We start from the raw sequence: 52,184 nt of genomic DNA, 5'->3' as shown, positions 1-52,184 counted from the left end.
CACTGAGGACTTCCAGGGATCAGCCATAAAAAGGTATACAGCCTGGCTGGTCTGATGGTAGTGGGTTACCAGAACCTGATAATGTCAGTCACTAAAGTTGGTATACAAGCTCCAAAGCTAAATTTGACTGGCTTTGAATAAAGCCAGGGTGTGGGGGGAAAACAACCTGCATGCTCTCTCATGGTCTCACCTGGGGAGCCCAGAGCTACCCTGAGGGTGCCATGCTGAACACCAGGAGGAGAGATCCATGGTGGGGGGGGGGGAGGGGAGAGAGAAGAGACCCATACAGTCCCCATTCCTCCAGCCCTGGGTGCTGAACTCTTCCCATGTGCTACACTTGCGAGGGAGGGTACATTCCAGGTGTCTCCAGCCCCACCTGCCGTCTGACCACAGCAACATGAGACCCTGAGTCAGAACCACCTAGCTGAGATGCCCTGGAATTTCTGACCCACAGAAGCCATGCGATGTAACATGATTACTTTAAGCTGCTAAGTTTGGGGAGATTTGTTATGCAATAGAGAACCAGTGTACCTTCTTTGGGGCCACATATTCACCAGGTATTTGGGTGCCTGCCATGTGCCAGAAATGAGTTAAAATAAGGCATAGCACTAATTCTTCATTCACTGGTTTTTCTGCTGCGTGTAGGCACTATGGAATAAAACCATACTCCTCTGTGTTTGGAGACACACATGGTAGAAGTTGGCACCCTACTCCATCTCACTTCTTGAAATCAAAAAACACAGAGAGGTCATTCCAGCTCCAGAATCTCAGGTCCCAGGAGAGGATCTGACTGGCTGGCTCCACACCTCTCCGCGGTGGGGGGGTTGTCATACACTTTGCATTCCATTGTTGGTGGGTAGGAAAGTTTTAAGAAGGTGCTGCTCCCAAAAGGCTTACTCCCTAGGGGTAACAGTGGTCCAGGCAGACCCTGTGTCTGGGCACAGATACTGGCCACAGCACTGGAGAGGGTACTGAGGCCCCTGATGTGTGACATGTCCCCTTCTCGCTGGCTGATCCTAAGGGGTCAATGCGGACCACACTGTTAAGTCCCCAGAGTGCTAACATTTCTGGCCCCTCATTCCATATGAGACAGACTCATTTTACATTCACATTCTAGATCTACAAGACCCCTTGGATGGTCCTTCCAGGATTCAGCTCGTCCTCAGAGCCATATGGGGCTGCTAGGACCCACTCCTGCCTCCAGGCTCTGGCCCTGGGGCTGGCCAACATGACTGCCATGCTGTGCCTGACTCCTTCCTTCCCAGGAGTCCCCTTAAGGTGGATGTGCCTGGCTGTGCATGTCCGTCCCACAGCTGTATGGTGGTCAGGTGGGAAGAGAGTCCCCTCTTTGGGTGGTCTCCTGCACTTCTTACAACCCTGGGACCTGCCTCCAACCCCTTCACACAGCACTGGGATGGCACGAGCCCAGGAAAGCACTCTGTGGTTCCATCGCTTTGTGGGTGGGCAGGTGGCAAGACAAACGAAATGTTGGTGGAGACTGCTCAGCATTTTGGAGGCCCTGAGGATGCCTGCCGGTCACATCCTGACCATCAACTTATTTACAGAGGGCAGGGGCAGGGCCAAAGTGCCAGCAGCCAGAATCGACAAACCTCTTGCAGGTAGGTCCAGCTGCCTTTACCTTTCCAATAGCAGGTGCTTCTTTATTTTCTAAATGTGAAACAGAGAGTGGGGAGCTACCATGCCACTGGGTGAGGAGATAACTCCCTGCCTTCTGATGAGCAGCTGTGAGTCAAGAGATTACACTCCCATTACAGTTCCAGAATCATGCAAGCCTTCCTTCTTTAACGGACAGTAGGCTTCATTTGCAGTGCTCTACTTTGACTCAGGTCAGTTCCTGCCTCCACCCCCTACCACTGTTTTAAGAAATAAATTTTAAGTGATGGCCCACAGCACACAAACAAAACTTTAACAGAGACATGACCTTCAAAATGCTGGCTGCAACCTTCCACACTGCTTTCTGTTCTGCTAATACTTTGCCACTGGCTGGCTGTTCACAAACTAAGGTTCTAGTTCCTGGCACCCTTTGTACACATAGGAAATGGGATGCTTCACCCACCTGTTCCATCAACCTCCAACTTTCTCATTCTTGTCATTTTGCAAGCACCAATGGCACCATCTGACTTTTTTATTAAACTTTTTAAAATAGGTATAATTCATGCTTTTTACAGAAAACTTGAGAAAATAAAGCCCCTTTCTCAGCCCTTACCCTTCCCAAAGGCAAACCCTGTGATTTCTTTTCCTCTCAGATCTGTACGCCCACTTCAGGACCGGAGGAACGGCATTTTTCTGTGATTGGAATCACAATGGCATTGGGACTTGCTTATCTGCCATCAGGCTCTCAAGTCTTCCAACCTAAGCTTTAGGTTTTAAGAATTAACACTTCTTTTAAACTCGGCTAATTTCACAGCAACTCTTTAAAACAAAAACAAGTTTGAGCTATAATTCAAATAATAAAGTTCACTCTTTTAAAAAAGTATATAATTCTAAAAAAAAGAATAAAACAGTATAATTCTGCTTTTTAATGTTCCTCTAATTCCAGAACATTTTTCTTTGAGTTGTACCCGCCTTCCCGCCGCTGGCCCTCGCCAAGTTCACTCTCCAAGTGGGGGGAACTTGGAGAAGTCGCCCACGATCTGGACTTGACTTTCTTTGCCTGTAATACCCGCGCGTAGAGACCTGACTGTCCTAAGGAAGCGCTGAGGCCCAGGACAGGTCGCCCCGCCCACATCACGTGCGCAGCTAGGTCACGTGCACATCCGCAGGACGCGCGCAGGCCTGCCATCTAGCCCAGCGCCCCCTGTGCAGCGCAGTTACTTTTATTGCAATATAATTAAATTTAAGCTGTAAATAGCGTACCATTTTCCTGTGAAACACACTGTATCATATTCCCGGACTGCACTGGTTTGGTGTCCAAGCCCAATCGCGCCACCCCACGCAGACCCCACAAAGGACCTGAAACGTGGAAGGTCAGCGAACCCTCAGTAAGAGCACCGTTGAGACCTGTACGCAGGGTCCGCAAAGCCTGAGAGCGCTCAAGCGCAAAGGGCCGCGACCATTTCCCATCCACCCCCACGCTCATGGTTCCGCCCACTTAGGGGGCGGGGCCACGGGTGGCGGGAGAATCGGAGGGAAGCGCAGCTTCACTTCCGTCTGCTGCTGGTCTCCTGCTTCTCCCTTCCCGCTGTCCGGCTTCCTTTGCCCTGTTCCCGGTCCCAGTCCCGGTCCCCATCCTCTTCATGGCGCAGCGCCGCCTCACCGACTTCTTTGCCCGCCGCCGCCCGGGACCCCGCGCCGCGTTATCGCGTGCCAAGCCTACCTGGGGCACCCCGAGCTCCGCCAAGCCCGCGCCCCATGTCCGGGCTCCCAACTCCGGCGGCAGGCGCAAGCGCGCCCGCCTGCCCGATGAGCCCGCGTGCGACGAGCCCACGCGGGACGAACCCGCGCCGCCCGCGCGCAGGAAGCTGAGGTTGACCGCGGATGTGGTGAGGGTGCAAGGAGACCGGGGCCGTTCGGTGAGGGTGGCAGGCCGGGGAGGGCTTTGCGGAGACACACCCCGGAGGGAGGACACGGACCAGGGGGGTACACCGAGACCCCAAGTGGGAGGACTGGGCACTGGTCTGGGCGGAGAGAACAGATTGGGAGTCACTGCAGTACCTAAGTCCGAGCCACCAGGCCGGCATACTATGGCCACCCTAAGGATTCGCCTTGGAGAGGACTTGAGTGATGGAGAAAAAGTTTCGAGCCGGCGGATCTGACGGATGCTGGGGAGGGCCAGAGCTGAGCAGGCTAGTAAATACCAGGCCCATCTGCCAGGCTAGCTTGGGGGTCAAGCTCTGTAACTCTCCTGAGAAGAACAAAGAGGTGGGTGGGCCAGGTCCTTCCCTTAGTGGAGATGCTTCTATGAGGCCCGGCTGAGGGCAGCAGAAAGTCCTCTTTGTGTAGAGCCAGTACCCCACAGAGTCTTGTCATTTGTTTACCTATGGGGTCCTTTTCCCCAGGTCCCTGGCCCTGGCTCCGCAGAAGCCCCTATTTCCCTGTGCCCTGGCTCCCCAGATGCCCCTAGCTTCCCGGAGGACTCCTCTCTGAGCAAGAAGAAAAAGAAGGTTGCCCTCTCAGCAGGTCAGCTGCCCAGATTGGCGGCACCCCAGGAGGACAAGGTGAGGAGGCTGGACTAAGGGCTGGCGGTGGGCACGGGGTGACTGGCTAGCTGACAGCATCCTGTGTCTGCAGGTTCCCTCAGAAATCACCTTAGAATTTAAGTCGTGCCTGCAGCAGGCCCAGGAGCTGTATGCAAATGCCCAGAGGAGTGATGCTGGGGAACCCAGTGCACTGGAGGCCAATGGGCACTCATCAAGACCAAGGTGAGTTTTAATTTGGGTGGTCAGGCACCCCAAGAAAGGGTAGGCTGGTGGGAGGCCTGGTAGGGGTAGACAGGGCTGGGGCTGCTATGTAAAAGAGCCAGCACAGTCCATAGGGCACTCAGACCCTAAGAGTGCCAGCCAGTCACTAGCTCCCTCACCTCTGTCATCTGCAAGAGGGCTCCAGTTCTTGCCTCAGTGAGCCCTTGTGAATTTCGAATGATGTTGACTGCCAGCTGTTACTGATTCCTGTCCTCAAGTCTGTTCTCCCCAGGTCCTGTGGCCATCATGTGTCTCTTAGTGATAAGGAAACCATGGCTGGGGGTGGCCAGGGTCCTCCCTAGGTGACGGGGCAGGACATGGCAGAGCTGGGTTGGAAACCACCCTTTTCTGAGTCTATCCCTGACAGTGCTTCCCATGGGGAACGGGGCATACAAAGAATTTATAATGTGGTATGCAGTGTGTCATGGGGGGCAGTTTGTAAGCCCCAGCTCTGGGGTATCCCCAGCTGCTTTGCCAGCCATTGGGTCCTGGAGGGGATGTGGGTCTGATGCTTCTCTCAATGCCTGGCTTCCTCCTTGGCAGTGGAGAAAAGGCACCTGCCTATCAGCGCTTCCATGCCCTGGCCCAGCCAGGGCCTCCTGGCCTTGTGTTGCCCTATAAGTACCAAGTGTTGGCTGAGATGTTTCGCAGTATGGACACCATTGTGGGCATGCTCTACAACCGCTTGGAGACTGTGACCTTTGCCAAGGTCAAGAAGGGCGTCCAGGACATGATGCACAAGTGAGTGGAGTCCCTGGGAGGGTAAGGGTCTTGTCATGCAGTGGAGGCGGACCAGCTGTCTGACCTGTGGCCCCCTCATCCCACAGGCGCTTTGAGGAGCACAACGTGGGCCAGATCAAAACCGTGTATCCTGCTTCCTACCACTTCCGCCAGGAGCGCAATATTCCCACGTTCAAGGATAATGTTAAGAGGTCCGATTACCAGCTCACCATTGAGCCACTGTTGGACCAGGGTGAGTGCCATGGGTGCACATGTGGCACTGCAGTTTTGAGCACGGGTGTGAGGTGTTGGGCATGGGGCCCCTGGGCTGAGACCCATGGTTGTGGGGCTTGGTGACTGGGCTTGCCTGGCCCAGGGGCTCAGGCCTGGATTCTTCCTGCAGAGGATGGCAACACAGCCACCCAGCTCACAGCGTCACACCTTCTACGGCGAAGACAGGTCTTCAGCCAGAATCTGGTGGAGCGAGTCCGGGAGCATCACAGGGTGAGCCAGCAGCCCCAAGATAACTAGCTCAGCCATAGCTGTACGAGTTCTCTCCTCTGTGCCGAGTCTTGTGCTCCGTCCCCTCTGTCAGTGCTTATTCTGTCCTGTTGTCAGAGCCCTATTTTACCCAGCAGGAGATGGGCCCGCCTGAGAGGCTGTGTTCTAGAGCTCTCCTCTCAACCACCGGGCCATCATCTCATATGGATGGGGTGGGTGTGGGCTGAATGGGGCTCCTGGTCTGGGCAGGGACCCTGGCCCTAACTCCCACATGAGGGAGGTGGGCTGCCCTAAACACAGGAGCAGGGAGCTCAGAGATGCTGCCTCAAGGTTTAGAAGTCTTGTAATTTCAGTGGGTACTGGTGGGTCCTCTACTCATGCCTGAGGGCACCCAGCTGGGATGGGAACCAGGACAGCCCTGCTACACCCCCAGGCAGAGGAGCCTGGGGTCATCTTGTGCCCCCCTTACTTGGACAGGTATTCCTGGCCTCCCTGAGCCCCCCCATGGTGGTGCCCGATGACCAGCTGACACGCTGGCACCCCCGCTTCAACGTGGATGAAGTGCCTGATATCGAGCCTGCTGAGCTGCCCCAGCCGCCCACCGCTGAGAAGCTGGCCACTGCTCAGGACGTGCTGGCCAGAGCCCGAAGCCTGATGTCGCCGAGGGTGAGGCTGGACCCTTCCCCCAGAGTGGGGTAGCCTGACTCCCAACATGAGCCTTGATGGTAGTAGGATGCGCCCACCATGTTCAGAGTGCTGCCTGCTGATGGGTTTTACCCTAGGGTGCCCAGCACAGGTCTCTGATATTCTGGGGTAAACTTGGGCTGGACATAAGAGGGCTTCGTGGGCAGGGGGTCCATGCAGAGGGGGTGTGAGGGGCCTCCTTTGTGGCTGGGCCAGGAGAGGCTTCTTCTGAGCTCTCCTCTCTGACCTGCCTCAGATGGAGAAGGCCCTGAGTGACTTGGCCCTGCGCACAGCTGAACCCAGCAGCCCCCGGTCCTCCAGCCCAGCACTGCCAGCCACCCCCCCAGCCACTCCACCTGCTCCCATAAAGGGGGTGTCCCAGGACCTGTTGGAGCGGGTGAGTGTTTGGGGGTCCAGGGGTGGGGGTAGTGGGGCCAGCTGCCCACTGACCACTCCCCATGCCCAATGCAGATCCGGGCCAAGGAGATGCAGAAGCAGCTGGCACAGATGACGCGGCATCCAGAGCAGGAGCAGAGGTTGCAGCGGCTCGAGCGGCTACCCGAGCTGGCCCGGGTGCTGCGTAGCATCTTTGTGTCCGAGCGCAAGCCGGCACTTACCATGGAAGTGGCCTGCGCCAGGATGGTGAGCAGCTATCACGTGGCCATGAGCCCAGGTGCGTGCAGGGGCAGGAACCAATCCTTGTGTCCCCGAGTCCCAGTTGAGGGTGGAAACCATTCTCCACACACACTTATGTGCATTGACTGGGCACAGTGTCCTTGAGGTCACCTCCTGAGCCTCCGCCTGGTCACTTTAACCTTGCAGGCTCTTGAGGCAACCTCTCCCTCACAAACCTGGCCTTTGCCCTCAAGATCCCAGGAGACCACCCTCTCCCCTTGAGACTTCTGGTCCCAAAGCTTTAGCGTCTTGGAGGGCTGAGACATGTGACAGGCTCAGTGGGAGAGCCACCTCCTTGGGAAAGTTGTACAGTCACTGCCCTAACTCCAGTCCTTCTGGGGGAAGTGCTGGGGGTGGGGGCGGACACTGGGAGTAGTGCCTGTATGCATCCTCTTACAGATGTGCTCACAGGTCTCCTCTCTCTGCAGGGGAAATGGAGAAACATGTGCAGCTCCTGTCTGAGCTGCTGCCAGACTGGCTTAGCCTGCACCGCATCCGCACGGGCACCTATGTCAAGCTGGACAAGGCTGCCAATCTGGCAGGTGTCACTGAACAGCTGGCTCGCCTTACCCGGGTGGAGGAGGTGCTCTGAGCCTGCTGGCTGTGCACTAACACACATGTGAGCTCAAGGCCTAGCCTGGCCCTGGATGCCTGTTTTATTCTTAAAGAACGTGATGCACTTTGCTTTCCCATTCCTGAGTCTCCATGAGTGTCAGAGGTTTAGCTGAGCTCTGGCTGCAGGGCCTGGGGGAATTCTCTGGCTAGTGTGGGTGATGTGCCCATCACATATAGTATGCTGTCATTAAACTGGTTTCACTTGGCTTTGTCTTTCATTGCATGAAGTGCAGGTGTAGGGTGGCTTTGCTGCCTACCAGAATGGGTTTGGACTGTGTGACTGGCACAATCCCCCAAACCCATGGCGGGATCCTGAGACCAGACTGAACATGTACGGACAAGTCTAGTCCCCAAACAGTAGAGTATAACAACTATTTAGTGCAGAGGTTGTATGTAAATACCATGCTGTTTTTTTTTTAAATCCTCATTCAAGGACATTTTTTCACTGCTTGAGAGAGGGAGAGAAGCATCAATGTGAGTCATTAGTTGCCTCCCATACTTGCCTGGACTGGGGATCGAACCCACAACCCTTTGGTTATGGGATGCTCCAACCAAGCCATACTGGCCAAGGCATAAACAGTATGCCATTTTATGTAAGGGACTTCTAAAGTTTTAGGCCACCAAGTTTGCATCTTCTAATGCAGCAATGGGAAACCAAACCAATTTGAGCAGCACCTGCTTCCTAAATCAGTCTGCTCCCCTACCAGAGAACCATAAATTGCTGTAAATGCCCTGAAAACATGCACATGCAGACCCAGGCCAGCCATGGGGTCCCTGGACCCCTTCCCCACCTCCTGCTCCTGAGGCCCAGATCCCACCCTGGGCACTGAAGAACACCACTGTAGCAAAAGTTGGTCATACATGTTCTCATTTCACCGTAAACGAACCTGAGCAGCCTGGGCTTGGCTTTGCCCTGGGCTATGGGCTCTAGGCCTTTGCACTTCCAGAACCCGCAAGGTCTTTGGATGCTATGTAAAGTCCAGGTGGGCAGTTAGTGCCTGTTGGCAGGCAGTGGAGGCTGGACCTCTTCTTTTCGTAGTTGGTGTGGGCAGGGTATTGGGTCAATCATACTGCACGAGGGAGAAAAAGGGCACAGCCCCCAGCTTCTCTCTGCCCTTCAGTGACGTCAGTTCCACCAAGCTCACGCACTCCAAAACCTCGGCCCGCAGCTGGCTCAGCAGCTCACAGGCTGCACGCATGGTTCCTGGTAGGGCCGGAGAGGAGCAGAGTGAGGTCCCCATGCGGCCTAAGGCACCCAAGGGATTAGGGGAGAAAGGAGCTGGTGTTGCAACAGGCCTCCCTTCTGGCAGGCAGATGAACTAGTGTCAAGGACCTAGTCCACTTCTCACACAGCAAGTCACCCCCACACCTACAAACTTGGGGAGATCCTCACCACCAGTGGCCAGCAGGTCATCCACGACTACCACCTTCTGCCCTGGTTCCAGGGCATCTTTCTGGATTTCCAGGTCAGCCTGTGGATGGGAAGCAAGCATGTGGTTGACACATCTGAGAATAGCCTTGGTGTATAGAGCCCAGGAGCTGACGGGGCTGCCACCTGGCTGTTTCCTGGCTATGTGAACCTGGCCCAGTGTCCCAGCCTGTCTGAGCTCCAATGTCAACTCCGACTAAGGCAACTCTACCCGGTCCATGGCAACAGCCCCCTGCCCTCACCTTCCCATATTCCAGTGTGTAGGAGGCAGACACCGTGGGGCCAGGCAGCTTTCCTCGCTTTCGGATGAGCACACAGCCCAAGCCAAGTTCCTGGGCCAGGGAGGGGCCAAACAGAAAGCCCCGGGAATCCAGGCCTGTTGGAGAGAGCCAAGGTATTAGAAGGCAGCTGTGTGCACAGCAGCATGAGGGTTCCAACGGGCCAGGGCTGGATAATAACAAGAAGTCTCCTCAGTGACTTAGGGTGCTTGACCTTGTTGGTGCCAGCTAAAAGGCCAGTGACATCCATTTGTTTAGAGAAAGTTGACCTAAAAAGTGCAGGGACTGCTGGGTGCTGGAGAGTGGATAGTTAGAGAAGCTGGGACTTTAGACCAGGGATCAAATCCATCCTACATGGTTGAGTAAATTAACCAAGTGACCCTGGGAAAGTCACCTGACCTCTTTTCCAAAACTCAGCTGTATCTCTAATGAAGCTGGTAGTAACTATGAGGCTGGTAGTAACACGACCAGCACAGTACTCTGGTCTTTAACAGCAGCATCTGTTCCAGAAGCTTCTCTAGGAGAGGCAGTGACAGGTCATCTCACAGTGTGCTGAGGCGTGGGGTGAGAGAGGACTTCTGAGAATCCTCTGAGGACCCACACAGGTGAAGAGGGGAACAGCAGCGCTGTGCCCTCAAGGCAGGTGGGTTCCATGGGAGGGTCAGGGGTGGGGCTCCCACAGGGAGATAAGACCCCAGGGCCCTCCCTGATCTCCTTTGCTCTCTTCTGGAGGCCCCATACTGGGTGAAGGGCCTGGCACAGGGTGGGTGCTCAATACTTGTTTGTAGAAGAGGAACAAGATAGTGTGCCCAGCCCAGTGTGTTTTGGTCAGACACTCCCTAGAGATATTTCCTGGAGCTGAAGACTAGGAGCTGGAGACCAGGAACTGGGTGGGGATTGGGGAAGGCTGTCCTCAGCCCCACAGCCCGAAAGGCAGCACCCACCCAGCAGAGGCCATTCCCCAGGCTGCTGAAGGGGCCTGTTACATCTCACAGGGCTGCAAAGTAGTGGGCAGCGGGCCTATCCTTACAGCCCACGCCAGAGTTATTACCCAAGCATCCTGCAGGCTTAGGTAGTAAGTCCCCTGAAGAAGCCCCACCACAAAGACCTCCCCCAGCAGAGGTGGGGCCGCCCCTGCTCTCTCTGCCTGGCTTGGGGGAAAGGAACCCCACACAACCTGACTACTGGGGCTTGGCCCAAACCCAGTGACCCCTCCATTTCATGACTCCGAGCAGGACAGGCGCGCCCTCTGCCCCCCAGCCCCGGACCCTCCACTTGCCCACAATGTAGTCGATCTTGCCCCCATGGGTCTTCTTCAGGTGTTTGGTCAGGAGACTGATGGAAGCGCGGAAGGAGTCCGGGTCCTTCAGGAGGGGAGTGATGTCCCTGGCGCGCAAGCACAGGCTTGCTAACTTGGGGAATGGGTCCCAGCGTGCAGGCGGTGGTACCCTGGGGAGGGTCCCACGGCACCCGACAGCCCCACTCTACGCCCGGGAAAACGCCCCAGGCCGGCGGGTCCCAACGCCCTGCGGTACCCTTACCTAGCCAGGTCCAGCGGGCCCACCCGCGCCCGCACGCACGCACGCAAGCACGCACCTAAACAGCACGCCCGGGATTGGGAAGTCCGGGAAGCTGCGAATGCGCCGCTCAACCAGCTGCAGCTGAGGGTCCGCCATTGCTGCCATTGCTGCCTCCGCACGTGTCCTCGGGCGGGACGGCTGCGGCTGCGCCTGCGCAGGGGCAGACGGGCGCGTGAGGAACGGGCGTATGCTTGGAGGGAAGGTTGGTCCGGAGGCTAGGGGCGGGACTCACTGGCTCCTGTAGGAAGTTCCGAATTTGATGGAATCAGATGCCCTCGGTTTTAAGACCCGTGTTTGTTTATTTTTTTAAGCTCTTTTTAAAAAATCACTTTTTATTTTTCAGTTATAGTTGACATACAGTATTATACTAGTTTTAGGCGCACACCCCTGTGATTAGACATTATATAACATCCCAACAAATCTCAGACCCATCTGACATTGTACATAGTTATTAGAATATTATTGACTGTATTCCCTAGGCTGTGCTTTACATCCCCATGACTATACTGTAACTGCTTATTGTACTTCTAAATTCCTTCACCTTGTTCACCCATCCCCCCAACACTCTCCCATTTGACAATGGTCAAAATGTTCTCTGTATGAGTTTGTGTTCTGCTAGTTCATTTATTTTAATGGTTAGGTTCAATTGTTGATAGATATGTATTTATTGCCATTTTATTCACATTTTAAAAAATATTTTTCCCCTCTCCTTAAAAAAGACTCTTGAATATTTCATGTAATACTAATTCGGTGACGATGAACTCCTTTAGCTTTTGCTTGTTTGGGAAGCTCTGTATCTGTTCTTCCATTCTAAATGATAGCTTTGCTGGGTATTGTAATCTTGATTTTTCACCACTTTGAATATTTCTTGCATTTCCTTCTGTCCTGCAAAGTTTCTGTTGAGAATCAGCTGACAGTCTTATGGGAGCTCCCTTGTAAGTAATTAACTGCTTTTCTCTTGCTGCTTTAAAGGTTCTCTTTAACCTTTGGCACTTTAGTTATGATGTGTCATTGCGTGGGCCTCTTTGGGTTCATCTTGTTTGGGACTTTCTGTGCTTCCTGGACTTGTATGTCTATTTGCTTCACCAGGTTAGGGAAGTTTTCTATTATTTTTAGAAACCCTCACCCAAGGATATTTTTACTGATTTTGAGAGAGAGAGAGAAAGAGGGAGGGAAACATTAATGTGAGAGGGAAATATGCCTCCCTTATGTGCCCTGACTGGGGATCAAACCTGCAGACTTTTGGTGTATGGGACAATGCTCCAACCAACTGAGCCACCTGGCCAGGAATTTCTGTCATTTTTTCAAATAGTTTTTCAATTTCTTGCTAGCGCTCTTGTCCTTCTGGCACCCCCCTTATGCATATTTTGGCTTGAAGTTGTCCCAGAGGCCCCTTATACTATCCTCACATTTAAAATTTTTTTTTCTTTTTACTGTTTTGATGATTTTTTTGGCTTCCTTATATTCCAAATCATTGATCTGATTCTTGGCATCATCTACTCCACTGTTGATTCCTTGTAAATTATTCTTAATTTCAGTTAGTGTATCCTTCATTTCTGAGAAACCATTTTTTATGGTTTCTATGTTATTTTTCATACTGTTAAGGTTCTCACTAAGTTCCTCGAACATCCTTATAACCAGTATTTCAAATTTTGTATCTGGTAGTTTGCTTGCCTCCATTTAGTTTTGTTTTCTGGAGAGTTCTTCTGTTCTTTCATTTGGGACCTGTTTCTTTGTCTTTGCATTTTGCCCGCTTCCCTCTGTTTGTTTTTATGTATCATGTAGAGCTGCTTCATCTCCTGGACTTGGAATGGCCTTATGCAGTAGGTGTCCTGTAGCACCCCGTGGTTCAGCCTACCCAGTCACCCGAGCTGGGTGTTCCAGGTGCATGTGTGTGCACTGTCCTGTTGTAGTTGAACCTTGATTGCTGTGTCACTGGGAGGGATGACCCTTCAGGCCAGTCAATCATCTGTAAGGAACATGTCATTGGCGGAGGTGGTGGGGTTGTGAGCTGGCATGGTCTGAGGGTACACTGGCTCTGGGGCCTACTGGGAGATGCAAAGTCAGCTACTGCCTGTGCCCTGCCTTGGGCCACCCAGCATGAGCTCCAGAGCAACCTGCAGATGGCTGCTACTTGTGTTGGGCTTGGAGGAGTTCAAGAGAGGCCAAGCTGTGAACCAAGACCAGCTGCTGCTAATGCCGGGCCTAGGGCCACTTAGCAAGAGGTTAGTGGTATGCTTGTTTGAATGATTTTAGGAAAGTCCAAAGCATGAGGCCAAAGAGGCCAGCTGTACGGGAAAGCCAAGGGAAATGACCTGGATGAGCCTACAAGTTGGATGGGGCGGGTTCTCGGGAAATCACCACGGTGGGGTAAACTGTGTGAGGCAAGTTGATGGAGACTCAGATATGGTGCCTACCTGTCAACTCAGTGTTTGGGGTGGGGGGGCCTCATAAATGAACAGTGGCCTCTGCCAGCAATTTTGTTTGGCAGAAAGCTGCCCCCTCCCAACTCTTGCCCTGATTCTAGACAATTCAGTTCCTCCCTGTATGTCTCTGGTTCCTTTCCGGTTGCTGCCCCAGGGCTGGAGCTCAGAGGGAGTGAGTCTGAGTAAGTCTGAGAGTGATCCTTTTAAGAGGAACTGCCTGGAACTCCAGAAGCCCTTTGTTTCCCTCAGCCACAATCCCTGCTGGTTTTTTACAGCTGGAAGTTGTGGGGACTTGTCTTTCTGGCACTGGAACCCTGGGCTGGGGGGTCTGGTGTGGGGCTGGGACTTCCTTGCTCCTCAAGGGGAACCTCTGCAGCCAAGGTATCCCTCCCAATTTTCTCGCCACACATGGGTGTGGGTCCATCCTGGACAGCATCTCTGCCCTTCTCCGCCCCTTCTTCTGGTCTCCAAGTGGCTTCTTCTTGAAATCCCTAGTGCAGGACTTCCATTTAGCTAGATTTTAGGTGGTTCTACATGATAGCTGTTCAGTAGTTCAGTTGTATTTTTGATGTATTTTGATGTGGGAAGATTCGAGTATCCATTTACCTATGTTACCATCTTTACCAGAAGTTGCCTAATTATTCTCCTACCCTGAACACACACATCCTGCCTCAGGGGCTTTTGTGTGGGGTCAAGGTGCAAGTCAAAGTGGATGGGCTGGATTTGGGGGGAAACCCTAGCTTGTTTTGGCCTTCCTGAGCGTGTCTGGCAGGCCGTTTGGAAGCTTTGGCAGGGACCCCCAAGGCCAGGGGCAGATGTATTCTGGTCCTGCCATACTCTCGGTATGTGCCCTTCTTGCTGCTGCTGTGCTCTGCCCTTCCTGACATCCCTGAGAGTCTGGCTGATCTCCTGCTGAGAGGTCCAAGGGGGTGGACACATGGGTGTGGCACGCAGGCAGGTGGCAGTGGACACTGAAGACGCATGTACAGACACGTGCAGGAGTGGTCTGGGCCTTCCCTCTAGGAGCACTGGGGCAAATGAGGACGGAAGCAAGGAGGTGTACGGAGCAGGAGAGCAGTGCTGTACAATAGCCTGGAGGGGAGGGCCAGAGTTGGTGCACAGTTCAGGGAGGACCAGAGAGCCTGGGTTGGGTTGGCCTGGCCAGGGAAGTACCCAAACTAGTGGTGGAGGCCTGAACATAGGGTGCTTGGTGCCTGGCTTGGGGTGGGGTTTGGAGTAGGAGGAAGACCTTGCCAGCCTTTCTGCGGAGGGGGCAAGAGAGAGGTTGGAATGCTTGGCTTGGCCGGAGGCCCACCCCTGAGAGCGAGGCACTTGTGTCTGTGGAGGAGGCTAAGGGGGCACCACTGAAGCCCCCCACCATGGTACCCTTGGGACAATTCCCCTAAAACACAATTTCAGTTTAGAAAACAAGAGCTAAAATGCCTGTTACTTTATTCTGAAACTGTTTTCTTCCTAATTTCCTGACTTATAGCAGTTACAGTTTGGGCAGATAATCACTGCAGGTGTGAAAAGCTGCTCAATGGAAGGAGCTCCACATGCCTTCAAGGGAGCAACCTTGGAGTCTGCACTTGGTTGCTTGGCCTCTTCTGATCCCGACCCGTGCTTTGCCGCACCAGGCACCAAGGGGAGGCGGGCAGTCAGGATGCCTGTGAGGGAGACACACACCTCACAGTGTGCTGGAGTCCAGGGTCTAGATCCCTATGGAAGGTGGAAAACCGAGGGTGCCAACATCGAATCCCAGGGAAGCAGCAGCATCAGTGGTCCCCAGTGGGTGGGGCAGGCCTTGGCTATGCAGGATCCAGGTCAGGGAGGCCCTCTGCCTCCCCAGGTGGTGTGGTGCAGGGAGGTGGGGCCAGGATCTCTCCGTGCTGCACCAAGGGGCTCAGCACAGGATTGGCACAGCCTCCCTTGACACTAGTGTTGAAGTGCTTGAGCTGACAGGCCAGGGCATCCACAGCGAGTCATGCCCTCCGGGTCCTGGGATGAAGGCCAGGCCTGCACAAGCCAGTCTAAAGGTGGTAAGAGCCAAGTGGGGGGAAGAGACAGGTGGGAGGACTGAGACCTGTAGGCAGCACGGCGTTCAGCTGAGGTTGATGTAGGGCTCAAGGCAGCAGGGCCAGGTGGGCCAGGAAGAGGGCTGAGGAGTGACTTCAGGGCCAGACAGTGTAGCCTTGCAGGTCCAGCTGCAGGCTTCAGGTGACATTCCTCTGGTGGTGGCAGGGCAAAGGGCTGCTGAGGGTCTTCCAGTATGGGAGCCAGATCCTCCTACCTCCAGGCACTTGCAGGGCCAGTGGGAGGGCCTAGGTCTGCACAGGTGCTAGTGGGTCCAGGAGCACTTCTCAGGGTCAGACTCTGGGGGTGTCAAGCACTTCCCTAACTTTTCACAGCCTGGGGGTGCCCAGTTCTGCAAAATGAAAATTCAGAAGGAGAATGTACAGTTATTCAACATTGAGCACTTCTGGACTCAGCAGGTTCTAGATGGCTCCCTCGCCTGGCCCCTGACCCAGCCTATTTGATGGCTGCGGCACGGAAGCCACCACTGTCTCCACTGCAAACTAGGTGATGTCAGGAGGCGCCCCCCCCTTTCCTGAAGGCCCATAAGGGCAAGAGTGTTAGGCCTTATAGTGTGAGTGGCCACTGGGTGGGTGGGGCCTGCCCTCAGCCCTCTGTTACCAAAGGGGACTGTCTGCTAGCTGCCCCAACGCCTGGCCATGTTCCCAAGCAGATCCAAGGCCAGGGCCTGCACATAGCCTGCTGTGATGGAGAAGGAACTCTGTGCTCCAGCAGGGCCTCCATACTGTTAGGGTGAGCGGGGACAGGAGGAAGCTCCGCTGGACTTTGCCAAGACGGACATCCTCACAGTAACCTGAGTCCGAGGAAGAGACCACTAATGCTATATCGCTGCTTTGTTCAGAGGGCACCAACCCCCAGCTCCCACGGGGAGCCAACGAAAATAAAACCCCACTACACTCCCTGCTTGGGCGCGACTTCCCTGGCCCGGTTTTGCAGACCAGGGAACCTCGCCCGGGTGCACAAACCCCAGTAAAGCTCTTTATTGCGTACTTTATGGCTGATTGGCATTTCTTTCTCGGCGGAGCCTAAGAAAACCTCTCACATACACCTCCCTAGGCTCCATACACCTCTGCACGATTCCCCACAGAGAGCTCTCTACTTGTCAGGAAGCCCTTCTCCAGTGGAGAGCCAGCCTGTTCCAGTGCAGCCCTAGCCCAGCTGTATACTTTGACATCTGGACTTACTTTATGTGGCCCTATTTTTCCTGGCAACACAGAGAGAGAGAGAGACCCATAACCTTAAGAGGGGGTCTTCCTGGTTTTGCCATGTCCCCTAGTGTCCAGGGGTTGTTCCTGTGCTCAGAATCACTGGGGCAATACCCTGGGACAGGATCTTTGGTCTGAGTGTTAATGAGTTGGAGCATCAATAATAGCGAAAGCTCTCTTCTGCCCTGGTGGCCAGTGTGGGGAGGGGCTGGCCATCTGTGTCCAGCCAGGTGTGCATGAGGAAGCGGTCTCTGATTTTTCAGGTAGAGCAGAGAGGGCAGCAAGTTCCTGCAGAATAGATTCTGGGCCCAGCATGTGAGTCTGGGAGTTTGGGAGGGCCAGTGCCTTGGGGCAGGCAGGACAGCCGCCCCTGCTCAAGGGCCTCGCAGGGCTGCATGGGACTCGGCTTGTCAGCCCAGAGGTGAGCTTGAGGGTGGAAGTGTGTGGGAGAGTCCAGGGCTGAGCTGAGGGGTCCAGAAGTGAGGAGAGCCCAGTACAGAGCTGGGGGGCTGGGTATATGAGGCCCAGGGCTAAGCTGGGGGGCTGGAAGAGTGTGTGTGGGGGGTTCAGGGCTTAGCTGGAGGGCCTGGAAACATGGTGGGGAGGGTGGAAGTATGGGGGCCCTGGCAGAGGTTGGGGTTATGTGTGAAGGGGGGCCAAGAACAGAGTAGGACCTTTCCTCCATCCAGGGATTGAGGAGGGCCAGAGGTATGGACAGTACAAGTGAGGGACCCCTCATGCTGCACACACACCCTCGTGTGCTCACACACATGTAAATCCACACACCTCCCCAGTGACTGCTCATTTTAAGTCTGTAGGCTGACCCACATTGTTCCAACTTGTCTTCCTTCACGTCTGACGTATGAGGGGGTTCCCCACTTTCTCCCATTCCACGGGTGGTCAGACTGTGGCAGTTCCTGCAGTGGCCAGTAGATGGCAGCAGTGCCCGGCCAGGTCAGCCTTCTCCCCTCTCTCCCCTCCCAACCCCTCTCCTTTCTTTAGTCACTAAGACTCTTCTTTCCCAGTCATTGGGACTCTGCCTGCAGCCAAATGGCAGTCACCAATGGGAGATGGTGTGTTGGGGGTGGGGACAGTACCACTTTCACAGACAAACAAGCCAGGGCGTGCAGACCCCACAGCACTTTCACGGTTCTGGGGACGCCCCACACAGGAATTGCACCCTCCCAACATCAATAGCCATGTATAAGTATAAGCCACTTGCCATGACCGCCTGGTTGCACACATTGAGCTGGGGCTGCCCAGGGACCAAGGCCTCCTGGTGCTGCTGAGCCACTGGGATGATCCTGTGGAGGACGTTCAGGTACTCGGTGCTGGCAAAGCTGGAGACGAGAGAGCACCAGACCAGTGAGGCAGGGAGGGCCGTGACAGGGTGGTGGGGCAGGACACCCAGTTAAGCTACCACCTAGGCTACAAAGAGGCCTGGGGACCAGGAGGCCCAGATCCATTTCTCTCAGGGGTGGCTGGCCCTGCCACGACTGCCGCATCTCAGCCGTTCTGACACTGTTGCTGCCAGGCCAGCCCAGCTCCTCAGGCCTCCCCACCAGACTGGTGCCCCTGCTACTGGCTGCACTCCTTCCACACACAGCCCCCAAGCTATTCAAGTAGGTCCCAGGCAAGTTTCATGTCTTTCCAGGATCCATGGCCAAAGGCGCTGGAAAAGAGGGGCTTAACCAGGTGCAGCAGTGCGGGGACAAGGCCTCTCTAAACACAGTGCGAGCACACGTGGGAAGCTCCAGGAGGCTCTGCACTCAGCCCTACACAGTTCCGGCCCAGGCGGTGGCTTCAGGGTCTTCTTGCCCAGAACTGTGCCCTCTAAGTGACCCTGGGCAAGTCATGTCCCAACCCATGGCTTCCTCTTTTGGAGCCCAGGAAGGAGGTGCCATGAGCTTGTGAGAGGGTAAGGGGTGTCAGTGGGTCCCCAAGGGGGCGTCCAATTATTGCTGGGGGAATAACTCTGAATGCCACAGCATCCCTGCGCAGTGACAGTGTGGATCTAAGGAGGGCCCTCTCAGGTGGGCGAGCTCCACACATCTTCACTCTGAGCAGCAGGTGCCATGACCTCACATTTCTGGGACTGTGGAGACAGCGAAGTAGTGCCTTCTGGCACACCCACAGCCAGTGAGGGGCAGGCGCAGCATTTGCACCAAGGCTTGTCCACCTCGCCCTGCTCACTGCATTGACCTCCAGGCGGATGTCTGACTCTGAAAGGCCACACTGTGAGCATCGCCATAGGGCAGGGCTGTCAGAGGCTCAGCTGCCACTTCTGTCCTCATGACCTCGAGGGATCCTGAGCCTGGGTGTAAAGGCTCGCTCCAGCCGTGGGGGCATCAGCAAGGTGGGCTAAAGACTTGGAGGCCGCTCGGGCAGGAATGTGTGCACCGACCAGTCTACCTATAAAAAAGCCCTGGTGGCCAGTGACTGGGGGATACAATTTCATCCATGGCATCGGCCCTCTATGTTTCTTCTCCATGGTCCCAGCTGCTGAGCTGGACGAAGCTCCAATAGAGCAAGGTGCTGTTGAGGGATCCCCCAGGGCTCCCCAATAGCATGGAGAGGCCCCATCTGACCCTCAGTGGATCTTTCTGGGCTGGCGGTGCTACCGTCCAGGTCCTCAGTGCTGCTTGTCAACAGAAGAGGGTGGCCATGTGGAGAAGTCACCCTCCACTCAGGCCATCCCCAAGAGCAGCTTGGGGCAGGGGTCATGTTTGTCACTGGGCCACAGGGAGCAGGGAGACAAATGGGGGAGATGGGGGCACCTGGGGAGGAAAGGCCACAACACGTGTGCTCCATGTGGAAAGCTGCAACACAGGTTTCAGAGCTCCACGGGGAGGGGAGGCCCCTCGCTTCCCTTCCTGCGTTCATGCGTCTCCAGCGTCCACAGCATGCTGTCTCTGCTAGAAAACTCAGCACGTTGGCATGTGCTTGCACTGGTTGGGCCTGGCTAACATTGCCTTGGCAGCTTCAAGGCCTCCTTGTGCCCTGCTCACCTGAGGGGGTACCTCTCCCCTGGGTCTCGTCCCAAGTGGAAGATGAGAGGCAGCTTCGTGTGCTCCTCCAGCCTGTGGGTGGTGACTCCTGAGACATTCTGTCCGGGGCAGAAATCAACCCCCTGAAACGAGAGGCAGGGAAGGCAGGTGAGCGCTGTCTCAGAGGGAGCGCCTGCCACGAGGCCGGGCAGTCCGACCTGAACGAGTCCGAGTGGCAAAGACCCAGGCAGGCCAGAGGGTGGGTCCTACAGGGCGGAGCCCTCCTGCCACCCCTGGTCCCAGGGGTGCCGAGCAGTTATGCCTGTGTACTGACACCCAGATTTTCTGGAACCCCCTTTTGTGGGGGGAGGAAGTGAAACTCCTTAAACTATTTTAGCACATCTCACATCTTGACCACCTCTAATTTCTTTTTCTTTTTTTAAATCTCACCTGTGGACCAGTTTCTTGATTTTAGAGAGAGAAAAAGGGAGAGGGGAGAAACATCAACATCAGTCAGCTGCCTCCTGTACACGTCCCACCTAAGGGTTGAGCTGAGACCTAGGTAAGCGCCCTGACCAGGAATTGAACCTGCAACCCTTTGGTGTACTGGATGTTGCTCCAACCAACTGAGCCACCTGGCTTGACTACCTCTAATTTCTAGAGCAGTGATTTTCAACCTTTTTCATCTCGTGGCACAAACCAATTACTAAATTTCTGCGGCACACCAAAAAAATGTGGGTTTTTTTGCTGATCCAACAACAAAAAATTGATATAATTTTGATTCATTTGAACCAGATGGCTATTGTCGTGTTGGCTGTCGACACAATAAATGTGACGCATTTAAACAACGTGTAACATATTTTTTTAAATATGACAGTCTAAGAGAAAAGAAGTCAGTGCCCTTGATTGCACAGTCAGGTGTGCATGTTTTAACAACTCTTGTGGCGTACTGGTTGAAAATCGCTCTTTCAGAGCAAAGCTTTTCACCATCACTCAATCTGCTTCAAGGCTCAGCATTCGCTCAAGGCTCCTTCACGGGACAGGAGGCACCATGGGCCTGAAGGCTGGAGATACACAGAGACAGGAATGGCCCATGGGTGACCCAAGTTAACAGGCAGGGACTCTAAAATGACAACAGTTAATATCTTCAAGAAACAGGAAGAGAGAGAGAGAGAGCAGGTAACACCAGGCCCCCCTGAGGCTCAGGTGTGGCACCCACGGCCCCTGGTACCTCGGGCTGTACCACCTGATTCGAGTCTGGAATGGGCTCCCGACATCTGTGTGTGGTCTGAGCTTTGCCCGGGTCTTGGGCAGCCCTGAGGCCCCAAGGTGGCCTTGGACCAGGGCTCCCTTGAAGCTGTAGCCTGTAGTCTGGAACTCTGTCCCTAAAGCCTGAAGGCAGTTCCTGGGTCTGACTTGGGAAAATTCCCCCACCATCCGGAGAAATTAGAAGAGGCCAACAGCCACATCCTGGGGCACTGGTGACCCCAGGGCCCCACAAGTTAGTGTCAGTCCCTAGTCAACACAGGCCACTACCGACGGGTCTGGAGAGGTGGCCATGACTCATGTATGGTAACCCATTGAAGGGCTTTCTGTGTTAGTGCTGTTGACGGGCAGACCATTTCCAAGCCCGGCGTGTCTGTAATCGACAGCTGGTCACTGGAGCAGTTAATATTATGCTTTTCAATAAAGCAGGGAAGTTAGGAGCCCGTGAAATTCCATTTATCTGCACCGAGCAATCAACTCCAGAGCCAGGGGCTGCAGTCCAAGTCATTGAGGTGGGGCACGCAGGGCTACCAAGGAGGGTGGGCCTTTGACCTTCCCGGAGCAGAGCCGCTAGAGAATAAACATGGGTGATCAGTGGGAGAAGTAACCACAGTTCGCGTGAAAATGCTGAGCAGTTCATGAAGAAGTATCTAAGTCTCGACAGAAGACACAAATTATAATTTGGATGCAAATCAAGGAAGCTATTTGATGAAGATCCTGCTAATCGGTATAGGGTTTTTCTCTTACAACTGTTGTCTTGTGAGGGAGGCATCACCCTGGGGGCATCACAGCTGAGCCAGCCTTCCCCCCTCTCAGAGCAGGTGAACCTGCAGTGTGACACTGGCGTTTCTAGAGGGTGGAAAGGGAGGAGGGGGAGGGGTGTGCCCTGGAGATGCAGGCACACAGGTGCCGTCCTCTGGCCTCTCACCCAGGGCCTCAGGCAGATCCCCGTGGCAGGAGGTCATGGGAGTGTCTGGGGCAGTGGACTCCTGTCAGGCCTCCACCATCCAAAGGTCCTCAGGAGAGGGAAGGCCTGGGGCTTGGGCTGGCGGCTGCCACACAGCAGGACCCCAGGACTGGAGAGGGGGTTCCTACAGGGGGTGTGAGATGCCCCAGGACAAGCATATAGCCAGGAAGGCAATAAGGTTCACTCAGGTGACCCCCAGACCTGGGGACCACAGACTGGCACACACCCAGCTAGGCCATAGCCCAGGCCTCCCCCTCAGGGCAGAATCAGCCCAGGACTGGCTGCTGGGCCCCATCTGGGCCCTCTGAAGCCTGTGAACAGAGCTGTCCTTAATGTGTTAATCGTCTGGAGGAGGATCGAAGTCTGCTGGTACTCGGGAGTTGCTGATGGCCACCGGGCCTTTCCAAGTTCATGCACCCCTTAGTTTCCCTGATCCCTTTACTGATCCCTGGGGGTAGAAGGGCTGTCAAACGACAATGCAGCCATCCCTGCGAGTGTGCTGTGACGCAGTGAACTGAACCCACAGCCTGAGTCCAGCAGCTACCTTCGCAAGGAGGGCCTCCCCTGACGTCTGCACATGCGGGAGAAAGGGGTTGTTTGTGCTTTACCTCCCAAGAGGCAAAGGCCGTATACCTTTCTGAGTCCCAGGTGGGTGGAAGCTGGACTGTCTCACTTGGGTCAGAGCTGATGGGACCTGCCCCAAGAGGCCGGGAGAGCCCACAGGGCCACAACGAGGCTCGGGGGGTAGCTCCTGAGTGCCCACCAGCCACACCTGCCAGCTGGCCTCCTGGACTCCCAAGCAGGCAACAATGGGGACCCCAGAGGCCAGGTGGGGGCTGTGGGTGTGGTGAGGAGGGGCAGGGAGGGAGAAGTGGGGCCTCACCGCTGTCCCCCTAGGGTCCCCAGACTGCCAGCCCCTGGGTGCACCTACAGATTCTCAAAAAGGGCAAGCCAGGCATGGCCCACCCTGTTGGGGGACAGGGACAGGAGGTGATGGCCACAAGTCAGAGGGCCCAGTGGCGACTGGGGAGATAAGTGTGGCCAAGGGACATGGCTCTGCCACGCTGCTCACTGAGAGTTCTGGAAGAGGCCAGGCTGGGGGTTGTTGTCACAAAGTCTGCGAGGCCCACAGGACACTGAGGAGCTCAGAGGGCAGAAGAGAAGCCAAGGCTCACACGGCCCAGCGGAGCGGTTCCCGTGCCAGAGCGTGTTTCAGGCACTGGGCCGTGTGGAGGAAGCACACGCTGTCCTCGGCTCTGCCCAAGTGCCCACCTGGGTACTCATGCTCTGCATGAGGCACCTGGGTCTGGGCACCGCACGGGCGGCCCCTGGCTGTGCCGCCCACTCAGTCCTGGACCAGACCCGGGGCTGCCAGATCTGCAATCTGTGTCCCAAGTGGTGCGGAGTGTTCCAGTACTTAGGTTTTTCATTAACTTAAATTGCTTTTCCTCCCAATTAAAGCACATTAGCAGACTTTTCTTGTGTCTAAAGACCTGTATGCTGGGAGGGAGGGGTTCTGGAGGAGGGGGCAGAGGCAGGCATGATGGGCAGTGGCAGAAAGGTGCCCTGAGAGGTGGCAGAAATCACAGAACAGGTGCTGAAAACTCCGGGGCCCCGTGTGTATGCGGCATTTCACCCACAAGCCCTTGGAGTAGACACCGTGATGCGCACACTCTGACAGCCCTTCAGAGGGGCCACAGAGCCCCTGACCAGGCTTGGAGGGGGACAAGCAGGAGGGGTTCAGGGGAAGGCACCCTGGGTTCACCTGGACTTGGAGGTGTTGGATCCGAGCCTAAGCCTGCCCAGAGGCCTCCTTTCCCCAGGCACTGGGTGGCCTGAGAGGGTGGAATGCCCAGGATCTCAAGGGGCCATCCTTGTAGCTACACCACAGTGCCCCGAATTCTTGCCACAGATAAACACTCAAGGTGGAAAGCACAAGACCACATGGCTGTGGTCACAGCTTTCAGCGTCTGCTTCATAGAAGCCTTCTCTGTCCAGCTGTGTCCTCCTCAAGGACAGGGCATGGGGGGTGCAGAGTCACGGCCCCGAGCCTCCCTACCTGACTGAACGCCTCCCAGGAATTGGTCCAGGTCCAGAAGTGGGCCTTGTACTGGCTGAGGGTGACTGCCATCAGTGTGTTGCCACGGTAATAGAATATTGGCCTGTTAGGGAGGGAGGGAGGGGAGGGTCAGGTGATGTGAGGAGCTTGTGGGCACGTGGTCAGGGCTGAGGCTTTATGGCAATGACCATGCCGAAATCACACAGGCACCCGCTGCAAGGCCCCTGAGGCTGCGGGGCGAGCCCACGGTGTCCATCATCCTCGGCTTCAGGAGGCCCGACACTGGATGGGGCGGTAGCAGATGGTTGCCAGAGCTTGGCCCATCCAGGGGCGGATGGCTCACTGGGCCCACAGCCTCTGGCACCTTCCCTACCTCACAGTTAAAAAAAAAAGAGAGAAAAGAACATAAGCCCATCTAATCCCTGCCTTAAACCCAAAATGAGTGGCAGGTCTCAAGCTCAAGCTGAAGAGAAGCTGACTCTGGACACGAGGCACCCTGGTGCAGAGGAGGAAGGCAGACACAGCCAGGCCACTGAGGTTTGTGGTAGCTGGTCACTCCAGCAGAGGGATGTTCCCCCTGCTCCCACGGTCAGGGCAGAAGTGATGGACCTCACAGGGAGAATGCATCTCATGCTAGAAGGTTCCAGAGGTCTTATCTCCCGTTGCCCCAACCAGCTGGGCAAAGAAACAACTCTGTCAGCCGGCTCTGGCCCCGTCACTGGGTCACTTGGTGCTGGGAGGCTGGGCAGGGGAGGGTATCCAGTGAGAACTAACCTGTCCATCAGCTGGCCCTGCAGCATGGTGGGGAGGAGATCAAGGCCATCGATCACCCTGTCGCTGGGTGGCTCCAGGCCCGCGAGGGACAGGCTGGTAGTGAAGAGGTCCATGATGCTGCCCAGCTGGTGGCTTACCTGAAATGGACACACATGGCCACTGAGGACACCCTGCCCTTGTGTGTGTGTCCCGCCACTGTCCAGCTGGATCTACAGGGGTGTGTACACTCATACACATACGTACTGGCAGTTGCTCCCTTACAATGTGCCCACACGTGAGGATACGATGTGCATGTGTCTGCACACACCCAGCCCTGTCCACCTCACCCGGCCTGGCCCCTACCCCACCTGACCCCTGGCCTCCCAGAACCCCTCGTGTGCCCGGGTGTCTGGCTGAGTGTGGCCACCACACGACCCTCCTGCCTCAGCGCCTGAGAGGGAGGGATGACTCTCCTCATTGGAAGAGTGGCCTCAGGGACATCACACAAGCTGTCTGACCCCAGACGGGCAGGACCCTGTCCTGTCCCCCGTGCTGAGCCCTGTTGCTGCCCAGTGTCTGTGAGTGGAAACCAGACAGAAAGGAGCAGATGCAGCCCCTCCCCCAGGGAGCCACCAGGAGCACTGTCCCACCTCAGGAGGCTGCCCTCTCTGAGCCTGACTGTCATGTCATTTTAACTCTGACGCTGTGAATTCCCAGTTCGGGTACAAGTGCAGGTAGAAAAAAGACCCTCGAGGCCCAGAGCAGCGTGGAGAGCAAGGTGTGTGGGGGGACAGAAGGGGAGAGTGGATGGACTGGGGAGGGGGTGGGGCTGGCCCTTCTCCCAGAGGCTGCACCCGCCACACGTAATGGTCTAATTCCACAGAGCCGGGGGAGGTACTCGCCTTTCGGACAGGCTGAGGGGCAGACCGCTCCTGCCCACGGGGTCAGGTGCACACCTGCTTCCTGCACATGGCTCTGCCTGTCTGGAGCCCACCCGGCTCTTTCACTGCTGAGTCTGGGTCTGGGGGCAGGAGCCGGGGCAGTGGGGAGAGCCCGGAGAGCCTGCCGGCGGGTCTGGCAAGGCACTCACCCTTCGTTCCCGCTGCCCACTGAGCACGTGAGCCACTGCCCAGCTCAGTACTTTCCATACCCTGGTGCGTACTTGCTCCCTTTCCTCTGCACAAGGAGAAGCTTTAGAAACCGTGCACACACGTGATGGTCACTTGTGTCACCTGTTCTGCAGCCCGGGGTGGGCTGGGGCATGAAGGTCAACATTTGGCTCAAAAAGTCTGAAGCTGGGGGAGGGGAAAGAGGCTCCCCTCTCTTCTCACTTTTTTTTAGGAGGAAGTAAGGAAGGGAAGGAGGGACGGGGCAAGGAAAAAAAGAAAGAAAAGGGAAATCCAGATACTTTAAGCCCTCTGGAAGAATAAACGAGGAGGCGAGATTGCAGTGCTGAGTGTGGGAAGGAGCGGATGTCTGAAGTCCTCGTATCAGCACAGGCCAGCTGTGCGCACTCATGGAAGATGCTTTTTGAAAAATAGACACTCTCAATTTGCACGTAATGCCTTTAAGAAAATGCAATTTGTCTGCCATGGGCCCGTGGCAGAAAGTCACCGAGGCTGTTATCAGCCCTTTCAAGACTTAACTCAGAATCAAAAGGCTACAATTAATAAAGCCACCCCACCAGGCGTGAAGGGGAGAGTGAAATATTTGAAACTGGTTGGACAAATGGCAGGGTGTTTTTAAATAAAATCCTCTCATAGTTATCACAGGATGCAGGCCTGATAGCCCCGTCTAATTCAATTTCAGTGCATGCCGTGAAACACGGTGGAAGGAAGGAGGCTGAACAAGCAGCTCTGTGCAATGTTCCTTCTCCAGGGAGCAGGGCCCAGAGGAGCGGGGAGCCAGGCAGGCAAAAGGCAAAGGATCCCAAAGGCTGGAGATCCCCTGGGGCACAGCAGGTGGGGAAAGGGGTCCTAGGAGAGAGGCAGTCGGGGGGATGGGTGGGGAAGGAGGGTGGGCTCCACCCCCCACACCTGGGGATCTACTTTAGCTCTGCCACTTGCTAGCTGGGGGTCCCTGACAAGAGACTGCCTCTTGCTGGCCCTCAGGTGCTGATATGCAGAGTGGGGGTGATGGCGGTGACAGGCTCTCCGGGCTCTCCCCACTGCCCCGGCTCCTGCCCCCAGACCCAGCATTCGGGAGTGAAAGACCCGGGTGGGCTACGGACAGGCCCAACCCGGTCCCGTTGAATATTTTTCCTTGTCAGGGGTGTCCAACCCGGGACCCATCACAAAATCGTAAATTTACTTGAAACACTGATCTTTTTTGTGATTAGGTGTCGCAGGGTATTTAATCTGTGGCCCAACACAACTCTTCCTTCTTCCAGTGTGGCCCAGAGATGCCAAAGGGTTGGACACCCCTGCCAGAGAAGGCCAATCAGGCTGTCAATCAGCTGACCTTCACAGGGGCTGATCCTAGGTCCCTGTGAGACAGGATAGTGAGAAGCTAGGAAAATTCCTTGGGAAGTAGAACAGGGAAACTGAGGCAGATAGCTGGACACAGTGGCCTGGCAATTTACAGCCAGATGCAAAAGGTCACCTCCCTGAAGATAACATCCCAGCCTCAGCTGTATTTCAGCTCCAGGCCTAGAAAAGCAGCAAAACCAGGTGGGCAATGCCAAAACCAACTACGATGACTGAAGACCCCCTGCCTCTCTCTGACCGATTGGTGGGGACCATGACCCTGAAAGAGCATCTGGAGAAGTGGCGAATGTTCTCCTACAACTGTCCCGAGACCTCTCCTAAGATTCCCGCCTGCAGGGGAGAGAGAAAAGCCTCAAGACAAAGGACTCAGCTTGCCATGCTCTCCTTCTGGGGAGCAGCCCCCACTGTTCCCTTTACCTTCTTCGGCCCCCACTTCTTTATTCACAGGCACAGGTCTCCTAAACTCTGGGCAGTGGGCAGCTTGTCCCAGGCTGATCCCCTGAACCTGTACCTAAGACCCCTCTTCTCTGACCTCCCAGTGAGCTCAGGCAGCCCCGCCCAGCCTCTCCTGTCGCTTCCTCCATGCTGAACCCTTCCTTGTTTCTGTCCCCAGCTGTAATAAACATGCCCTCAGAGCCACCTGGACTCATGTTGTGAAATCTCTCTTACATGAAGTCAAGAGCCCACACACTCCAGCTGGCCCTGGGCAGCCCCGCTCAGGGCCAGGCCGGTGACACCTGGGTGGGCTCAGGGTAGTCAGAGGGTCCTAACACTGGGAGAGGGGCAAGAGGGCCAGAGTCAGGGTGACAGGGTGACTTTGAATGGCCATCAATGGCCTGGATGATGGAGGGAGGGAGGGGCCAAGAGCCAAGATGCTAGAAAAGACGAGGAAGCGAGTTCTCCCCAGAGCCTCCAGGAGGAGCCAGTCCCAAGGCCCCTGGTTTGAGCCCCACCTCCCAGACTGAGAGAGCACACAGGTGTGTGGCTCCAGTCCTTTGTCACAGTGACTGTTCCAGTGGCAACAGGACTCAGAGGCCCCTCAGGGTTTCTGCTGCGAGGACTGGGCTGACACCAGCTCTGTGAACAGTGTTCTCTGGGGAAGCTCACTAGAAGGGGAAAGAGCAGCCGAAACAGTGATCCAAAGGATTACAAATGTTAGTCTGGACACCTCAAGGGTGTCTCAGTCAAGGTGCCTGGTTACAGAAAACCTCACACTATCAGCTGCTAGGGACTGAGGGCTCTGAGGAGCAGGACACACGCCACCTCACCCAGCAGGAGGACGACTGGGCTGCCCAGCCCTGCGGTTTGCACAGTGTGCTGCAGGCAGACCCCAGACACACGGTCAGGCTGCCATGGTCCGCAGAGTGTGTCCGCAGAACAGTGGCCTGGGAGGTGAACTTTGGAAACAAAGGTTCTATGGCCAAACAAAACTTAAAAAACTCAGCTTGCTCTATTCCCCTCCCAGCAGTTCACTGTACTCACCAGTACACCGAGGAGGGTTTTGACAGGTCCTGTGGGAAAGAAACTGGTTCCACTCAGCGGTGCTCAGGACTGACCAGACACCTCCTCCCCCGACGGCAGCCACATGCACCCCATGCCATCAGTGGGAGGCTTCTCTGGTGCCCACCCCGCGCACCCTCCACTCACTAGCCATCTCCCTCAGGAAGCGCCCTGCTTGGAGAAGAGCAGCTAGTGGCGCGAGCAGGCCCATAAGGGGGCCACGTTTCCACTCCCCAGAATGACCGCAGGCCTGGCCATGTGGCCAACCTCTGACTCACCTGGCCTGCCGGGATGTGCCCAGGCCACCACGCAATCGCAGGCTCCCTCATTCCTCCTTCGAATGTGGTCTGCTTCCCGCACAGGAAGGGGCCATTACTGCCTCCTGGGGAGGGAGAGGTGTTGCCCATTAGCTGTCTCTGAGTCCCCAGGGCAACACACGTTCTGCTGGGCACTTGTGTGCACTTGGCCCCACCCAGCCTTTGGAAGGTGTTGCTGCCGATACAGCGAGGCACCGAGACTATCACGGAGGTGGAGGGCCGGCCACAGGGTCAGAACACCTTGAGATGGCTCTGACCCAGGCGACAACCCGAGGGGTTCTGGTTGCACATGGTGTCCCATTTTTTTCTGTCTTGAGATGAAGAGCTGGAAAAACTCAGCTCAGAACCGGAGCACTCAGAACTGCAGAACATGACTGCTCTTGTGGGCACAGGATGCAGACACGCCTCCAGCGGAGCCACAAAGCACACCCTGGTACAGGCCACCCGGACTCCCGCTGCTGTTTGGGCGTGACCTTTCTTAAATGTTGGTGCCTGTGAGCGTCCACATGTACTTGGGGTTGGGGGGCCCAGTCCCTGGGCCCCAAAGGGGTGTCCCTCTGCGATGAGATGCAGATTAATTTCTGACAGGCCCTGCTGTGAGCAGGTGGTCCCTAAGCCACCATCGGGGGAAGTGTCAGAGGGCAGAGCCCCAGCCCTGGCCGACTGAGCATCTTGCGGGCTCCCGGAACACAGAGGCCGGTTCCTGAGGATGAACAGGGTGCTGCTGCTGCAGCATGAACCGCCCAGGGCTCACCGCCGGCCCCTGGGAAACAGAGAAAACACACTACAGCAGTGTGTCTCTGACAGGGAGCTCCTTGGGCCACCCCTGCACTCGAACCTGAACACCACCTCCATGCGTCGGCGCGGGCAAGTCTCAAGGGAAGAGCAGCGTCGACATGTGAAGGACAACACGGGAATGTGGGCAGATTCTGATGTGTGAGCACAGGGAGAGTGAGGCGACAAGCTGCACTCTCCGCACCATGTGGAGGACTCGCTCCTCCTGGGAAGTCGGGGCTCAGGGTGCTGATGAGGGCCTGCTTTCTCCCTCCTTCTGTTTCTCAGGCTGGGTGGCAGGTGCGTGGATTTTTATATCATCATCACTTGGACTTTAGAGCTATACACAGATATCTCTATCCACATGTGTCATTCTATACTGTAGAAATGAAGACTATGGAGATTAAGCTGAAGCCTGTGCTGGGAGTTTGGTGGTCCCAGCAAGGCTGGGCTCTCAGGGGACGGCTTTTCTGAATGTCCCATTTGGGGGCCCGCAGCGACATCAACATTCAGCTGGCTCTGGGCCTTTGCTAGGAGATGGGGGTCTACCCCTCTCCGAGGCTGTCAGCTATAAGAAGACAAAACCCCCCAGAAGTGGGGCTGGCCAAGGATGGACCACACAGCAACCGTGGGGCCCTGGACCAGCTGGGCCTGGACCCGGAACTGCTGCTCTGTCTTCCACAGGGTTCCTTCCTGACCTGAGCCAGCTGTGCTGTTCCTGTCAATTGAAATCCTGAAGCCCCTGAGAGGCCCTGAGCACAGGGTCTCCCAGTGCCTGCCCATGCAGACCTGTCCCTGGGGGGTTTCCTGCTGTCTGTGGCCTCCTTCCAGAGCTGTCTGAGTGACTCAGGGCCCTGTGCTGGCCCCAGCATTTTGTAAGAATGGGGTCAAAAGATAAGCGACTACTAGGGTGAAACTCTAACAGGACAACAAAATGCCAGGGTGCGCACGGCCGGCTCACTCTGCAAGGTGGAGATCGGAGATCACTGAAGGAGCTGGGTCCGGGGGCCTCAGGAGGCCTGTAGGCCCAGCTGGCCTGGGCACAGAGACTCAGAGCAGGTCTGGGGGCTGTGGGGGCTCTGGGTGCTTCCATCAGCCAGCACTGTATGGGTGGGGGCTTGGTCCCTTCCTTCGTAGACAGCACCCCTCAAGAGGCTGTGGGGGGCAGGGGTCTGGGCTTGGCTGTCAGGGAGGCTGGGAAGTGTGTCTGCTGCATTTTTAGCTTCCGAAGGAGATGGGCATTGCCACCACATGCAGGGAGGGTCCCTAAACTTAGAAAAAGAGGCAAATGTGGCTGATTAGGCACATGACAATGGTCACCATGTTTAGAATAAAAATGCTGATGGAGAACATCAGAGCTTTACAGAAGAAAGCCCAGAAGTGACCTCATTCAGCTCCTAAATGTGCAGGAGGCGGAAATGACCTGCTCCCAGGGCCAATCAGTGGCACAGCTAGGACAGGGTGAAAGTCCTGGCCTTGGTCTCGGTCTTCCCCCACTGACTCTCCCTCCTGACCAGGCACCTCTGGGGGAGCTGAAACAACAGACAATTCAGAAGAGGGACTTGGGAAGCTGCTGTTTCACACTGACACACCCTTCCTGGGCCAGAAAAGGCCAAGGTGCTCCAGCCTTTCCAGGGAGAAGAGTGGGTTACAGAACATGGGTGCTGGCGGGCAGCCTGCCAGTCCTGTGAGTGACTAGGTCCCAGCCAGTTCCACAGGGCAGCTCTCATTGCGCCTCCTTACATCTTCGCCTACTAGACGCGGCCCTAGGAGGACAGCGTGCATCTCCCTTACAGAGCAGCGCTCCCAGGGGGAGAGTGGGCATCTCTCTCATGGTTGGGCCCCCTGGGCCGAGCCCCCTTTATGCTCTGCCCCAGGGGTGGCTGAGGGGACCCCAGAGAGTGTCTCGGGGGCCAGAGTTCCTGAGTGCGGCCTTGTCTGGGGAGAGAACACTATGAATACCTGCCTTGTTTGGGAGCAGAAATGAGGGCAGCACCGTTGTCAGATGTGAAGAAAACAAACGTGTTCTCCGTGACCCTCAGGTCCTTAAGAAGGTTCAGGATTTTCCCCACGCTGTCGTCGATCTCCCGGACAGCATCCCCATACCTGTGGGAAAGATGGAACATTCGCCAGGTGCCTGAGGGCATCAGCGTGATCAAAGAGCAGTTAAATCATAACTTCAGGGATGGACAATGACACGGACTAGCTAAATTCCCAGAGGAGGAGGAAAGTTCAAGTTCCCCGAGCTAGTCTAGGAGAGAGCTGACCACACTACTATAGTATTCCTCCCACTAATCCTGGGCTGGTAGATAGCTTCAGAGGCACAAATGCTTCTCTTTTTCTACGATTGATCATTAAAAACATGGGTAGTATTGAATGCCATGTCCCTGGAAGTAATCAAGCATGGCTGAACCTCCCAAAGTGTGTGTGTGTGTGTGGGGGGGGTGTCTATGTCTCTACGACCAAGGACTCACCGTCCTCGCTGACTAGTGCCCAAGAAAGGCTTAGAAGCATAAACAGGTGCATGTGTGGCGTCAATGGCCCAGTAGAGAAAGAAGGGGTGCTGAGCTGCCTGCTGCCTCTTAATGAAATCCAGAGCTTCCTGAGGAGAAGAACACAGCACGTGCCTTGGCCCGGAGGCTGACCCTCCCCCACCCCAGAGCCTGCCCGGCCAGGCTACTATTACCTGTAAGTAGATCTGGGTCAGGTTGGCTTCTCCTGTTTTTGTATTGATTGGAAATTCTTCATAGAATCTGAATGAACAGACCCAACCAGAAATCAGATTTCAGGTAAAGAAAGCCTCCTCTCCATGACTTCATAAGCAAGCTCACAAGCCTTGTTTAAGAGAATGATGGAAATGTCCAGTCTATGAACAAATGAAATTGGAAGCTCACGCTGCTCCTGAGGTCATGGTCAAAGTGGGGCTGAGACTAGGCAACATCTGGGAGAAGGACGGGGAGCAATGAGAAAGGACAGACGGACAGCGAGAGAGAGGCAGGCAAGAGGCGGATCCCAGTCACTTGGACCTGGGGTGACTTTAATGTGTGGGTTTTCTTTTTGAGGCAATACAAATATTCCAAAATGAGTGATGGCTGCATGGTGCTGAGAATATACCAGAAAGCACGGAACCGTATACTTTAAATGGGTTGAACTGTCTCATGTGCAAATTCTCTTAATAAAGCTACTATTAAAAAAGGTAATGAGCGGCCCTGACCAGTGTGGCTCAGTGGGTTGGGCGTAGTCCTGCAACGTGAGAGGTCACCAGTTAGGTTTTGGTCAGGGCACATGCCTGGGTTACAGGTCCAGTCCCCGGCTGGGGTGCATATGAAAGGCAAACGATCAATGTTTCTCCCCCTCTCTCTCCCTCCCTTCCCTTCTCTCTCTAAAAATAAGTAAATAAAATCTTACCAAAAATAAAAATAAAAAAGCAACAAATGGGCCTAGTGTCTTAGTCTACTGATATATAATGAGGTCCAACAAAAAAATTAATAATGAAAAAGGAAGAAACAAAGATGAAGCCAAGTAAGACTCGTGAGAGACCAGGGTCCCACCTGGCATGGCCATGCTCAGGCACCCCAGTGCCGGGCACCCCACTACCGGGCTGCGGGCAAGACCAGGGCTGCCTTGGGCCCACCCAGCCTTCAGGTGGTGATTTACTCTTGGCAGGCTCAGAAGCAGGTTTCATCCCATCAGGCCCTCTGTGATGATGCCGATGTCCTCAACACCTAGCGTGCAGCTGACACATCAACTTTGGGAAGGCAGAAGGCAGAGGGCCTTTGGAGCTGGGGCCCAGGACCTGCCAATGGGCCGCATGGACCTGGGCCAGGAAACCGCGTGAATGGCTACTGTGTGGACAAACCTTGTTCTGGAGAGCATCTTTGACTCTCATATTTTCTTTCTTTTTCTCTTCCTCTTTTTCTCTCTCTCTTTCTCCTTCTCTCACTGTCCTAAATTGTTTATTAGGGAACAATTTTACAAACCATAGAAAGCTCCTATTTTCTGAAAAGGTCAGAGACCCCCTAGGTGTGGCTGAGCAGTAGTAGCCCAGGCCACGAAGGTTCGGGGCAGGGCAACGAGCTGCCACAGCAGGGCCCAACGTACTGGGACACTGGTGCTGGTGGGAAGGTGCTTCCAGAAACTCCGTTTAGCTCCTGCGGAGCCACCGGGGCAAAGCTGCTGGGTTCGGCACCAAAAGGCGAGAGGGAAGGGACTGTTACCTGCCGACCATCTCCCAGTCCCGGTACACAGGGATGTTGGGCCTGGCCCTGTTGTCATAAGGTCCAAAGTGACAGTTGGGGGATCCAAACCACTCATCAAATCCATGCTTCAGGGGGTGGAACTGAGGCCTGTGGCCCAGATGCCTAGGAACAGGAATCCAGGACAGTTCAGGAAGCCCCGCATGGGGACACCCCAAAGTTCCGAGCAGCAACACTCCATGACCTTCACAGAGCATTCAATGAAGTAAACATTTCCCCAGCACCTGAAGTGTGATAAGCCTGGCACAGAAAGACCTCGCCCTTAAGGCGACGTCAGGACCACCTGGCCTCCCCCAGTGAACTCTGCCAGGTTGACAGCTAAGGGTCAGGCTGCAGCAGGACCAGAATGGGCTGCTGCTGCTGGCCAGCTCAGTGCTCCAGCCAGGCATGAGGATGGGCATGACCAGAAGAAAACACAGCAACGTGTCTACCGGGTGACAGCTGCCAACTGCTCAGAAACCCAGATGCCGGCTTGGAACGGAGTGGCTGACTGCAAGCTCCTGCCACACACTGCGGACGCCAGGCAAGGCCGAGAGCTTCTTGCTGGGTCGTGCTCTGCTCTCCCCTCCTCACATGCCCCTTACCCTTGGGGGCACCTAATATTGGGTCCTCTAGCCAATGAGAGGTGCTGACATGCTCCCATCTGAATCAGGTTCCAGTGGTCGTTGAGCACGGCCCCACTTGTTCTTTGGAATATAGGGCTAATAAAGGTAGTTCTGGAGCACAGTGGTTCTGGGTTCCGGCCCTGCAGAGGGAGCCCACCCCACCCTGCAGAGTGGATGCGTCTCCTACATTTTTGTTTGCAGAAAGCTTCTCGCAGAGACATGTTCAGAAAGCTGCATCCCTGGAGCAGAGGGTCCTGTTCCTCTGCTGCACTTGGGCAAGCCCCATTGTGACCACTCAGAGGCCNATAGGGCTAATAAAGGTAGTTCTGGAGCACAGTGGTTCTGGGTTCCGGCCCTGCAGAGGGAGCCCACCCCACCCTGCAGAGTGGATGCGTCTCCTACATTTTTGTTTGCAGAAAGCTTCTCGCAGAGACATGTTTAGAAAGCTGCATCCCTGGAGCAGAGGGTCCTGTTCCTCTGCTGCACTTGGGCAAGCCCCATTGTGACCACTCAGAGGCCCTGCAGTGGGTCACACAAGTGGTATAGTGAGCTCGCTATACCACTCAGGCACTCAGTCAGAGAGAACACAATGTGCAGCAGTGAGGGAGGCCGACCCAACGCAGGCCAGAACGCAGCCAGCCAGCCTGACTCTGGGCAACGGTAAGTGAGTATCTTGGGGCCCCAGTTCCCCAGTGCTGGTTCCAAAATGCTCTCCTCTGCACAGCTGCCTGGTGCCCACCTTGGGCCCCTCCAGCCTCTCTGCCAGGTGCATGTCAGCTCTGCAGGGACCTCTGTGCTTTGTGCTGTTTATGAATTGTGTCTTCTCTGGGCTGCTGCCACAGGCCCAGTCATTTCCAAATGCCTCACTCTAGCACTGGCTGTGTGACTCTCTTTTGTTCCCATGTCCATTAGCTCAAACGGCCTTTGCTTAGCAGAAACACCACCCGAGGTCCTGTTCATGCTAAGCTGTCAATTCCAAGTGCTCATTTCAAAAGAGGAGTAGGGCCAGCCCTACCCAAAGGCAAGCTGGGTCTGTATCACATCGCAGCCTGCTGGGGCTCAGGGCAGATGGAGCAGCCTCTGCAGGAGACCAGACTCCATCTACCCCTGGCCTTGGTTAGGCTGAGGAAACCCAGATCCGTGGTGCTGGGGCCCAGAGGCAGGATGTCAGGGCAGTCGCAACCATGCCACCCAACATCCCCCTACTACAGACGGACCCCCACTGAGACTAGGAACTCCGCCGAGCCTCCCAGATCCCATCCCCACTCTGGCCATAGCCGCCCTGACCCTGGCCCACCCACCAGCACTGTGTCCGCCTCCTTGACTTCACCCAGAGCCACTTCTCTGGGCCCTGCCCAGCTCTCTTCTGTGTCTGTGCTCCCCTCTCCTCATTCCATTCCAGCTCTGGCTACCCCGGTCAGTGACTATGAGTGGGAGGCTGGGCACTGAGTTCCGGTCACTGGGGGCTTTCCCTTCTGCCAGTGCAGCCCTGACGCGGCCCTGGCAGGCCTCACAGCTGGCCTCTGACAGTTTCCCTGGGCCTTCCCGGTAATGCTTACACGGGGTAGGCAACAAGGGCTCCCTCAGCCCAGTGAGCCTCCACCAGCCCTGCCGTGCAGCCACCACCTCCTCTGAGCTCGCCTGCTTGGCAGGCAGCTCTCAGCTTGTCTCAGGAGGGAGAAAGTGTCAAGATCACTAGGATTTTCTGACGATTACTCTCCCAGTTTCTGTACCTCAACTGTCCCTGAGACGACCATGCAAAGAGCAGCCGTTTCCAAGGGGCGCAGGCAAGGCATTCATCCTTGAGAAAGGAATACTGCTGAGTGCCAGAGCGATTAAGGGAAGAGGGTTTACAGCGTGTTGAAAATCACAGAGGGCTTCCTGTAGGAAGTGGGCCTGCTGTTTCCCAAAGGCCTCAACACCCAGAAAAGAAAAGAGGACGTCTGACCTTTACGCCAACCCACTTAGGCATCCTCAGGGAGTAAGAGACAGAATCCAGTTAACCTGCTTTAAACAGCGCAAACACCATGTGTGGTAACGTCGGCTTCTTTAGTCGTGATCATTTAATGCCAGTGACTCCGTACTACATGAGCATGTGACGATTCTCTACCTACTATTAGCTGCTGCTTCTTTTTCTGCTTCTCAATGTTTTTTATTCCAAGATTTTAAAAACTATTATAAAATATTTCTGAATGACACAGAAACACCTCTGTAACCACAGCAGTCTCAACACGGCTTCTTCTGGGCATCCCTAGTTATAGGACTTCTGTTCAGCCAACGATGGTTCTCAATGACGGCTGTTCTGTAGTTCAGCTATAATGCGATATGGTTGTGGGAGGAGGGGAGCATGTTGACCTACCCTGCCACCCTGACCACTGGTTGCTTCTGCATTTCACCACCAGCCAGAGCCCTTGTGCTTGCTGACAGAGTGCGTCATCTACAGCAGCACTGTGGGTGTCATGGTGTGGCTCCTTTGGTGACGCTGTGGCAGCAGGCAACACAGGGAGCAGATGGAGAGAAGGGACAGGTGGCTGGGGTGTGCAATATTTGAGAACGATGGGCTCCTGGCCCACACTCCATCCAGCCTGGAGGCGGGAAGCCCCAGTGGTGCAGCCACCCCAGCTTCTAAGGGAATGCTTCAGGCATCTAAATGGACCTGGAATCCAAAGACACTATTTCCCACCCAGGAGGTTTCCCTGTTTGGAAATGTTTAGCAATGGCCCTGTGTGAACGCGCCCAGCTGGGCAGGTGTCAGGACTCACCACTTGCCCACGATCTTGCTGACGTAGCCAGCCTGCTTCAGCAGCTTGGGCAGAAGGAGCTCCGTGTCTGGGATCCCACCCACGATCTCCTGCGGCGTGTAGGCTGGAAGAGCACCACAATGCGTGAAACCACCCATACTCACAGAGCAGGCTATGCTGCAGAAGGTAACGGATTTGAACACTGGCCTTTCGGAGTCAATGGGAAAAGCCCCGGTGAGGAGCTAACACTGCTGGGGTCTTCCAGGCACCTCCCCAGAGTCAGCACAGTACTGGATGGGGACGCACAGGGCAGACTGTACCCCCTTACTCCAGAGGAGCTGGAACTATCAGGCAGAGTCCCCAGCCCCTGGCCCTTCTGCTGATTTGCCCAGAGGTCTCCGGAAAATGCCCTAATGCCATGAGGGTCCTGCTCATGCTGGGCTCCCCTCTACTTTCCATACTACACTTCTCCAAGGGCTGTGCCCTGCTAATTTCCCAGTGCCTGGCTTCCTCTGGCAGCAGCCCCTTGCGGGGGTGGCGGGGACAGCGTGCCCAGCTCACAGGCTGTACTGGGCAGTCCTGGGACAGGACGCAGCAGGGAAGGACCAGGGCACAGTGCTTATCAGCCTTGGCCACCCTCCTTAAAGCAGGAGGCAGGAAGGAGCTCTTTTCAGAGCCCCTAAGACCTCACATTAATCTCACCTTCCTGTCTACTTGCCTAAAATGCACAATTTTTTATGAAAGTGCTGCGATCTGTTTTATCCCAGACAAAGCCCTTGACCATGGGTAGTCGGTGCTGTTCTGAGGAAGGAAGGTCCCATGTGAGAATGGGGGACAAACACACCTCCCACCCCCTCTGCTCCTCAGCCTCCCAGACATTCAGCACAGCCCCGTGCACACACACCGTTCCTGGCTTGCCCATTGGTGGTGTAGAAGCCATTGCGAATAGGCAGACGTCCGGTGAGCAGGGCCGCCCTGGCTGCGTGGAGGGTGGAAAAAACAGAAACACGGTGAGAACACATGGCATGGCAGGTAGTTCTGCAGAGTTTCCACATCTGTCAGCCTCCGAGTTGGGTGGGCAGGCCATCCCAGCACTGACTGGCTCAGGGGGTCCACTGGGGAACTCTGGCCAGGCTCTGCAGCTCAGCATGGTCCAGCCCCCGTCACTCTCTCCGGTTCCCAGGACACCGAGTAGTGGGGCCCACATGGCCCCTCAGGTGCCACCCCAGCATTCATTCTCTTCCTCAAGATTAGCATTTCTGTAGAAGCACCTCAACAGCAGTGGTTCTTGGGGGTAGTGGGGGTGAGGAGGAATAGGCTGCCACAGCCCTGTGACCCTGACCTCCCTCCCCATGGTAGAGAACCACTTCCAGGCAAGTGCTTCTGAACAAGCCATAGCACTTAGTACCTGGAAATCAGCACCACCACATACAGCGACTTTGGCCTCAAAGATCCTCACAGGGGACAAGCCCTCGGTGGCCTAAGGCCCTGCTCCCACACAGCCCTGAACCCAGTGGAAAGGTGGAACATGCCTGCCTGACCTCCTGGCCCCCGGAGGAAATGTGGTGAAGCTGCTGCCTTTGTCAGGACTGTCTGCTCCTCATGCCGCCCTGCAATGGCCCCATGCCTATTCACTGGTCTGCTCTCCTCTGCTGTACTCACCCCGCTGCCTAAGCCTGTGCCCATGGGCTAGCCCTCACTTACATGGTGAGCACAGGGGGTTGGCCGTGTAGAAGTTTGGGAAAAGCATGCCCTCAGCGGCCATCCGGTCCAAATTCGGGGTCTCTCTGGAAGGCTCTCCATACACGCCCAGGTCACCCCACCCCATCTGCAGGAAAAAGCACGGACAGGTGGAGTGAGTCTCCTTCTACCTTTGGGGTCTGGGCCCCAGAGCTCCCTCACAACCCAATGCCTGGCTTGGGCACAGAAAGCATGGGCAATGGCTGAGCTTTGGGGCTCGGCTCCACCCTGGCCTTGGCGTGGAGAAGCCCTCATAAGTCTGTTGCGCAGGCTGAGATTTAACTTCTCCCCACAAAGCTCAGTGGAGTATGGCCATGTGACCTGGCTGTTCCACTCCTGAAATATACACCACATGAAACCACATGCGTGTCTACAGCAGTACACGCTGGCCCAGAGGGAACACCCCAGTGTCCATTAAGTGGGCATAAATAAACACAACACGGTCTATCCATCTGGCGTGGGGTTGAATAGCAGCCCCCCAAATTTATGTCTACTTGGAAGAACCTGTGAATGTGATCCTGCAAGGAAGTTCAGATGTCACTAGCTGAGGTGAGGCCATACTGGGGTGGCGTGGGCTTCAAGCCCAGTGACCAGAGTCCTTATAGAAGGAGGAGAGACACAGACACATGGGAAGACAATGGAGGCAGAGACTGGGGCGAGGTATCTACGAGCCAAGGAGGAGAGGCAGGGGAGCTGCCCTCTGAGTTCAGGAGAAACCAGCTCTGCCAATACCCTGTTTTCAGACTCTAGCCTCTAGAGCTGGGAAAGAAAAGTTTTCTGTTGTTTTAAGGCACCAAATTTGTGGGAATTTGGTATGCCCCAGGAAATGAATGCATACACTATGGTGCATTACTAGAGCCTGTGTGAAGTGTGACAAGGTCCCTCCAGGCTGGGTCTCCTTAGATGTCCCCTTAGCACAAGCCCCCGGGGCATCATTTCCACAGTGGCTAACTGCCGTCCCTTCTTCTCCTGGACGAGGGGCAGGGGTGGAAAGAGCTCCAGCTTGGAACACAACCCAGAGAGCCAAGGTTGTTCCAGCCTCCAGCCTCCCCTTATGGATGTCATGTCTCTCCCTCCTGACAAGGTGTCACCAGACCTGCAGTAAGCCTCGGACCCAGTGAGTCCACTCCCGGTGTCTCTGCAACACAGGCCAAAACGTGTCTGCACGTAAAGGTGCGGACAGCGCCCACAGCAGCATGCCCCCAGGTGCCAAAGGGTACAAACGGCCGAGTGCCAGCCGAGGACGGGCGAACACAACATGTCCATCCAAACACTGGATGGACATGAGTCCAAACACTCAGCCATAAAAACAGAGTGAAGTTCTGGGTTGGCCAAAAAGCCCATTTAGGTGTTTTTTATCCCAGTAAAATAAAAGACATATTTTTAATTTTCATCAATAACTTTATTGATTTGGATATTTTCAGCATGCTGGCTCTCTCCCTAGTGGTATGATGTTGACTGTTCTCAATTAATGTCTCCATTTGATCGCTATCAACTTCAACTGGTCTCCCTAACCGTGGGGCATCATCCAGTGAGAAATCTTCAGCACGAAACTTTGCAAACCATTTTTGACCCATTCGATCAGCCACAGCACCTTCTCCATACACTGCACAATTCTTTTATTGCATTTTTACCTGTCTTGAAATCATAAAGCATAATATGCTGAAAATGGTGACTATTTCCTTCCATCCTCAATATTAAAACGGCCACACCAAAATTTACCAATTTTGATAAGTTTTTTTAAATGCATGCTGGCTGATATGACAGCTGTCACCATACAATCTAACAAAATTGTTTCAAATGATGTAAAAGACAACTAAGCGCTACTAGAGCCATCTTACAGAAAAAAAACAAATGAACTTTTTGGCCATCTCAATACTAACACATGTCATGACATGGATGAACCTCAAAAGCATGATGCTTTGCGAGAGAAGCCAATCACAAAAGGACAACTATTGTATGACTCCATTTGTTTTTTTTTTTAAAGATTTTATTTATTTATCTTTAGAAGGGAAGGGAAGGGAAGGAGAGAGGGAGAGAAATATCAATGTATGGTTGCCTCTTGTGTGTCCCCTGCCGGGAACTGCATCCCTGCTGGGAACTGGCCTGCAACCCAGGCATGTGCCCTGACTGGGAATCTAACCACGATCCTCTAGTTCGCAGGCCCTCGCTCAATCCACTGCGCTACACCAGCCAGGGCTGTATGACTCCATTTGTATTAAAGTGTCCAGAACACAGGCAAACCACAGAGACAGAAAGCAGACTGCGAACCACCAGGAGCAAAGGGAGAACAGGCAGCGACTGCTGGGGGCGAGGATGGGGTGTCCCTTTGGGACGATGAGAATGATCTGAAGTTGACCAGTGATGATTTCACAGGCTGTGACTATTCTACAAATCACTGAATTGTATAGTTTGTTTTCCAAAAGACTTTATTTACCTATTTTTGGAGACAGGAGAAGAGAGGGAGAGAAACATTGTTGCCCCTCTCACGCGCCTCAACTGGGGACCTAGGCATGTGCCCTGACCAGGAATCAAACCAGCAACCTTTCACGTTGCAGGACGATGCCCAACTGAGCTATGCCAGACAAGGCCAAGTTGTATTAACTGGGGAAACTGCACTTACTGTGAACCATATCTCAACAGAGCAGTAAGAAAAGTGCAGGCACCTGGTTTCTGCTGAAGCCTGTAAGACTCTGGTGCTTCCCCAGCTCACCAAGGGCCTCTTACAGCTCTTCTCACTCCCTGGGCTCCGGTGAGCCGGCCAAGAAGTCTCAGGCCTGCATGCAAGAACAAGGATCTGAGCGGCTCGCCTACGACTGGACACAGCAATGTGCTGACCTGGAAAACTCCAAAAAACACTGGGCTGACTCTGCAGATGTTTTGGAGAGTCAGATCCAGTGATCTCATCAAGGGATCTGGCAACTCTGGGTCATACGTGAGTGGCTGCATGTACAGATTTGTCCAGGATGGCCCCAGCTAGTCTGCTGTCTGACTGAAGTTGTTAATGCCCCTTCTCTGCGTGAATGATTATACAGCTGCCCTCCCTATAAGGGTGAGTGCAAGAGGGTGACACTGCCTCTGGTGATGTCTGGCCTCCGGGCTTCTCCTAGGCACCACCATCTCCAGTTGTCCTTGTCTCCTAGCTGTAGGCTGGCCATGACACACAGGGTCTGAGAGCCCACCCAGGGCCTTTGCCTTTGGACTGTGCTGTGTGCTCTCAAAGGCCCTTATGATTGTAGGGCCCTGGTTTGGGCCCTTGCAACTTTGGATTTCTTTGGAGATGGTTTATGTTGAAGTCACTGAAGTGGTTTTTCCATTTGGTACCAAGAGGAGCTGAAATAAAAATGTGCCTGGAGAGAAGGACAGCTGACAGAAGAAAGGAAGGTGGGGTACTCTCAGGGGACAAGGAATAACGTGCCTGAGTTCCCGAGGCCCCGGAGGAAGTTTGCACGTCCAGGAACAGAGCCTAGAGCCTACATTCCCGAGCTGGGACCGTGGGGTGGGGGGGGTGGGGGGGGTGGGGGGGAGGGCAGGAAAGCATCCTCCGTAGCGTCTGCTGACTTGGCAAGAGCCCCAGCGCAGGCTGAGTGAGGCCTGCCCTGGAGAAGGCACCCAGGGTACATGCTCAAGGGTCCTTCTTGCCCCCCACCCTGACGCCACGCCATGTGCGATTTGTCCTCACAGGCACATGTGAGCTGCTGTCTCTCTTGGGGTTGGAGGAATAGAGGCAGAGGGGCTGGTCACATGGCACCCTTTGCCTGGCGTCCACCCAAGTTCCAGCCTCCCAGGAGGAAGGCAGGTGCTCAATATCAATCATGTTCTCGTAAGCAATGTAAGCACAGGGAGCCCTTCTTATTGGGGAACGGTGGGACACTCCCCAAATCTCATCTGGTCCCAGATGCCAGCCAAGGGCCAACCTACTTACAGGGAGGCCTTTCTGCGGCCAGCAGTCACTGGCCCACTGTGTTTTGACTCTTGTCTGCTCAACACCATTGTCTTATTATTTGTTAATTAGGCTTTCTTAGTTACAAAAATAGGAATTTTAACACCCACCTTGCAATTATTAGGGAAAGAATGAAATCATTTCACATGCAGTGTCTAGTATCTTTTTCTCTCTCCTACAGGACCACCCACGTTCACAGGGAACAAAGCCAGCTGGGTCTCTGCACTTAATCCTCTTCCTGCCTCCCATTTTCCTTTCACCAAGAACCTCAACACTTTGGAGCAATGTGTTGCTCACCACTGGCTGCAAGGGACTGTGATAAAGACACATGTGACTGAAGGACTTCCCAGGGTCTGCTGACTGGCTCCGGAGGCTCAGGTTGGAGGCACCTGCTTGGTGTGCCCACCCTGGTCACATCGGAGCTGGCCTTCAGGCAGCTTGGCTTTAACTTCCCTGGCAGTCAGGGTGGCCCTTCTTAGTGCTGTTCTACAAACAAGGGACCCAGACACAAAGAAAGCCAGGCCCGTGGCCAAAGGAGTGGTGTTGGACCCAGCTGGGCTGAGATGCCCCAGGAGGAGCTCTGTCCCCACTGACCCCAGCCTCACCAGCCTTGGAGACCAGAGCTGAGTCAGGTTCACCGAAGAAACGGTTCTCAACATCTAAACTCAGTCAATGCATGTCTACCGGGGTCTGTCCCGGATCTGAAGGCACACTGGAGAATGAGGAGGCAGATGTTATCCGTACCCCGCCAGGAACCCCCCTGAATGAAAGGGTCTGCCATGCCTACCCCATCCTGCTTCCTGACTGGCTCTCTGAGGGCGGGGCAGGACATTGCCAGAGCCCTGGCTGCACAGGCCCGCAGATAGTGAGCCTGGGTCAGGGGTGCAGACTGAGTCTTCATGGTAGCTCGCCCTCTCACTGGGCCTATTGACCATAAGGGCAGGTGAGGACACAATGAGGGGCTTCTGGATGCTTCTACCAGAAGTCACAGCTGCTCTAGCCTATCTAGTCAGGAGAGCTGGTTTTCCTATTTTGCTTAAAGCACTTTGCATGCATTTTCTGTTATTTTCCTGGCTTATTCATTTGCATTTGCTGATTGGGACAAGGTCTTCTAGACTTCTTTGGTTTCAGCTGCCAGAGAACCCCAAAGGTTCCTTTGGGGCTTTGGGGTTCCGGTGAAGGAACCTGCACCGGAGAGGCCTGGCACTGGGGCTTCTGGTCACTGTTCTGGTTCCTGTTACCCTACCCTAGCGCGTTCAAGCAGGGAGGCTCCCCACGTCAGCGCCCTTGAGTGAAAACACTTCTGGTGCTGGTCATGCTCCACCACTCAGAATCTCCAGGGCCTAAAATGACAGAAATATACAGGAGCTACCTGCGTAAGTTTGCACTTTCTGGTAGCCTCACTTTCTTGCACTGTGCTATCTTGCTTCACAGGTGTTACAAGTTGGTTTTTTTTTTTAAAACAAACTGAAAGCATCACTCTCCATCAGCAAGATCACGACTTGCTTTATTGCGACACTCTCTTTACTGCAATACTTGCTCCATTGCAGTGGTGGAACTGGACCTGCAGAGTCTCTGAAGTATGTGTGTATACCAAAAATACTACAATTTTAACAAGCCTTCACTAAACTGGAGGGCACATGACTTACTTCACACACCCACTGCCACCCTGGAGAGAAGGGGAAGGGGCAGAAATGTGAAAGCACTTAGCTGGAGTCTCACCATCCAAAAGAGACTGCTGGAACAAGCCTTGGCAGGGACTCCAACTTAGAGAAGACTAATACTGAAACAAAAAGCAAGTACTTCCAAGACTAAAGCGTTGTTAGGAAGCAGTTTCCGTGCTGGCCATTAGCATGGGACTGGCTGAGCAGCTGCAGGGCTTGCTTTAGAAGCAGTCATCATCTGGATGTGTTTATGAGACTAAAAAGAAGCAGGTCCAGACACAGCTGTTGTGGCTCAGTGGTTGAGTGCCAGCCTGGGAATCAAAGGGTGGCTGGTTCAATTCCCAGTCCCCAGTAGGGGGCGTGCGAGAGGCAACCACACATCAATGTTTCCCTCTTTCCCTCTCCCTTCCCCTCTCTAAAAAATAAATAAAATCTTTAAAAAATAAAAAGCAGGCCCAGTGTTATCTCTGGGTGGTAGAATTGTGGATGGGCTTCCATGATCTTTGCAAGCTCATCTGAGTGTTAATTTTTTTAAAAGATTTTATTTATTTATTTATCTTTAGAAAGGAAGGAGAGGGAGAGAAACATCAATGTATGGTTGCCTTTCGTGCGTTCCCTGCTGGGAGTTGGCCTGCAGGGAACCGGCCTGCAACCCAGGCATGTGCCCTGACTGGGAATCAAACCTCGATCCTCTGGTTCACAGGCCCGCGCTCAGTTCACTGAGCTATACCAGCCAGGGCTAAATGTTAATTTTTTATAATCAAAATCATTATTGTAATTCAAATTATTGAGATTTTTTAAACATTCTTCTTTTTGTATTGAGTCCTCTTCAAAATCTGAGGGTAGTCCACACACTCAGCACCTCTCAATTCCAACCATCGAGGACTGTCCAACAGCCACGTGAGGCTACTGGCCTTGGTCCAAAGGCTCCTGTGAGCTCTTTGCTGGCCTTTTGAGGAACTCTGAGCTATATTTATTCACATTCCTGACGCACACTATGTGGGGGATTTCCACACCAGCCACTTCCCCAACTCTCCAGGCACCAGCTGAGAGTCCAACAATTCAGTCAGTTCTGATACTATCTACCTGGATGTAGCTTTAGACCCCATAGGTCAAGGGCTCAGTCCCCCAAGACTGCCCCCCTTCAACCAGTCTCCTGAACTTCTGACCAACCTACTCCAGCTGGGGGAACTTGAGACCTGCTCAAGTTCCAAAATGTGCTAACACAGCTCACAGAATTCAAGAAGGTGCTGTATTCACTGTTATGACTTCATTATAAAGGACACACCTCAGAAAGAGGAGCCGAGGCATGGGGGAGGGGCAAGGAGCTCCCCACCCTCTCCTGCTGCCCTCCCAGTTCTTCCACGTGTTCCTGTAGTGTAGGTCCCCACCGCTGCCACTGGCGTTTCATTACACAGGCACAGTTGATTGAACCAGCATCAACCTCTGGTGAGGGCACACAATCTCTAGCCACTCACTGTTCTCTCCCAGGAGGTCAGGGCTGTGCTGAAAGCTTCAACCCTCTAATCACACCTTGGTCTTCTAACGACCTCTTCCTGAAGCTACCTAGGCCCCCAGTCATCTCATTAGCACACCACAGACACCATGTCACACCAAGGGTTTTAGGAGCTGTATGTCAGGACAATGTTTATATCATAGTACAGGTCCTGTCCTCTGACCTGCCTCGGTCCTCACATCACCGAGAGAACTGGATGGAACGGAGACAAGGCCTGATGAGCTCCCCCAGGCTCAGGGGAGTAGGATCCACTCACCCAGGTTTTCTGCATCCCCACTGTACCATAAAGCCTCACGGTGATTAATTTCAGAATTTGCATTTCACTTACCGCTTCTTCGGGAAAGGAGCACAGGGGATAAAGTTGCAAAGGGACAGTTGAAGGACTCAGCTCCCTGACAGCAATCCTGCTATCTTCCTACTCTCCAGAGGGCTGGCCCACAAGTGTGACTGTGTGCCTGGGGCTGAACACATACACCTGACAGAGGACATTCTTCCTGCTTCAGCTAAAGACCAGACCTTTCACCAGAATTCTCAACAAGGCCAGAGCAGCCTGCCCAGGTGAACAGGGGCCGCCCTGGGGGAGGGCCGCCCTGGGGGAGGGCCGCCCTGGGGGAGGGCCGCCCTGGGGGAGGGCCGCCCTGGGGGAGGGCCGGTGCAGAGGAATCTGCTTTCTAGGTACGCAGAGCCTGGTTGGCTCTTAGTGGTCTGGTCACCCCCCCTTTCCTGCCCCCCTCCCTACTGGGTGGGAGGGCAGGGGTGAGCACGCGCTGCTACGGAGCTGGTCTAGGCTCCCCTTCCACCCTTCCAGACCAAAAGAGGCAAGATAGGGAACAATGAAGAGGGCCCTTCTCCCAGCCTGAACACGACTACCTCGCTTCAGTTTCACCTGCCTATATGAGGCTGCAGCTCGCAGGGCCAGGCGTTACCCCTGCACGAGCTGACGCGCCCAAAGCCGCTCTCCCAACCGGACTCCTCCAACCCACAATCCACCTTTCACGGGCCTTCCCCACCCGTGGTCGTACCAACCCACCGCACCGTGCATAGCGTTCCCCGGAAGCCCGGCCCAAACTCACGTCGTCCATGAGCAGAAGCAGGATATTGGGTGGCTGCGCGGTGCCCTTTGCCTGCGCGATGCCCCTTGTCCCCAGTCCCGCCATACTCAGCAGCAGCAGCACCCGCCACCTAATCACGGCAGAAACCGCCGCCATGGCAACCACGCTGGGCTCAGCTGAGCCAGGGCTAGCGGCTGGGGCAGAGCGAGCTGCTGGGGCAGGGAAGGCGGCCTGCTGGCCTGGGTGGTGGGGCGGGACGGGACGGGGCGGGGCCGGCTGAAGAATAAGGGGCGGGGCCTGGGAGGCCTCGTGACCAGCTCGGGAATCAGGTGACCTGGCTAGCCCGGCCTTCCAAGATGGCGGTTTGCGTGGCAGTGATCGCCAAGGAGGTGCGTACGCTAGCGGGCGGTCGGCTCTGCGGTGCTTGGGCGCTCGCCGGGATCCCTCCCGGGGTCGCGCCCTCGCTCCTCGCCTTTCCACTTCCCCCTGTTCCGAGGGCCCTGGAGGGATAGCCGGTGGGCTTCCTAGAGCCGACAATGTTGGGGCGGTTCCGGGGAGGCGCCGCCCACACCCGCTTCTGCAGCTGCGGAAGCGTCATCCCTCGGCGCCCGCAGGCCGGGACCTCCTCTTTCTTCCCTGACCCGGGCCTCCGCCCTCCCTGCCCTGCACCGGTCTGGCACCAGAGTTACCTGCCCCCTTCATTCTCTTCCACTGTTCACACCAACTGGCTACGCCATCCCCCACTCTGTCAACTGACTCAACACACATGATTCACAGTGCTACTTTAAAAACAAATCAGATTGTGTCATGCACCTAAAATTTCTCCAGTGGCTTCTCATTGCCTTAGGCTAAAGGCTGAATAACCTCGTCGCCTCGCCTCCCTCCGCCGTACCGCTAACGGAATCACTTGCAGCTCCTTGACAGGATCTGCTTTCTCACCTCCAGCCTCTGCACCTGCATCTCCTCTCCCCTTAAGCCCCTTTCTCCATCTTCCATCCCCTTCACTGGCCACTATGGATTTCATTTCCTCTAGAAAGCTGTTTCTGAATCCTGATACTGTGCTGGGTAGCTGGCCACATGCTCTTGTTACTATATCCTTTTGTGTCCTCTGCATCAGGCTTATGAGGCATGCCACCTTGAAGCTCCTGATTGCTGGCTTCCTTCTTAGCACGTGCTACAACACGTTATTTATTTGATGGCGGATTTGCTGACTGTCTACCAGATGTCAGCCCTATTAGAGTAGGGGCAGTGTGGTGTTCACCGGATCTGGGCAGCTCCAGGCCAGGGACAGAAGCAGTGAATTGTAACATGAGGAAGCCTGGGGAAGATGCTGTTTACTCTGGATTAAGATGTCAGAAATGGATGTGCAGAGATGAAGGGGGGTCTGAGCCAAGCCCTGAAGGGTTTAAGTGAGAGGGCATGCCAGTGCCTCTGCTAAGGTGATGAGACTGCAGGAAACTTCACCTTATCAGGCAACAGCCAGTATTGTAGGGCCAGGAGGAGAGCATGTGCTGGGGCCCCACAGATAAGGTGAGTGACCCCTCCAGGTGACATGGTTAGTTGTCAGGCTGTGGCCAAACCCATTTGTGTGAGCCCTGCCCACCCTGCTGGTGCCCCTGTGTAGACCATATGCAAACTTTCCCTGAAGGCAGTGCATTTCTGTGACTTCTTGGCACTTGGCCTGTCCCCCGCCCTGAGTGCTCCGGCCTCGGTTTCATAATTGGTACACACAGGGTGAATTCTCATCCCTTCACTTGGTGTCGTCCTCTCTTGCAGAATTACCCTCTTTACATCCGCAGTGTCCCCACGGAGAACGAGCTGAAGTTCCACTACATGGTGCACACGTCCCTGGATGTGGTGGATGAGAAGATCTCTGCAATGGGGAAGGCCCTGGTGGACCAGAGAGAGCTCTACCTGGGCCTCCTGTACCCCACAGAGGACTACAAGGTGTATCCTTCACGCCCAGCAGGGGCCTGTTGGCAGGCCTCTCTCCACAGGGTTCCAATCTAGGGACTACACCTGCAGTTGAGTGGTGTATTATGTAGGATCAGATTACTTTGAAGGGCATTTTGAACCATCGCTCGGAAAAAAAAGGTGAGAGCTCTCAGCCCAGGGGGAATGAGGGCAGCTTGAAGCTGATTGAGACCTTGCCCCCTTTTCCTTTAATTAAGAGGATAATGTGGGAAAAGCCAGGCTTGAATTTCCTAGAGAATTGTGACAGTCTGCATCTGTCCTTTGTTAGGTTTATGGAAGAGCTGGGGAAGTTCCTACTTTGTGCCTGTAAGGATGTCTTTCTCAGTGGGGCTGCCACCTCTGAGCAAGGGATGATCAGTTCACTTATTTCATAGTCAGGCCCATTCCCCTACAAGTCACTATAATATCTTGACCACTCCCCTGGGGGCAAATGGCTTGAGACCCGAGGAGTTCAGAGATGTTCCCATGAGCAGTAGTGTAGCTTGCCCACAGTGACACTTGCCTGGGAGCCAGACGAAGTGGCTTTGAGAGCGGTGGGTACAGCAGGTAGGCTCTGCCCTTTGTGAGACTTGCACTTTTTCGTAGAGGGCAGGGCTGAGGCAAACAGCGCTGAAATTTGAGTCAGGATGTGGCTTAGCTGCCTGCCTTTTGCTTTTCTAGTAAACACCAGAGCTGTCCCCAGGAAGTGTCTAGCCATGCCCCGTGTGGCCCATGTGGCCCTCCTGGCATTGCAAGACAGGCCCAGCCTAGGGTACTTCCTGCGATGCAAGGTTGGTCATGTTTCTCCAAAGTGGCTTTGGAGCCAGGCACTTGCGCAGGTGGCCTTCTGCTTTCACACTCTCCACAGGCTGAGGCTGTGTGTCCTGCCGCCACAGAGGCCCTGTGCTGACAGTGTGTTCCCTAACCAGCTGTGTAGATATGGTTATGTGACCAACTCCAAGGTGAAGTTTGTTATGGTGGTGGATTCCTCCAACCCAGCGCTTCGAGACAATGAAATCCGCAGTGTAAGTGCAGGGGGTTTGGAAGCCATGCCTGGGGCTGATTGTTCTCCCTTTGTTTGAAAAAGTTGAAAGACAAATAATATGGCAGTAATCGTGGGTACACATGAGTTAAAAACATTGGCTCTCGTTTCAGATGTTCCGGAAGCTGCACAACTCCTACACAGATGTGATGTGTAACCCTTTCTACAACCCAGGGGACCGCATCCAGTCCAGGTGGGCCTGCTGCTCTTGGGTTTGCCGCCCTAGTTTGCAGGCCCTGGCTCGCTGAGGGGCAGTGATTCTGAAAGTAGGGGAGGAGGTCTTTTTAGGGAACGGGCAGTGTCCTCCTAAGGCAGCAGCTCTGATGCAGCAGAACCCTGTGTTTTTCAAACTTCTTTCAAACTTTTCTTTCAAATAGACTCTCACACAAATCTTCAACATATACAATGGGAATTAGGGAGCAGAGCTTGTCCATTTGTTTTTCTATGTGTGCCCAGCAGTTACTGGGGTGCCATCACAGAGTCCAGTGAGGGCCCAGGCATATGGACAAGAGCCTTCTGGGAAAAACATCCTGTCATTGCTTAATTCTTTGATATTGAACTTGGATGGTGAGGAGAGTGGATTGATTGCAGAGATCTTCAAATCACCCTCAAATAAACAGTCTTTGAATATTGGAACATCATGAAAATGCTTCATAAAGGAGCATTGCCACCCTCCTAGCCTGCTCCTGCGAATTCCCTATGTTTCTAGACACGTTTCCCAAGGTCTTCTTGTAGCCAGCAGGTGAGAGAACACCACACTGACCTGAGCCAGGTCCGTCTGTGGTGCCTTCTTTCAGCTGTGACACTGTGCTTTGGGTCATCCTGGGTCCCAGTGGGGAGAAGCCAGCACCGTTATGTAGAACGCTGTGTCTCTTGGGCTGTTCAGGGCAGTGGCAGCGGCCACTGTAGTTGCTGAACCGCAGCCCTGCGTGCCCATGCTGCCGTGCCTCCGCCCCTGCCTGGAAACCCAGCAGGCAGGGCCCCAGGAAACCAAAGGGAAGTAGGAGGCAGCAGACTTAGATTCCCACCGCCAGGTATGGCAGGACACATGTCCTGGTTCTCAGCTGAGTTTATCTATCTGGATGGTCGAGACTGACTCCCAAAGTGTCCTGGGATGCATGCAAGCAGTGCCACTGAGCCTGTTCCTGCGTTGGCAAGGGGTGTGGAGTGGGTCTCTTCTCCAATTGGTGTGTTTCTTTTTTCAGGGCTTTTGACAGCATGGTGACATCTATGATGATACAGGTCTGCTGAGCGAGAACATTGTTGCCCACTGGTTGAAGAGAAATGTTTTGTATATAACCCTATTGTGTAGATGTGTATTTATTCTCATTTTCCTCTTCCTGAATGTCAGACATTCCGAATGTGCCATACGGGGGCAAGGCCTGATGCAGCACATGTCAACTAAATGGTTTGTGACATCAGATTTGGTGTTTTCCTTCTGTGTCTCCACAGGGTTTAACTACAGAGTTTAATGCACAAATTTTCAAGGAGGGGGAGAGGTGAGGGACCAGACAGCAGGGCACTGTGGTCCCCAAGAGGCACAAAGGGGCAGTGGGAGCCGGGTGTTGGAAGTCCACAGAGCTTGGAGCCGTGGACAGGCTGAGTCCGTGGGTCAGCAGAGGTGGCTTCGGAGGGATTTGTGGGCTGGCCTCAGCTCCACTGACTGCTCTTGCAGTGCCCTCCATGGCTGACCAGGTGGCATGGTGTATAGGGTCTCTTGCACCTGTAGCTGGTTTGAGAGGGGCACAAGGGCCAGCAAATGGCTCTTTCTGGTCTCACACCAGCTCGGGGCCTGGACTTGGCCCAACCTCTGGAGGCAGCCCTAGCAAGGTCTAGGACCCTTTGTGTACCGGCAGCGTCTTGCCTGTGGCTGCTTGCTTTCTGAGCAGAAGAAGCCCTCTTCTGCCTATTAGTGCTGGGGGTTTCTAGTGGCCT

The 52,184-nt window shown here is 54.7% G+C and overlaps 4 protein-coding genes across 7 annotated transcripts; 2 read left to right on the top strand and 2 right to left on the bottom strand.

Moving 5' to 3' along the window:
* Positions 1-2,808: 2,808 nt before the first annotated feature.
* Positions 2,809-7,822, top strand: CDT1 (chromatin licensing and DNA replication factor 1). 2 transcript variants are annotated; one of them, XM_037040177.1, is made up of 10 exons: positions 2,809-3,503; positions 4,020-4,178; positions 4,252-4,382; positions 4,965-5,162; positions 5,249-5,394; positions 5,545-5,645; positions 6,120-6,308; positions 6,583-6,723; positions 6,798-6,999; positions 7,430-7,822. In XM_037040177.1, exons 1-10 carry the CDS (start codon positions 3,258-3,260, stop codon positions 7,591-7,593), a joined length of 1,677 nt encoding a protein of 558 aa, XP_036896072.1. In that variant the 5' UTR covers positions 2,809-3,257; the 3' UTR covers positions 7,594-7,822. The 2 variants fall into 2 exon arrangements, with proteins under 2 accessions (XP_036896072.1, XP_036896073.1); XM_037040178.1 differs by having other exon boundaries at positions 2,809-3,505; positions 4,046-4,178.
* A 636-nt stretch (positions 7,823-8,458) lies between these two features.
* Positions 8,459-11,061, bottom strand: APRT (adenine phosphoribosyltransferase). The gene is made up of 5 exons (XM_037040176.1): positions 10,920-11,061; positions 10,603-10,709; positions 9,288-9,421; positions 9,010-9,088; positions 8,459-8,820 (listed from the first exon to the last, which is right to left on the bottom strand). The coding sequence occupies exons 1-5, from the start codon at positions 11,006-11,008 to the stop codon at positions 8,678-8,680; spliced, it is 552 nt and encodes a 183-aa protein (XP_036896071.1). The 5' UTR covers positions 11,009-11,061; the 3' UTR covers positions 8,459-8,677.
* Positions 11,062-14,764: 3,703 nt separating this feature from the next.
* Positions 14,765-47,485, bottom strand: GALNS (galactosamine (N-acetyl)-6-sulfatase). The gene is made up of 14 exons (XM_037040171.1): positions 47,276-47,485; positions 39,044-39,167; positions 38,244-38,318; positions 37,361-37,463; positions 33,955-34,098; positions 32,424-32,490; positions 32,212-32,339; positions 31,704-31,843; positions 28,925-29,028; positions 24,682-24,818; positions 23,908-24,010; positions 19,637-19,758; positions 17,851-17,968; positions 14,765-15,754 (listed from the first exon to the last, which is right to left on the bottom strand). The coding sequence occupies exons 1-14, from the start codon at positions 47,408-47,410 to the stop codon at positions 15,668-15,670; spliced, it is 1,587 nt and encodes a 528-aa protein (XP_036896066.1). The 5' UTR covers positions 47,411-47,485; the 3' UTR covers positions 14,765-15,667.
* Positions 47,486-47,551: 66 nt separating this feature from the next.
* On the top strand, positions 47,552-51,670 carry TRAPPC2L (trafficking protein particle complex subunit 2L). 3 transcript variants are annotated; one of them, XM_037040172.1, is made up of 5 exons: positions 47,552-47,643; positions 49,031-49,203; positions 50,145-50,232; positions 50,363-50,442; positions 51,455-51,670. In XM_037040172.1, the coding sequence occupies exons 1-5, from the start codon at positions 47,611-47,613 to the stop codon at positions 51,498-51,500; spliced, it is 420 nt and encodes a 139-aa protein (XP_036896067.1). In that variant the 5' UTR covers positions 47,552-47,610; the 3' UTR covers positions 51,501-51,670. The 3 variants fall into 3 exon arrangements, with proteins under 3 accessions (XP_036896067.1, XP_036896068.1, XP_036896069.1); XM_037040173.1 differs by having other exon boundaries at positions 47,583-47,643; positions 49,054-49,203; XM_037040174.1 differs by lacking the exon at positions 47,552-47,643 and having other exon boundaries at positions 49,116-49,252; positions 50,106-50,232.
* Positions 51,671-52,184: the final 514 nt, after the last annotated feature.

Source organism: Sturnira hondurensis, unplaced genomic scaffold (genome assembly GCF_014824575.4).
Source record: "Sturnira hondurensis isolate 20B ecotype Veracruz unplaced genomic scaffold, ASM1482457v3 Scaffold0002597, whole genome shotgun sequence".
Classification (NCBI taxonomy): Eukaryota; Metazoa; Chordata; class Mammalia; order Chiroptera; family Phyllostomidae; genus Sturnira; species Sturnira hondurensis.
Note: the sequence above shows the minus strand (reverse complement) of the source record. Positions and strands in the feature narration are given on the sequence as shown.

Coding starts and splice junctions, on each gene's coding strand:
- CDT1 (XM_037040177.1), top strand. CDS start 3,258: ATGGCGCAGCGCCGCCTCACCGACTTCTTTGCCCGCCGCCGCCCGGGA. Junction 5,163..5,248: donor GTCCAGGACATGATGCACAA/GTGAGTGGAGTC, acceptor CTCATCCCACAG/GCGCTTTGAGGAGCACAACG. Junction 6,309..6,582: donor GAAGCCTGATGTCGCCGAGG/GTGAGGCTGGAC, acceptor GACCTGCCTCAG/ATGGAGAAGGCCCTGAGTGA.
- APRT (XM_037040176.1), bottom strand. CDS start 11,008: ATGGCAGCAATGGCGGACCCTCAGCTGCAGCTGGTTGAGCGGCGCATT. Junction 9,422..10,602: donor CAAGATCGACTACATTGTGG/GCAAGTGGAGGG, acceptor TCTCTCCAACAG/GCCTGGATTCCCGGGGCTTT. Junction 9,089..9,287: donor ACACACTGGAATATGGGAAG/GTGAGGGCAGGG, acceptor TCCCATCCACAG/GCTGACCTGGAAATCCAGAA.
- GALNS (XM_037040171.1), bottom strand. CDS start 47,410: ATGGCGGCGGTTTCTGCCGTGATTAGGTGGCGGGTGCTGCTGCTGCTG. Junction 29,029..31,703: donor CATTTCTGCTCCCAAACAAG/GCAGGTATTCAT, acceptor CTCCCTCCCCAG/GAGGCAGTAATGGCCCCTTC. Junction 24,011..24,681: donor CAGGGCCAGCTGATGGACAG/GTTAGTTCTCAC, acceptor CCTCCCTAACAG/GCCAATATTCTATTACCGTG.
- TRAPPC2L (XM_037040172.1), top strand. CDS start 47,611: ATGGCGGTTTGCGTGGCAGTGATCGCCAAGGAG. Junction 47,644..49,030: donor TGGCAGTGATCGCCAAGGAG/GTGCGTACGCTA, acceptor CCTCTCTTGCAG/AATTACCCTCTTTACATCCG. Junction 50,443..51,454: donor GGGGACCGCATCCAGTCCAG/GTGGGCCTGCTG, acceptor TTCTTTTTTCAG/GGCTTTTGACAGCATGGTGA.